At 35.2% G+C, this 63,785-nt stretch overlaps 2 protein-coding genes across 2 annotated transcripts; both read left to right on the top strand.

The window, feature by feature from the left end:
- Nucleotides 1-14,622: 14,622 nt before the first annotated feature.
- On the top strand, nucleotides 14,623-38,643 carry Crisp1 (cysteine rich secretory protein 1). The gene is made up of 8 exons (XM_015487940.2): nucleotides 14,623-14,700; nucleotides 17,380-17,382; nucleotides 19,545-19,673; nucleotides 23,460-23,550; nucleotides 24,927-25,075; nucleotides 30,149-30,246; nucleotides 32,341-32,429; nucleotides 38,516-38,643. Exons 1-8 carry the CDS (start codon nucleotides 14,635-14,637, stop codon nucleotides 38,641-38,643), a joined length of 753 nt encoding a protein of 250 aa, XP_015343426.1. The 5' UTR covers nucleotides 14,623-14,634.
- Nucleotides 38,644-55,385: 16,742 nt separating this feature from the next.
- LOC107144088 (phosphoglycerate kinase 2-like) lies at nucleotides 55,386-56,981 on the top strand. Its single transcript, XM_015487939.2, has one exon. The coding sequence runs from the start codon at nucleotides 55,519-55,521 to the stop codon at nucleotides 56,770-56,772; it is 1,254 nt and encodes a 417-aa protein (XP_015343425.1). The 5' UTR covers nucleotides 55,386-55,518; the 3' UTR covers nucleotides 56,773-56,981.
- Nucleotides 56,982-63,785: the final 6,804 nt, after the last annotated feature.

Here is a 63,785-nt window from a genome sequence, read left to right as displayed (position 1 = left end):
TTTGGTTTTTTTTTTTTTTTTTTTTGGCAGTACTCTGGTTTGAACACAGGACTTTGCACATGGTAAGCAGATGCTCTACCGCTGAGCTACTTTCCCAGCCCTTAGAGAGTTTTGTTTGCCTGTTTGTGCTTGAGATAGGGTTATATTAATTTCTTAGGCTTGGCTTGATCTCTGGGTCAAGCAATCTTGCCTCAGCCTCATGAATAGCTACAACTGCATACAGGCACATGCCCCTCTAACTGGCTTAGGTAATATGTCATACCTTGACAAATTTATGCCTGATCTTAATTATTTGTTTAATCAAATTACTGGGAATCTATGCTTTTTGACTGTTGACAGATTATTGAGGTTTTTATAATGGAATTTATTTTAGAGTTATGTCATTCAGAACCCTGTCGTCCGGCTTTTGATCTGAATTAAAATGGCCCCAAATTTTATCCAAGGCATGATTCTTCATAAATATTGTTGATAAACACCTATTTTGGAGATGGTAATTTCTGAGGCTACTATAAGTCCAGTATCAAATTATTCACATTTGCCCATGTGCCATCTTGGCTTTTGAACTGCTTGAAATTTCTGAATCAGGAAAAACTAGTGGACATGTTGACTGTAATAGGACACCTTCTATTATAACATGAAAGTCAGGTTATACAAATTTTGTTTTAAGTTAATCTTTGAAGATCAAAAGGCAAGAAATGAGTTTAAAGGGGGCTCAGATTTAGTTAAAATATAAAAACCTGATTTTTATCCTAACATATTCAGAATTAAATGTTGTTACTCTCTGCTGGTTAACAGTTATGATTTGAGTTTCTCTGGCAGGAGACAGGAAAAATATCAGATTTTCTAAGATTGTTTCCATTTACCTGAAATTAACTGGTCCATTAAAGAAACTTATAGCATTGGGCATTAGTACTTACCTGAAGAAACTGTATAGATAGATGAAGATAAATTATTGACAGATTGATAGATAGATAGAGCTTCTGAGGATTAAAAAGAGGGGTACTCTATCACGGAGCTATATCCCCAGCTGTTTTCTTGTTTTGTTTTGAGACAGGGTTTTCCTAAGTTACCTAGGCTGGCCTCGAACTTGCAACTGATCCTCCTGCCTCCGTCTTCCTTTTAACTGGGATTATAGGTGTGAGCCACTGTACCCATCCCTAGAAACTGTGTAAATTTTAACTCTAATATTATTCAAGATCACTCTAGCTATTTTTAAATAACTACTTAAAGATAATCTGTCACTGGTAATTAAAAAGCTACATTAGTTTCGAATATGTTGAAGTTCTATCATTGATTAAAGTTGTTCCCCTTCATTTATTTATTTTTATTTTCCTAACAAGACATGGAAATGCATTAGAAAACTGAAAGCAGCTATGTATTAAAAGAAGGAGTAAGCCCAGAAAAATGTAAGTGTTCGTCCAAGAACATAGCACAAATTTTATTTTATTTTATTTTTTAATTTTGAAAATATATGTCTGGAAAGACTTAAACAAAGAAACAATGATAAATGTGACAGCACAGACATGTCTGGAGATAATACTTAATTTTTAAACTAGGAACCATTCACTGTATTGAAAGTTCACTACTGTGAATAATGTTAAACTTGGTCTTTATAAAATTTTGAGTTTACATTTTGGCAGTCAGACCCTGCTAGAAGGCAATCAAATTAACAGTGCTTTCCATGTTCTCCTTTTCAGGCTGTGTAGGGAACACAACCCTGAAAGGATTCCTCCAAGTGCAGGTTCAGACTTGATTATTCAGAATACGGTACATATTATTTTCCAACAAAATAAAGAAGATATTGTACAACAAGGTACATTAAATTTAAAAGACCACTATTCTTTATCTCTAAGATTATGTCTCATTTATGTTGGTGGTGTTAATGAAATCATAGTAATGGGAGACAGAAAATTTATTAAAGTTTTCCAAGTGTGTCTCTTAAGCATTAAAATCTTTAAATCTTCAGTCTCCCATTTTTGGCTAAAAAAAATGAGGTAAGTTGTGGTATATTCTTGAATAAATAATCACATTTTTCTGATTAATTCCTTCTTTTAATAGGCAACTTTTTATAGATTTCTGATCAATTTCTATACATTCCTCAAATATATGGTGTGTACAGCCCTGAATAATCAGGCTTTGATTTTGGCTGAATTTTTGTTATATTCAAAATCAAATGCTGTTACTTTCTGCTTATGTCCTGGGTAAACCTCTCCATTTTGTCACAAACTGCTGTCTTCTTTCCATTCATACTTGCAAGATTTCTTGCTAACCTATTTCCAGTTTGTGTTGTTCAACATGGGTGATCACCCTGTTCATTGACATTTTGGGAGCAGCCATCTCTTAGTCCTCATTGCTGTACCTATTTCCTTAAGCCCTACTATATATATATGGCATGTTTTCTGATGGATGGCAATTGATGATTGTTTTAAATTAAACTTTTCTGCACTGTTTTGGGGTCTTTTTTGAATTTTAAGTCCCTCTAACAGATATCAGACTTATAATAATGATGATAAAAATAACTCATGTTTCATGCTTGGAACAATCTACAAGCCTCAAATACATAAAAATCATGTAATCATTACTGCAATGCTGAGAGTTGGAATTGTTGTGACCCGTTCTTCATATGGGAACACAAAAACAGAGATGTGAAGTGTCAGTCATCCTGTAAGCAAAAGCCCCAGGATTCAGACCCCAGTGTTCTGATTCTGGAGCCTACTCATTAAGCCACTCTTCTCAGCACTTATAACTACTTCAGATGACCTTTTAATCCAAGCTTCTTCTTATGGTTTGGATGTGATATGTCACCCAACAGCTCATATTTGAGATAATGCATGGACATTCAGAGGTGAAATGATTGGTTTATGAAAACCTTAACCTGATCAGTGAATTATTCTCCTTATGGGATTAACTGAGTGGTAACTGAAGGCAGGTAGGGTGTGGTGAAGGAGGTGGGCATTGGAGGTGTGGCTTTGGGCTATATACTTTGTGACTGGTGGGCAGAGCTTCTCTCTGCTTCCTGATCATCTTGTGAGCCACTTCCCTATGTCATCACCCTGCCATGTTGTTCTGTCTCACCTTGAGTCCTAAGGAATGCAGCTGTGAAATTGACTTGAGACTTCTGAAATTGCAAGCCCCCAAATAAACTTTTTGTTCTCTAAAATTGCTCTTGTCAGATATTTTAGTTATAGCAGAGAAAAAGCTGACTAAAATACTTGTGCTACAGTTTTTTACTCTTTCCTCAAACTCTTGGGCTTTGGCAGAATTAGGCTGTTTTCAACATGGGCCCTAAAAGTCTTCTAAGCCCTACACCACAAACCATTTTAAGCAACATTTGGAAATTGATTTCAAGCAGAAAACAACCTCTTTCATAATTTGTGGGCAAAAAAAAAAAATATAGCTCTGTCTCAAAGTAACTGAAGTTGAGAAATTAGCACACATATATTTTTTACTAAATTATTTCTTCTAATTTGTTACACATGATGGCAGAATGAAATTCATTTCATATTAGACATATACAGCACAATTTTTCAAGTCACTGGTTGTACAAAAAGTATTTTCACACCATTTGTGTCTTCATACATATACTTAGGGTAATGATGTCTAACTCATTCCACCAACATTCCTAATCCCTTGCCTCCTCCTTTCCTCTTCCTCCCCTATGCCCTATGCCCCTTTCCTCCTGTGCTCCCTCCTCTGTCATCATTATGAGTCAGCATCCTCATGTCTTTTTTTTTTTAATTTTTATTGTTGGTTGTTCAAAACATTACATAGTTCTTGATATATCATATTTCACACTTTGATTCAAGTGGGTTATGAACTCCCATTTTTACCCCGTATACAGATGGCAGAATCACATCAGTTACACATCCATTGATTTACATATTGCCATACTAGTGTCTGTTGTATTCTGCTGCCTTTCCTATCCTCTACTATCCCCACTCCTCTCCCCTCCCCTCCCCTCTTCTCTCTCTACCCCCTCTACTGTAATTCATGTCTCCCCCTTGTATTTTTTTCCCTTTCCCCTCACTTCCTCTTATATGTACTTTTGTATAACCCTGAGGGTCTCCTTCCATTTCCATGCAATTTCCCTTCTCTCTCCCTTTCCCTCCCACCTCTCATCCCTGTTTAATGTTAATCTTCTTCTCATGCTCTTCGAATCCTCATGTCAAAGAAAACATTCAGCCTTTGGTTTTTGGGGATTGGCTTGCTTCGCTTAGCATTATATTCTCCAACTTCATCCATTTACCTGCAAATGCCATGATTTTAGCACACATATATTTACATAATTGTATCAACATGATCTTTGCACCTTGGCTTTGGGATGAGTTTGGTCAAAGTCCCAGGTATTTTTTTTTCCTCATTTATTCTCTCTGAAGGACTCTCATGAGCTGGCTGTGTTTAGACACTTTAGATCCTGGTTCCCTACAAGGCATCCCTTCCCACATAACTCTCCTGCATTCCAGATTTTAGTAATTCCTCCTTCCTCTCATCCACTCAGACAAGTGGATGACAAATTTACTTATTTTACTTTATTACTGGTAACTGCTTTGTCCATACTGGTTTCCTTACACTTTATCCACACTTTTGGAAATGATCTTTTTAAAATTCATCACTGTTTTAAACTATTAAACTTTAGGATTATTTATTACCAGAAGTAGAGAAGTGAAACAAAGTTGAATAGAAGGATTAATATGTATCGATTTTCATTACTAATTATAAAAGCTATAAGATTTAGCACAGAAGGGGAAAAAAGTTCAACATGCCATAAATCCCACACTTTCTTAAAATTAAACTTTAAAAAATGGCTTTAGTTCTCTTTCATATGTGAGATGCATTTGGATTTGAAGAGATCTAAAGGATTCTAAGATGTACTGGCCCAAGTTTCTAAGCAAGTCTACACTTCTTGAGTCCTTGCTACATGGAGGACTTTGAAACGTAAGCACAAATTTGCTACATGGAGGACTTTGAAAAATAAGCACAATTTTGCTAAATAATGTGAAGAAGCAACTACCCACAAATGGGACTCTCACAGGTAAGAGTTCAGCCGTAGAAAAAGAGAAGAGAGAGGATGTCTGGGGCCATGGAACATAAGTGTAAAGCCACTAAAATGAAAAGACAATAGAAAATTTTATACAGATATATCAGCATGAGTGGCTCACAGGGATGTTACTAGGTTGAATCTTGCTCTCCAGAGGTTGCAGCCAGAATATATGGAACTATTCTTATACACATAACATTTTCAAGTCATATTTAACATGTGGATACTGATTTCTTTTTCACTGTCTTGTATGTTTGTGTTTTCTAAAACTTTTAGTAGCTGATCCCCGAGTGAATGATTGATTTTTTTAAAGTTTTATAATGCATGTATTTTAACAAACATTATGTGCTTATAAACACATTAGTCTTCATTTATCTCCCAAGGGTTTTCTGGGATAGTTCCAAATTAAAATACTCTATCATGTTGTTATATCATATGTTAGACCAATGTGTCTCAATTTTTTGTTTTAGGGGAAAAAAAGTCATTGCAGATCATTTCCTACTATGCTAAAAAGCTCAAGCAGAAAGAGAACAATCTATGAAAATAGAAAAGAGATGAACAGAAGCAGCCAACTGACACCCATGTTTGGGGCTCACATGCAAATCAAGTTGTTCTCTGCTTTCCAACACTTCCCAAATTCTTTTAAAACCATATTTAAAGCTGGATAGCAACTCTATATGAAGTCATCAGTGATATAAATACAGACAGCATTGTGTTGGTTAGAGCAATGCCAGGAATTGACAGGACCAACAGATAAAACCAAAGCAATTAAGTTTCCATAAACACTTGACTTGGTGTTGAATCAACATTCTTCCTTATAAACAGCAGTGTAGCAAGAAATAAATGACAATCATACATTTCCAATATAAAAACCATGCTGGTCTAGTGAAGAAACATTATTCTTTTCCAACTTTCTTCTTACAATGTAGGGAAAAAAGTCACTCAGTAATTTGTGACTTTTCCTTCAGAAATCCTGTAAAATTCTCTGTCTTCTTAATGTTAAAGAATATACAGAGAAGTTTGGTGTGTTTAAAGTTAACACTTAAAAGACATTTCCTAGGCACTCATTGTGAGCTTTTGGTCAAGACCAGAAAATTCTGTCTTAAGAGCCTCAATCATTTAGTTAATTTTTATATGCTAACTCCTACCACAGCACTAACACTAAACAACTCGTGACTACCTACTTCTTACCTCGTATTCTTCCCTTATAGATAATCAGTTGATCTCTCTCAGAAAAGATATGAGTAAAGTATTTTTTATTAAATAATGTCTTCCTTCTTCCCCAAAGCAATATGCCAATCCAGATGGCCAGGGCGGGGCGGGGGGAACACCAGCAAACCATGTAGAGAGACATTTCAATATAAGTACACACACACACACATACACACACACAAAGACAGACATTTCCCAAGTTTTCAGAATAATAAAAAACATAAACATCTGATTCAACCATTGATTTTTCTACTCTCAAATATGATTCCCCTTATATATGTGATATGTTCTTTTCTTGAAAATTTCTATTCATTTTTATCCTTCTAACTCAATTTTACTCTTTCATATTTAGTATAATACTTCTCATGGTAGTTGTTTCTATATTTTTTGTTTGTTTATTTGTTTTTTGGTTTTTGTTTGTTTTTTGCATAAGTTTCTGTTAGAATGTTGCCTGCTGCAGACAGTTTTCCTGTTAAAACCCAAAGTTCCTTAGGAAATAGAACTATTTTATTTATTAGTCCCATAACCCTTCAAAGGCTCTGACACATTATAGAACCATTCCCATAAATGTACTGCATGTACCAAATGCCAAGCACTAGACTTCAAACTCTGTGAGATTATGCAGATTATGTTTGGTTATTTTTTGTAGCTATAGTATCTACAAGAGGGTGTGATACATATTAATATCTCAATAGTTACTGAATGAATAAATGAATCAATAAATGAATGAAATGAAGCCACTAAATTGCTCCCCTTTCCTTGATCATTAAGGGACTTTCCCTTTCAGTTTCCTTGCTGTCTGACTGAAACTTCACTGAATCATGCAGCTAATCTTTGCAACTTATTCTCACTGTAAAAGTTTAATATTGTCAAGGTCCCTTGAAGATGTTGAATAGGTTATAAACTAGAAATATATCCACAAAAAATCATGATTCACAATCATCAGACTCTAGATTGGTTTGAAATACCTTGTATGCACACTCTTTGTCTCCTGTGAATCCCTTGATCTATTATAAGCATTTCCCTTGTCCTGACTGCCTCATTAAACAAAGCTTCCCAGTGAAGTATCATTTAATGGCAAGAGTACATTAATAGCTAAAGACCTGATTCCTAGTAGGACACAGATTTACAAGCTGTGTGGATTGGGTAAGTTATATTGTGTCTTCTTAAGTTTCTTTAATGGAAATAGACATTAATAAGTGGCTAACTAATACCATTGTTGTGATGTTAAATGGAAGATTATATGCAAAGTCTTATCCTAACACCAATGTAATCTAAAAGCAAATGTCCACAGTTTCCAGTTTCAATAAATGGATTTATATATATATAACATACTATACAAATCCAAAGTAATACAACTTGTTGAGTTCAGCTTCTTGTGGCAGGGCTTCAGAGAAACATTTTTTTATGTGAGACCAATTACCATGTCGTTATATAATTCTGATAGTGCTAGGCTGACGTCTTTCATGAACTGTTTGGAGCTTCTTTCAAAAGAAACAGCCAGCTGAAGGGGACAATATTCAAATAGGAAGTACTCTGCATCTCTTTTTACAACTGAAGGCAAAACTGGTTATAAATGTTACCGTGGACAATCCATAGGCATTTCATGGAAAAGAGGAAGAAATTTTTTTCCTTTACAAAGACTCTATGATTGCATGTTCTGGAAAAATTGAGAATTCATAGGGGAGAGGACATTTTGAGCTATCTATATTTGTTCTGCAGCCCTTTTATATTCAGTCTCCAATCCTTCTTCAAGTCTCAAGTGTCTTCATGCTAGGACTGGGATTCCACAAAGCACAGACCATTGTACACATTTGATCTTAGCCTTTTTCAATAACTTCTTCTCTTTGGACATTTCCTTCCACCTAATTCCCTTTCCATTACCATCTCTAGTCCATTAATATTTTATTAAGTATTCTTCTGGGCTCTGCCCTTATAAAATCTTACTTTGAATGTATATAACAAGGCTATCAATAGCTGCCTCCCTCTCCTGTTTACAGGGACCTTTAATATGTAATGCAATGGAATAAATTCAAGAGGAATAGCCAACACAATAATTTCTTTAGAAGAGATGTAACTGCACACATCAAATAGTAGATCATCATAGAACTGAAATTCATGACTTAAAATATAATGCAGTTTTCACATTCAGATATTTAGTAAATAAGAAAGAAGTTGCTTTTAAGTCTATGGCTTATATCAAAATAATTTATACTTATAGTTGGTTATGGAAATCAAAATTCATCTTTTCCCTATTAAATATCTCACTGACCTTTCCCATTCAATTGCATTTGAACCTTTGTCATAAATCAGATAACTATATAAGTGAATCTGTTTCTGTATGCCATAACATTCCATTGATCCTTTGTTTTATACACATATGTAATTAGCACTGTCTTTGTTATGGAAGCATTATAGTAGGTCTTGATACCTGGTAACTTAAGTCCCCCCAGCCTTGTGATTCTCCAAAATTTTATCAATGGTGAATTTGTCTTCTGGAGGAAAATTCCTTCATGAAACATTAATTTAGAATAACCAGAATTTCTGAAATAGAACACACACACATATACATCACATATGTACATAAGTGAAGCATAAAGGAAAAAGACAAACTGAAACAGACCGAATTTGAGGAATCCTCTCCCTAAATTCAGAGCAAATTCTTCCTGTGAGAATGGGAACTAAATGGTTGGACTTCCCAAACCAACAGGCACGAAAGCAGTTGAAAATGGACATTGACCCCTACTCAGGCCTATGTAGGACTAGCAATCTAAATCTGCATATGAGTATTTCCTGCTTTTTGTTCTTTTTGCCCCCATTCGTCCTACCAAATAAACCTAGATATGCATGTCACCTGTTTTTTGTCTCTGTGAAATGTAACTGCTTCAGAAAGAGAGGCAGGAGAAGCAAATTGAATTGCTTCTCCCCAGTCTGATCAAACTGCATAAAGTTCATTATTCATTTTTTCATCTTTTGCCTATTTCTTATGAAAGTAGGCAGCTGAATCCAGCCAACTAGAATCCAGGCATGGTCCCACATATGGAAATTACTAACTTTTATTTAAACAAAAGGTACAATTAATATAAGACACAGACTAAGAAAGGTATTTGCAACACATCTGGCTAATATCTCATATAAAGAACATTTAGCAATAAGAAAAAGATAGTCAACATAATCACAAAAACGGACATAAAAATTGAATAGAAACTGCAAAAATGATGGTATTAAGTGACTAATAGATATATTAAAATGTATTCAATATCATTAGTCATTAGAAAAATATAAATAATAGTACACAAACATGATGGATAATAGTGAAAGTAAAGAAGACTAAAAATACGAAGAGTTGGTGAGGACATAAAACTGGTAGAAATATGAATTGATAAAACAACTTTGGAAAAACATTTTACAATACCTTTTTAAAGAAAACATGTATACAATATGACTGGTTAATTATACTCTGGAGTATATAGCAGATACCAAAAAAACAGTCACAACAGTGTCTGCAGAGAAAATGTTTATAGAAATTTTTCATATCTCCAAACTAAAAACAATCACAATACGTATAAAAGATAATGGGCCAAAAAATTATATGGTATATATCCAGTGGATTATTATTGCAGAGTAAGAATGACCCACAGGGCTGAAGAAAAAACAGGGGTCTGCAACCAATTCTTTGGGACCTCACAGCAAGAATATCAATCTACTGGGGCATAGTAGCAGGCAGGAATTTATTAGAAGGGAAAGGCAAGGGGGGGGGAATGGGACACTTTTAAGGGAGAAAGGAAGATAGTGGGTCTTCTCAGAGAGGAGAGAGATGGTGCACCCCCCTCTTGCTCCATTTTTATTGGGGGTCTGAGGGAATTTTCCAGAGAGTTCAACCCAGATCTACCTCTCAACTTTTGACTGAAAGCAGGATTGTCTCAGACCTTTAAGTCCCCACTGCTTATGATTCTACCCCATGGATGGGAAACTTTTCTATTTTAATGACACACTAAAGATCCAAAGGCAACCCTGGTCACCTTAGCCTACACTGATTGTTTCTAATTGTAACTTGTTCTTAACAGATTTTATGGTTGGTGGGCTTTGCTTCTAATAATTGTCTTCCTGAGTCCTGAAATCTAGTTTGTATTAAAGTCATAAAGTACTCTCTCAGGGTAACTTGTGGGTTTTTTTTATTGACTGAGAGAACTCTTTGGGCCAGCTGTGGATAATAGGTTGCTGCTGAAGAACTTAGCGTATCCTATTGACTTAAGACATGGAAGGTCCAGAGTGGCCTCAGGCAAATTGCTTTTTAAAAGCAGTACAGTAGGTGTAGACTACAGAATTATCCGCTTAGCCTCATGTTCCCACTACTCAAGTGTGACTACTACCTATCAGTATTGCATAGCTATTAACACAGAGAAACTTCCTTATAAGCAATATGTATCCAACTCCTAGCCACAATATTAAGTAAAAGAGATTTCTCACTAAAATATATATATTCTATTTATACAAAGTTTAAAAACTGATAAAATTAATCCATAATTATAAAAATCAGGATAGCTTTTACTCTTGGGGGTTACACACTGGAGAGAGCACAATGACCTTCTTAGGTATTAAACATATTCTATGTTTGTACCTTGATTTTGGTAGTTTTTCCACAACTATAAACATACTTACGAATTTATCAACCTCTGCACTTTTGTGTAATAGATAATGGAGGTTAGCAGATTCACTGAATCAAAGATTTAAAAATAGAAAAAAAATATTCTTTGTATAGTTCATTCTTATCAATTCTTTGATCAAGGAAAGAAAAAGACTGTTCTTCATGCAAGTGCTTTTGGAGAAGGTCGTGGTCGAACAGTTTAACACAGTAGAATGCATTCCCAGGGCATGCCAAGGGGCAGGATGCAATTCTCCTGTCTTTATCCTCATCCTTGGTCTTTATTTCTACAAAATATTTACTTTCAAGTGTTCATATTCTATTTGTCAATAAGAAACACAATGTTAAGCTAAAGGTAAGAAGATTTTAAATAGTTTCTTAAGTTTTGGGCAAGGATATTGGCTTAAAATTGCCTTTGGCATTTGAAATAATTGTGCTAAGAAGGAAACAATGCTAATAAAGGCTGTTGCTTCTGCTTCATCTTTAATACTTTTGTTCATAAGAACTGATTTTACCTGAGTTCAAGCAACTACATGATTCATTGGTCAAAATGTCTAAATAGTTTTCAGGTTTTCAGCCTCCACGCAAAAGAGAATCATTTAGCAAATGCTGCAGGTTTAGCCCTGGCCAGACTCTGGACATATCCTGTTCCAATGTTCTCATGAATAAACCTCAATCTTCTTCCACAGGATCTCTTACCTGGACCATTTACATTACTTACACCCACAATCTCTGTTCAACATGAGTCCTATTCTCCAATTCTAATTTACATATATGGATCTTTGTTACCTCTGCCTATTGTCTGCTCTTTGTTATTCCTCCTGTCCCATGCTCTGACTCCCAAACTTTTTAAGCTAACAAAACACTAATACTTGAACTTCAGAATACTTGATCTCCTATCCAAAAGACCAAAGTCTGTACTCTCATAATGTGGGGTCAACATGGATAACCTCATGATCACCTGGATTCAATCCTTATTCTTGAATGCTTAATATACTTCTTATGTCTGAGTATGAATTTCTTTTTTTTTTTCTTTCTTGTTTTGACCTAGTTGCTCCAAGTGGCTATTTGAAACTTTTGCAAACCAAGGGTGTCCTTCGATTTTCCTTTTGATTTTGTTTTCTGAGGAGCTTTAGGTTGAGTACACACATTCTACCCAAGCCAAAACTTGAGCTAAAAATCTAAGGGTGCTTTCTTAGCAATTTCCCTTCTGCATAGGTGTCCTCATCTTTGATCCACCCAAGTTCTTTGGATGAATCAAAAATTTCAGGTAATCATAATCCCAGTTGATGCCAACTTTCCCATAATTACTTTCATGAGATCAGAGTGTTTTCTTGTAGTTTCTTTCAATGCTTGCAGAGGTTATAAATTGTGGCATTAAATCATCTCTACGTAGTATTGAATCAAATTTCTTATGCATATATTATAAAACAATATTTTTTTCATCCATTTGTAACAAAAAATTTTATATTCATATCTAAAGAATCTCTGATATATATATATATCTCCAATAATCTAAGTAATATTGTGTGTTTTCCAATGCCTTTTGTCAGAATTAGTCTTTTATAAAGCATAGTATGCTTTCAATTTGAAGTTATGAATTGCATTAAGGATATTAATGTAATTTATAACAATATTAGTTAATGATAAAGAGGTTTTTTTATTTTCTTCTTGAAGTCTGATGAACTGGAATGATATCTGTATCTCCAGCATGTTGGATTTCATTTTAAACAAAAAATAGCTGATTTTCAGGGAACTGTGGATTTAAAGTGTCATGGAGAATAAAACAACGTAGCACAAAATGCTAATACTTGAACTTCGAATCAGTATGATTTTTATTTTATCACACAGTTTTAAATTAACAGATTGTGATGGAGGAGCATGTGTGTCAGTGAATTCTAACATTTGAAAATACAAAGTCATCTATCACATATTTACAAAAAATGTTAAATATTAGAAATAAATTTAGGGTGTACTTAGAAGTAAAATAAGATTTACATTATTTATATAATTCCAGAAAAAAAAAGCTCACAGACTTCAATAAATTTTCAGTTCTGGGCTCCACTCCATGACAACTAATGAAAAAAAAAATCCTAAAAATGGCAGGGGCTTGTGTGAAAAAATGTTGATAATGGCATTAATTATATTAGGAAAAAAATCACTTAATCCAAAAATTGAAGTAAATTGCAACTTGTTCTACTTTTCAAAATAATGCTCATAATGAACATGTAATATCAATAGAAATTCTAGGAAAGTAAGGTGAAAAATTCATATTGATTATATTTTCATATGTAAATTCAACTAATTTATGAATTTTTACATGATTGTAAATCTCGTAGTGTGAGGGTAGTGAAACTTTGGAGAAAGAAAAGAAGGGGGAAAAGTAGATGAAAATGAGAGACAAAGATGAGATTGTTTGCATCTGTGTGTTCCCTGAAAGAACCGATTTAAAGAGTATCCCTCTTATTAAATGTGCTCTTCAGTGGGCAGGGGAAGTTTGAAAAATGTGGCCAACCAGATCATTAGATGAACAAACATGAGTTCTCTTCACTATTTTATTCTACATAAATTATTGAACTTGCTCATTAAAAATGTGTACCCCATAAAATGAGAACCAAACTGCTAGGCTTTTCTGCTTCCCATTCAGCAGGATGGATGGATTCAGAAATAAATTTGATGTATTTTTAAAAGAAAGTGCCTATACTACTAGAGTTTGCTAACTATATCGTGTAAAAATAAAGGACAGTGTACTGATTTTTCTGACTCACAAAGACAACCAACCATTCTTAGGAGAGTGTCAGATATATGAAACATCTCTAAATCACATACCCAAATTGCTAGCATCAAGATCACATCTCTTGGGCTGGGGATGTGGCTCAAGCGGTAGCGCGCTCACCTGGCATGTGCGGGGCGCTGAGTTCCATCCTCAGCACCACATAAAAATAAAATCAAGATGTTGTGTCCACCGAAAAAAACTAAAAATAAATATTAAAAACTCTCTCTCTCTCTCTCTCTCTCTCTCTCTTTAATAAAAAAAAAAGAAAGATCACATCTCTTCTCTGTAAACAATGCTGAATTCAAATCTAATCTTGCTGCTTTCTGGTATTAGTTTCCCCTTGCCACTGTGACTAATTATCAGAGACTTAGGGTTTCAAAAATTTAACACAAAATTATTATCTTATCATTTTGGAAGTCAGAAGTCCAAATGGGTCTCACTGGACTAAAATCAAGGTATCAGTAAGAAAACCATAGGGGACATTTGTTCCCTGGACTTTCCCTGCTTCTAGGCAAGATGAATTCCTTGATTGCCATCTCCCCTTCACTTTCAAAGCCAGCAATGACTGGTTGAGTCTCTCATACACTTTGTCACTAACAAAGACTCTCCTGGTTTCCCCTCCCACATGTAAGTAACATTGCCATCACCTTGGACCCACCTGGGTAAAACAGCACAGTCTCCCCACTCTTAGTCAGTCTGTGGGTCAGCAATTTGAATTCCATCTGCTACCTTAATTCACTTTTGCCACCCAATAGAGCATATTCAAGGGTTCAGGAGATTGAGACATTTGCAATTTTGAGAATTTCATTATCTTTTCAACCACAATTCTATATTTCTTTCTGGGGTCCTGGTAACAAACACATACTTTGTTCTGTGGAAATTGCAAACACATGTAAAAGTGGTTCAGAAATGCTTATTAAAAACATTGTTGCATGAGTTGAGAATAATCTTTTCTTTTCAGGAATGGCAACCAAATACTTCTTAATTTTGGCAGTTGCTGCTGGCTTTCTGCCTGTTTTGGAGGTAAGAGTATGTGAGGATGGTGAGTTACAAAGTTACTTTTTAGATGAGGATAAGCACTAACCCTTTAATATAACAGTGTTACAGTCTCTGTTATGAGGAGATGTCAACAATTACCCGCTTACTTCTCACAGTAATTCTATTAGACAAGTACAGTTTTTCATACCCTATTACTGATTAGAGATTCAAAGAACAATGAGATTAAGTACATGGTAAAGTTTCATGGCTAAGAAGGGGGTGGCACTAAGATTAACCTTGTTTTATTTAGCTCTGTGAGCCCAAGCCGATTTCATTTTTTTTTTTTGCAGTGTTACAAAACAAACAAAAACAATTGAGAATATGCAAAAGGAACTATTTCTTTAAAATATATCCATTTTCCATGACTAAATGAAAAACAAAAACAGACAACACTGTTTTTGTTTATATTCCCAGACAAGTTATTACATCAATATACCAGTTGAGCTATATGATTTATTATTATAGTAAAAATTTAAGCCATTAAATCAAATATGAAAATGGAAAGTACCAAGGACAAAGAGAGGTATGAGGGACTGCTAACCATGTTATCAATATCAGAGGACTAGCTCTTTACATGTTAAAAATAAGAACTTTGGACTAGGGATGTAGCTCAGTGGTAGAACACTTGCCTAGCATGTGGGAGGCCCTGAGTTTGATGTCAGTCCCACACAAATAAATAAATTAATTACTATATAAATAAGTAAATTTTAGAAAAGAACTTCAACAATCACAAAAAAGAAGCAGAACACTCCGTGATATGGTAAAGAACATGTCCCCAATAATTTATGATCTGTCAATAATATTCATCTTTAAATAACTCCAATGCTATAAAAATATTTTAATTTATCAAAATCCTTTCAAAATAAATAGCTTTGTCAAAGACAATGTGTGTGTGTGTGTGTGTGTGTGTGTGTTTCCACAGGCCAGGTAAGAGAAGTCACAAGTAGAAGGTATTTGATTAAAGAAAATCTGTATGCTTTAGGCTGTTGGGTATAGTTTGGTGCTGGGATCCTATCACTCACCCTGCTCTACAAAGACAGACCAAGTGTCTACTACTCAAAAGTCCTCTAGTAATAGGCTGGAAGTAGAGTGTTGAAGATGTTTTCTTCTCCCTTTGATTCTTTGATTCTTTTTTTTTTTTTTTAATACCAGGGATTGAACTCAGGGGCACTTGACCACTGAGCCACATCCCCAGCCCTCTGTTGTATTTTATTTTGAGATAGGATCTCACTGAGTTGCTTAGTGCCTTGCTTTCTCTGAAGCTGGCTTTGAACTCACCATCCTCTTGTCTCAGCCTCCTGAGCCACTGGGATTACAGGCATGTGCCACCATACCCAACCTTCCTTTGATTCTTAACCCTTTTTAGTTCCCCGAAGGGGAAGGGCATACTTCACACTTTGCAATGAGGAAAAGCTAACTTGAAGCTGAGCCACAACACTGAAGAAAAAGATGAATGGCAGTGAGTCAGAAATCTCCCTTGAAGACCTAATATTAGGCTGTTCAAGCCACTTAACCCAAACCCCAGGAGATGGGCTGGCCCAGGTTGCTATAGGAGAGAAGGAGTCAGTGCCACTATTTATAAGCCTAGAGCAAAATGTAGATAGGAAGATATTCTTCCATTCAAGGTAACCAGAACCTGATCTACTTACTGATCAAGAATCCACAAAGACAATGATAAGAGTAGAAGGCAATGATAAAATGAAATGTATACATCCCATAGGCAGAGTCTCATTGGAACACTTGCATATAATTTTATAGACAGTTTGCTCATAAAATTAAGACTTCAGAATTTTAAATTGAAACAGGAAGATTAGACAAATTAAACACAAACATAAATGTACTATATAAGCTTTAAACATGAATCTCAGTTAAAATAAATTATAAGATGTGCCAACTTGTAAACAAAGCATCTTATGCTTTCTTTTTTTTAAGATTTTAAGTAGAAAGGCAATAGACTAAATATCAGGCCTGAATTTTATTTTTAAATTATCCTAGTATCAGTTTCCTGGGGTATTAGTCATCTAATGGGACAGAAATTGCTTGGCTATGGAGATAAACAGTTTTCCAAGAGAATCTGGAAGACAACACATAAAAAGACCTTTGAAGGAAAAGTATAGGGAGTTGTGGTCAGTTATTAGGAAAATTCAATATTGTCTGAGGAATTTGGCATCTTCTCTGAGGACCTGGTAGACCTGAGATCTGAAGGTGAAGTTGGTCTTGCAAGCTATCAAACGAACAGGCACAGACCCATATTCTAAGGCAGGATGGGAAAAGGCACAGTAGGATCACTAAAGGGACATCACTGTGACTGAGGTAGATAAAAGTCAGGGTGCATAACCTAAATGGAAGCCAAGAAATAAGCAATACCTTGTTAAAGATTTCATCTTTCTGAGAATTGTAAACTGTTCATGAGTACAACAGGAAAGTGTCTCCATGGTGCTTGTGCTTTTTATTTGGGTAGGTAAAAGAATAGCAAGAGGAGTGGAGAAAGAAAATAAAAGCAATACAGTACTGGGGGGCTCTGGGGGGCCAAGAGAAGGCCAACCTATAGTGACAGTCAGTCCAGAAGGAAGAAGAGAAACCTAAGAGGTGGTAGAAGAACAAAAGGTGCTGGATGTGTCTTATACCAAAAGAAAGAGTATTCCCACACTGAAAGCTTAATCAAAGGAGCCAGTGGGCAATAGACTAAGTAAGATCAAGTTCTTAAACAATATTGGCTACACAAGTTGAACTTCTATGGAACCTTAACAGGAATTGATTCTATGTAGGGTTTCTCAGCTTCAGCAGTATTGACATATTATTATGGAATAATAATACTAGTTGTGGAGGGCTATCCTGGGCCTTGTGGTAAGTTTAGTAGCAGCATCCCTGGCCTCTATCCACAAGAGAGATGTCACCAAAAAAGGAAAGTGTGGTACAGATACAGAGGGTGGGTTGGTAGACTAGGCAAGAGAAGTGGAAGCAGCTCTCTCATCGCGTCTCTTTACTGGGGAAGTACAATATTTCACAATCCATTGAGAAAAGGTTGGTGTGAATAGAAGAAAATGCAAAAGTTCTTCAATAATGTTGTAGAGAGAGACCAAGTGAGTTAACCAGGTAATTAAGTAGAATCAATGAGAACAAATAAGGGATAATTTGAAATCATTTATATTGATTTGAAGGGACACCATTATTTGTTATTTCATAGAATTTTTTTTTCTGTCAATACTCAACTGACAGTGCCATCAGAGGAAGTGTTACTCTTATCCAAATCTGTGGTATTCCTAGGTGGGATATTTGTAGGTGTGGGTGATAGATGAAGGATTTCAGATTCTAGAAAGTCAGTTATTGAAATGAAAGAATATGGATAGAAAAAGAGGAAAAGACAAAAGTTGACTAGCAGAGACATGTGTATGCTAAAAAGGCTAGATGACATTGAAGAACAGGGTGGTCAACCATAACAACTTGGAACTAGAAATCCTGACCAGGCAGGGAAACACACTTGATCAAGTAAGTTGGAAGGTATAGTATTTGAGGACAATATGAAATATGTTCTATGACCATCAAAGTGGGGAGATGAAAAGGATTGAAGGAGAGGTTTAACAGCAGAAGAGTTCAAGTGCCTAAGACCGTAGAGATTTGGAGAATTACATGTGAATGTTAGAGTCCATTCAGGTAACTCAGAATTTGTTTTAGGAGGCACAATCTCTGCGAATGAGAGGAAATGACAGAAAAACCATAATAGGAAGTTACAAATATTCAAGGATGACATGGTAGCAAAAGTGTCATGTATTTTAGTAGAACTAGGGTTTCCAGAAGAGCAAGGTGTCTTCTAACCTTAACATAGTATGTGGATTCTTGTGACTCCCCAATGTCTCCCCTAGTTTAGACCAGAGCTTCATGTGATAAGAGAAGAAAATGGCACCACATGAGTCTACTTTCAATGAAAATGGTGTCTACAGGGACAGTCTCTAGAGGGGCATTCTGGCTTCCACATTTATGCCCTCTCCCCTTCCACAAACCTGGTAATATAAAATAATGACCATATCCTCCGTTTTTTAAGGTTACAAGTACATAGTGATATATGCCACCACCCCCCAAATACTCTTTATAACAATTAATACTAGCCTAGAATATTTTGGCCGTGTATTTTTTTTTTCTTAGTGAGTCGCAGAATAAAAGGTAGGAAAACTCAAAAAACAGTCATGTGACTCATTGAATTCTATTTTATACTTTCTTACATGTGTGCAGGCAGACATTGTATTTTCTCACATAAAAGAGAAAAAATACAGAATGTGAAAGGATAGCACTTAAAGCTTCACACTCAATAACGAATGTATACTTTTGAGTTCTCCCAGATATGTACCATTAGACAATTTAAGTGCAAGTGGTTTATTTGGAAAGCAAATAAAATAGTGGGGTGAAGTGTGGTGGACCAGACGCATAGAGAGTGAGCCTAGGAAGGGAAATAAGTTGTAAATGGAATAATTTCAAGATGAGTTCCATTGTGTTCCCTGTTGCCCAATAAAAAATGTACTTCAACATGTCCCAATATATAAGTCACATAGTAGAAAATATTTAAATCACAGAACAATCATGCACTATTCTGAAGACTAGTGAAATCTCAGCCTGACATTTAGAATTCCTTAAAACTCACACTGGAGAAATAGAACATACTAACTAAATATAACATAAACTAACATACTGAGGCACTGTAGATTCCAAAATGCCCTGGATCACTGTTTATTCAATATAAATTCTAAATTTACTCTGTGAACAGCTGTGCAAATAATGTGCCATGTGTAATAAGTTCCAGTTGAAAGAAGTAACATTAATAAATTATTTTCTGATAACAGACAAAAGTATCCAAAAACCTCTACACTAAACTCAACACAGAATTAACAGCTGTCCAAGAAGAAATCGTCAATATACATAATGCCATCAGGAGAAGAGTGGTTCCACCAGCTAGGAACATGCTGAAGATGGTAAGATCCAGCAGCAATATCCCCAGTGAGGGATTAATACTCATGGTGTTGACCAGGATCTTGTTAGGTTCTTGAACTTTCAATATACTAAATATACATTTGTCACAACAAACCTAGCACTTAGAAAAAGAAGGAGGTAAGTAACCTTATAACAGATTGTATAGTCAGAAATGATAGAGCAGCAATTTTGACTCAGACAGTTGAGCTTCAGTTTTATGTACCTTTGGACAGTGTTCCTCAAATGTTAGTGTGTTTGAGAATCACCAAAAGAACTTAGTAAAGTGTCACCTGAAGAACTTGCTAACACACAGGGTCCTACCTATCTGATGTTCTGATTCAGGATGTCTGACATGGAACTATTTCAAGCCCTCAGCTGAACTGATGCTGATAGTACATAATAACTTGGATTAAATAATTATTCAGGCATTGCATAGCTTTCTTCATCTGGAAGATGCCCGGAGGCTATTGGACACTTATTTAAGGATTAAGATGTCCAGATTCAACGCCAGTTGATGCTGCCAGTGAAGTACTGGCAAATCTATTTTCAGTTTTATTGTATTCTATAAAGGGTTAGAGGAATTGTGCTTCCACTATAAACCTGGTGTCTTCTGCAACAAGACAAACTTAGGGAAGTCTTGGGTATATGAAGTGAGTATTCTCAATTTTACTATCCAGAAGTATCCTCAGGTTTGTGGAAACCTCAGCCTGCTCCCTTGCGGTGCAGACTGTGGAGGGTGATTCTAACAGACAACTTTCTCTTGCAAATGAGGAAGAGGAAGAAGCAGAAGAATACTGAAAGGATTTTGCAATTTATTTCCTGGACATCGTAATATTGAAAGTGTTATTTGAAGAAAACAAATTCTTAGCTTTTATAGGTATACTTGACTCGTATTGCAGCTACTAGGAGTATAATGTTGTTAATAAGCATTTTTTGGTACTTTATTACATTAACTTATCTAATTGTCACACTAAAATCATCTCCATTTTAAAAAAAATATAATACAGAGCCCCAGGAAAATTAAGTAGCTTATCCAAAATCCCAATTGCTGGAGCTCAGATTTTGTTGCCAGGGGGCTAGCTCCAGGGACCCTGCTCTTTATCACTTCCCTCTCTTATGAGAAACAGGATCCAAACTCCTTAGCAGTCAGATGAGCAAATAACTATGAAATCCAAAACACATTAAGGAATGAATGGAAGTTATAATCTCATATTACAGAGACCTTACTACTGAAAATTAAAGGTGAATACAAAGGAAACTTTAGAAAAGTAGGTAAGAACACACATATTTAAGTATTAAGGTTCATTTATTCAAAAGGTAGTAAATTAAATGTATTAGTAAAACTGATTCATGTTTTAAAGGAAATATGGGGGTTGAGATGTGCCTGAAACCATGAATAGGACATACACAGGAGAAAATGAATAGAATTAGCAGCAGCAAAATTAAGGAATGAAAGAAATAGAAAGAGTCAAATAAATGCCAGGAAGACATTTTCCAAAGAGAAAAGAAAAGTTGTTCAATTTAATCTTATGTTTAAACATAAGATTGTAGCGTTCATAGCTTTGGACAACAACCATGGGAACTTATTTGTGACACCATCATTAATCAGAGGTAATGTCCCAGACAGCTTCAAAGTGATCTGGACTGAAGAATGGGCAAGGATTTTTGGAGGTAGTTTTCCCAGATAAGAAAAAGAGATTATAAAATTGGGTATTATCATGTAGGATGCTCATGGAAACAATATCCAGATTTACACCTGCCTGTGGCAGTAGGGAGAGATTATGCATAGGGAGGATTTTATTGGTGATGTCATTACAACATAAGCCTCAGCTTATTTCATGGGAAGCTGAAACACTAGGAGGTTTCATTGAGTTGTCCCAAGTTGGAGAAAGGTAGCCTGGTATTGGCATCTACCAGCTTTTGGAAGTGTGCTTCCCCAGAATGGGAATATGTTCACAGATAAGGACAATTTACAGAATCAGAAAATAGAGCTCCTATCAGAAAGATTCCTACCTGCTGAGCATTTGAGTCCTTAAGGTTGGAAAGGAACCTCTGTAGAGCATCACAGCATTCACTACAAAGAGTTACGTATGATTTTAGTCAGATGAGATCCATTTCTAGGCATTTATCAAAATGATCCCAATAGACAAGTTGTTTTTATTTCTTTTCTAGTCGGTAAAATGGCATTCCCAGTGCCTAAAGATACTATGTTATGCACTGGTCATATCTGTGGTCACTTCTGTTCCTTCAATGAGACAATATCTTCCCCTCCTCCTCCTCCTCCTCCTCCTCCTCCTCCTCCTCCTNAATAGATGAGCTGTATACTAACATTTCTCTTTCAAAACACATGTTTTCTGTATGCTTTGAAAAAGCTAGAAAAAGTAGGGATTAAGATACAGTTCAATTTTATGCCATTTAAATTGTGAATTTTCCATTTTATTATGTTTTATGAATTTATTGGTACAATATAATTATACATAATAGTAGGATTCATTGTGATATATTTATATATGTGCATTTTATTGATCGGTTTCCTCCCATTTCCTTCCCTCCTCCCCCCGTGATCCCTCTTTGCATGAAATAATTAAACCCAGCAAAACCATGTTTTCCCACAGTGCCAGTCCGAAGTGACTCTGTGAAGTAGTAAATTCAACCTGAAGAGTAATTCTAGAAAAGTACCACGAGGTGGCAGCATATACTCATATAATAATAAACTTCTTCCCATTCCCAGGACAGTGTTGCAAATGAGAATGTCATCTGAAGAATAACTGAATGATTACAAAGAAGTACATTAGGGGGTGGGGGTGGGGGGAACCTTACACCTTTTGTTGGTAATGTATTACATGTGATATAAGGACAGTCTTAAATGGATGTATATCAGTAAGGATGTGTTAAGGACCTCAGTTGTTATAGTGTCACACCTACTGACAGCTCCTGCTTTAAGCCTTATTTGGAGAATAGCTGTTCCTGAGCTTCAGCCAACAAAATGTCTTGATTCTACACACCTGACCTACATTGATATCTCAGAGGGCACACTGTAACCAGACTAGTTGATACAAATTCCTTGTCACTTGCTGGTAGTGTGATCCTTAAGAGTTATTCAAAATTTCTGTGCCTCAATTACTTTATTTACTTACAGGGAAAATAACAGTACCTCATTTGTAAAGTTGCATCAAGATAAAGTGAGATAAAACACATGCAAAATTGGTAAGAGATTCTAGCATGTGATGTTATCTACTGTTCTGAGATTACTTATAATTTCAGGTAGAGATGTATGAATGTATATGTTTCTAATCATATCTATAATTTGTTTATGGAACACACAGCATAAAATTTATAATATTACAATTGTATTGCACAGATTATCACACTAAACTTTTAAAACAAGTCTTAGGACATGAATGATGGGTCACATTTACAAATACAGATGAGATGCAAAGAGGTAAAATAACATGTCAAGGTGAAACTTTCAATAAATTATTGGGCTAGATTTTTAATTCTTGTCTGTTTTCCTGAAAGTGTTCACTTAATTTTTTTTATTGCTTCTGAGATAGAAGCTACTGCTGAGTGTTATTCTTAATTTTGAACTTGTGAATTCAAGGGCCAATATATTGAATTGTAATTTTTCCCTTTTCCCTATTATAATATTTAAGAGTAATGTAATTATTTAAGCTTTAATTTACACAAAGATATTACAAGTCTTAGATTCTTAGAAACAATAAATAAGCATCTTATGATGGAAATGTGAATGACATCGTGTGCTTGTTTTTTTTTTCTTGCCACTTTAGAAATGGAGTGAAGAAGCTGCAGGAAATGCTAGAATTTTTTCAAAGTATTGTGATATGACAGACAGCAACCCACTAGAGAGGCGAATTAAAAGTACGTATATATGACCCAGCATCTTACAAAAACCGTAAAGTAATCTCACCGAGCATGTGGATTCTTCTGTCACCTGACAAGAATAACTTACATCATCCAGGCTCGGTGGCACATGCCTGTCATTTCAGCAGCTCAGGAGGCTGAGGCAGGAGGATTGTGAGTTTAAAGCCAGCCTCAGCAAAAGTCAGGCATTAAGCAACTCAGTGAGACCCTGTCTCTAAGTAAAATACAAAATAGGGCTGGAGATGTGGCTCAGTGGTGGATGTATATCAGTAAGAATGTGTTAGGGACCTCAGTTGTCATAGCGTCATACCTACTGAGAGCTCCTGCCTTAAGCCTTACTTGAGTTCAATCCCTGGTGCCACCCAACACCCCCCAGCCCCGGTAAATAAACAAACAAACAAAGAATAAGTTACATCATCTACTCTGTATCTGTACTTGCCCATACATGGAAGTAAACTCTAACCTAGTGTAATGTTTTATTTTTATTATTTTTTTTAAATGTGCATATTCTGATTTCCAAATGTTGAGTTCTATCCATAAGTAGAAAAGAACCAAAGCCATCATTATTATAGAAGACTAAGTGCAGCTAGGTACCCAGAAGGTTTGCACCTTAAGAGGTACCTTAGCTACCCAAATGTCACCCTGGGAATTTCCTTAGCAATAGAATCCTAACACAGCTGAGAAATGAGTTCTGTGAACTCTGTTGAGCCACAGAACACCTTTAGGTGATCAACAAGGAGCCTATGTTTAGGCATATCAATTAGATGATTCCTACACAGTTATTAGTACTTCCTACATAACTAGACATTCATGAGAATATTTTTAATACTAAATAGTAAAAAAAAAAAAATATGAGTGCAACTTTACATCTACAGATTATTAGGATTTTTAGCCCAAATTCTATTGAGCAGTGAAATAGCAACATGGGTCTTTCTTTCCCTGAAAAAAACAGATTATCCTTCAGTAGTATGTCTAGTCAATAGATATGCCTTAAGTAGGTGGCTAAATAAACAAATATTCGTGTCAAGATCCTACGCAACCTAGATCCTGTATGTGGCTGCTTTGGAGCCAAGGCCCTTTTATAACTCACAGGCTTTCTTTGGTTTCACCCTTCTCCCTCAGATTGGAAGTAGCAGAGACTGCAGTGTTGATGGATTTGATTTCAGAGCTCATTATCTCACATTCTCAATGTTTCACCAAACCTGACACCACATGCCCAGTGATCTATGAGAAGGAAGATTGACAGAAAGGATACAATTGCCTTTACCTTCTCTTATAAGATGCTGCCTAGATCATCAGTGAACCAATTACCAAATAAAAATGAGGGAAATCAAAATTTAAGAGTGTAACTCAGCCCTGTTTCCTCTTTTCAGATACCTTTTGTGGAGAAAATACACATTGGGAATCTCATCCTATCTCCTGGTCTCACATAATTAAAATCTGGTACAATGAGTCTAAAGATTTTGTATATGGAGAATGGACACCAATAGATGAGGAATCAAGAACTGATCATTACACTCAGGTAATCTGTGTTCTGGAAGATACACATAGTGTTTAAATGCCTTTAAACACGTATGAATAAAAGTCAGGTAGGAAACAAATGAAAATCATCATACCTGCTTGCTAGACTATTAACTCAATCTCCTGAGTTCCTTTTATAATTGAGAACAGAAGGAAGTGCAATGCACTCCATACCTGGTTTAGAAAAAGACGTTGCTTACCCTCTTGGTTTCCATCTTCATTCATTTGATTTTTCAGGAAGTTGCAACATCCTAAAATATGAATATCCTTTGTAAATTATTTGTAATTTAAAAGGTGTAAATAATAGCACCTTGTAATAAGAGAATCCCCTTATTTCCAACGTTAAGCTTTGTGGTGAAATATTTAAAACTAAAATATCACCACTTTAACCATTTTCATGCTCTGCAGCATTAATGTCCAGCAACATGGAGTACATTCAAATTTCTGGGCTTCCATCACTGGAACATTCCATCTTCCATACTGGAACTCTATACTCATTAACTCTCCTCTCTCCCACAAGCCTCTGGCAACCACCATTCTCCTTCCTGTTTGTCTGGATTTGACTCCTCAAAATTGTTCTTGTATTGGAATGATTCAATATTTGTCCTTCTGTGGCTATTACTCAATATAATACCTTAAATCCATGTTCATCCATGCTGCAGCATGTGTCAGATTTTTTTTCATGATGTATATATCACATTTGGTTTGCCCATTCATTTATTTGGTTTATTTACAACTTTGGGGTATTATGAACAATGCTGTTATGAACATTAGTTTACAAATGTCTGTTCAACTCCCTGGGGTCAATTCTTTTGGGCTTATAAGAGGAACTGGTAGTTTATATGCTAACTGTATGTTCACTTATTTGAGAAATGAGCATACTATTTTCTATAGCAGTTGTACCATTTTACATAACTATTGTAATAGCCTATTTGGAATGCCATAATAAAATACCACAGGATTATGGATTGAAAAATAGCAATTAATTTTCCCACATTGTGGACATTTAAAGACTGAGATCTTAAAAAGCAGAGTTTCTGGTGAAATCTCTCTTTCTGGATTATAAACAATCACTATACCCTGACATGGTCTTTCCCCAGTGATGAAGAGAGAGAAACAAAAATCAAGGATCAAGGCGAAAAGAGAGAGAGATCGATCTAGTGTCTTTGCAAGAGGGTCCAACTCTTATGATTTCATTTAAGTTCTTCCTAAGCAACCACATCCCCAAATACAGCTATCACACTGGATATTAGGACTTCATAATGTGAATTTGGGGACCAGGGGACACAAACATTCAGTTCATCACATTGCATCACTGCCCTTCTCATAATTCATGTCTTCCTCAAATGTGAAGCTCCATCCTAACAGCCCCCAAAGTGCTAACTCATCTAGAATCAATATGAAAGTTTAAAATTGAGTCTCATTTAAATCTTATCTAAATCAGATATTCATAAGAGTAAGGCAAGATTCATCCTGAGGCAAAATTTCTCTCCAGCAATGAATCTATGAAATAAGATTATCTACTAACAAAATACATAATAAAAGAACAGGAAAAAAAGAGATACTTCCATTTTAAAAGGGAGAAATGGAAAAGAGGAATGGATGATGGATCCGATCCCAAGCACATCCAAAACTATGCAAGGATTCCAGACCAAGCTGCCTTCCAGACCCACTTGGGTGGCAGCACCTCCTCTTGGGACCTTTCATTCTAGTAGGACAGCCTCATTGCATGGATCTCAGTGGAAGGTCCTGCTGAAGTGGCTGTTGTCAGAAGTCACTTGAGGAGAACCACCCTTTAAAACCAAGCAGGAAGCATCCTTGTCTCCCTGACCTGTAGTGGGGATGGCAGCCCTGGTGATCTTGGAATCATTTTGGGGGATCATTCTTCCTCTCCCTTGAAGGATAAAGCATGTCTGTGACTATACCATCCCTTGGTGGGAGCTCATATCAAAGCAAGTACTCACAACAAAATCCAGGAAGCTGAGAGAGAGGGAGAGAGACAGGGATCTCAACATCTCCTCTGGGGCATGTCGTATGCCCCAGCACTTAAAGTTCCACAGCACCTCCCAACCTCCACCCAGGGCACCAAGCCTTCAACACAGGGCCTATTGGAAAAAGCTAATCTTTTTCAAATGACAGTTATTTTATTCCTTTCAGTCAAGGATTCTAGTTCTCAGTGTACACACACCTCATGTCCTTGGTTAAAGGTTTCTAAGTGTTTCTGACTTTTGATGTTTTTAAAATCAAAATCACTTTCTTAGTTTCCTGTTCATAAAATTTATCCTTAGTGTTATGGAAGGCTAGGACAGCATTAACAGGAGAGTGGAAGGAGTTCAGAACATGAAGGAAGGGGGGCTATAACAACTGAGGCTGTTAGTTAGCTACTGCACAGTTTATATTTTACTTTAAATGAAGTGACAAATAATTAGATGGTCAATGGAGGGGGAGGATTAATCTGATTCATGTTTTTAAAAGATCATTTGGCTGCCATGTAGAAAACAAGTTCATGTCTAGAAATAATTTTAAATACCTGAATTTTCCAATAACATATAAATCAACAAAATAATCCCCAAAGAGATGATTTAAACATTAAAATGAAAAAATAAAATTCTAAAAGCATTATTATTCTAAAAGCAAGGAACTTTAGATGTATCCATTGCTAAGTTTCATAAAATATGAAGTAAAATCTGTTTAAAATAAGTCCAAATTAAAATTAATGTTGAACACTGATTAAGTTAAAACATTTAAAAATAATAGACTTAATCACATACAAATATCAATGTCTACATTCCTACAACATCTACATTCCTATCAATATCTGCAATACTAAAGAAAACATTAGCTAATAGCATTGCTCTTTGCAAATTGATAGCCTGGACATAAAATAAATATCTCAATAATCCAAGAGTATCCTAACTTATGGCTATTTAGTCATATAATTTTTGTCATTGAAGGATTAGCAGATGCCAATAGAATGGATTGCTAAAAGTTGACAAATTTGAAACATCAGTTTTTACCTTTCAATTCTTTCCTATGACAGTCAACTTGACCCACTAATTCTGTAAGGAAAATGTAATCCCTGCCGCTCTGATAGAGCAACTTAAATTCATCAACTCCAAATAATCTTGCTTCACTTTTGTCAAACTCATTCAACACCCTTTAAAAATATGTTTTATTAAAATTATTTCTCTCATTGCTTTTTTTGAAGAAATTAAGAGAACAAATCAAAGAAATTTGCCTTCATTTGCTTAAAATTTTAAACAATAGAAAACAGTAACATTTTTCAATTGTATGTGGCCCTGTAGAATGTATTAATGTAATCATAGAACATGAAAACCTAATGAAAAAAGTTACATCTTCACTTTTTCCTTAGCTATGGGTGGAAGGAATGAATAAGTTAAATTCAGTCACCTTACCGATAATTAATGTGTGATGAGAACATGAGAAAAATAGACATTCTACTCTATTTTCATTATCAAATTACTTCTCTAATTAACCCATTAGATTCATAGTTCAGAATTTCTTAAGAAACACAGACACGTGTTAGAATGAGAGGAGAAAACTGCACACATTGAATCTGCATCATGAAAGTTTTGTATCTAAGGTAGAGCAATAGTTTGGGTGAAGGCTTGTCCTCACTAGCAGTAGATAATTCAAAGCAATATGGTAGAGAGAGATGGACAACCATAAAAGCTTTTTCTTAGGGGAAGAAAAAATAATACTTTATCAAAATATGTCATAGAAAGTCATTCTGACCCAGAACAGGAAAAAGGAAACATAAGCAAATTGTTCAGGACTTGCTGAGTGAAATCCTATCAGGGTCACATGGACACAGTCAACAGGGAGTGGAAGCAATCATATTTTTAAAAACATCTCCTCCAACAACCTAAACATTTGTTTCTGATTTTGTGTTGTTTCTTTTTTGCGGTGCTGAGCATTGAATGCAGGGTCTTGCACATGCAGAAGAAGTCCTGTACCACTGAGCTGCCTTCCCAGCCCAAGGATAGCATTAATATACACTTTTAAAAAATGGTGAAAAGGAACTTTGAGAGAAAGCAAATTGCCAAATATCACCCAGCAAAGAAGTGATAGAGATGGAATTTAAACCTAGTCACTTTGCCTTAAAAAGCTAAGTCAGTATTCTACATTATGCCTGCTCTCTGACCAATAAGAAAATGTCCTTCCCTTGATGATTATTTATATAACCACCAAGAAGAATGAACCATAGTTGATGGTAGCCACTCATGTTGATGATAGTCCAGTCATGGACTCGTTAGTCCCAACAAAAATAAATGAGAGAGGGCTGACATAGAGTCATGTACTGGAATATACTGGATAATATGATGAGTGTCATGCTCAGCCATACACAGCCCATGTACACAATGACATCTATGTCCCTTTTGAAGAACAACCTATTCACTGCAAAATGAATAACATCACTTCTCCTTTACCTATACCCCTGCTCTACCCATTTCATTTCCCAGAGAAAATGAACATCAAGGGCTTTTTTTTTAATTAGAAAGAATATTCAGAAATGCAGAATACTTCTAAAGAAAACTGCCAAAAAATAGAGAAAATGCCAAAATCAAGTTACCCTTGCTTGCCTATCAGATGTGATTTCCTCTGCTTCCATTGTCTGTAGCCATGTGTGTGCCTGTGTATGTGTTACTAGAAACAGGGGACCATGTTTCTATGGCTTCTGAATAAGCCATGCTCAGAGCAAACCTAAAGCAAGCATGTTGATTTTTGTTTGTTTGTTTGTTGTTGTATTTGTTTTTGTTTTATGATATTGAAGAATAAACCCAAGAGCCATTTACTACTGAGCCACATTCCCAGCCCTTTTTATTTTTTTATTTTGAGACAGGATCTCAGTAAGTTATTTAGGGCTTTGCTAAACTGCTGGGGCTGGCCTCAAAATGGTAATCCTCCTGCCTTAGCCTCCACAACTGCTGGGATCATAGGCATGGGCTGTGGCATCCAGCACTTGTTCACTTTTTAACCATGGATAATAGCACTGCTATTGTAGTCATTTAGCTGAATGTCAAATTTGTAATAAAATACTCTATTTTTGCAGGTTATTTGGGCCTCTTCTTACCTCATTGGTTGTGCTGTTTCATTATGCCGCAAACAAGGTGTACCTCAGTATCTCTACACTTGTCATTATTGCCATGAGTATGTATCACTGCTTCCCACCACTTTTAAAAATGTATCTTTCTTTACAAAATATAACTGAGTTTTTCAAACATTATGAAAGAAAACCTATTTTTTTCCAGTTAGACCTTCACAGACACAGCCAAAAAACTCACAAACACATCTATATTTTTACATCATATTTTTACTAAATAAGTTTATATTTCATTAAGAGAATATAAAAATTAAAAACAATTGAGCAGTAGTCTCCCTATGTGTCAGTGACACCTAGGGTAAGTATTATGTTAGGGAAACAGATTTGAAGTAGCTCAGGTAGTTTTAGAATTCAAGGGCAGAAATGGCAGTGGAATCTCAATAAAGTAACAAAGAAAAAAGCCAAGTGTTATTCTGCGTTCTTAATTGAATACTATTGTGTGTTTTCTCTTCAGAAATTAAGTTTGTATATCATAGAATCACAGGTACTAAGCACAAATCCTAGAAAAGTTAATCTAATTGCTTCAGCGAGAGGCAGGTGTACTTCTTTGCCTTATCAACTTTGGTTGTGGAGTTCAATCTGATAAGAAAAGAATGACTGTAGGGGCTCACCTGAGTGAATCCAGGGACAGCTATCAGAATAGGGAACGTTATTCACAGAAGCATATAGCCCTCTGATACTTGACCATAAATAACACCTTGTATCACTTCTGTTGATGGAGTTGAAAACAAATCTGCAAGATTCCTTCAGCCACTTGCATTTTCTGGGTCAACACACTTGATACTGTGAGCTCAAACATAGCCTTTAATCACTGTCTGCCACTTGTGGACCACCACAAAGGATTTTTCAACGTGAATCAATGAATGTGAGTTGGTTGATAACATGTTCCATACTTAAATTCAAATAGGACCTCTAATATCATTTATATTCACCAGAATGTAATATATAATAAGATAAAATATATTCATATAATAGGTCTATATGAATTACTGTGTCTTCCATGCCTTGATTTCATTAGTTAAAATTTGTTGGGATTTTTTCTAATAATTTGGTCTGAAGACCATAAGATCTATTTATACCTACAGCATATCATTTGCACTACTTCTTTGCAGGAGTTAGTGGTCTATGATGAATTTCCAACAATGTAAAAGAGAAAAGTATAATATGTGAATAGCTATAATGGGGAAATTTTCTCAATAAAACATTAGTCCATATTGCCGACTAAATCCTTTATTGAATTTAGTAATAACTTTTTTTAATAAAGTGGAAGTTTAATAGTTAAGATATTAAAGAAATAATTATAAATTAAATAAGGTTTTTAAACCAGAACACACAACTTTTTTTTTCCACGTTGTATTAATTAAGAACCAGACATTATCTACATTTTAAGTTTTTAGACATCTACAGGTAAGAGTTGAGTTTTTTTGAAATTTCAAATATCTCAGAACTGGAGGGTTTTTTTTATCTCCTTTTTCTTTCCTTACCCAAACACTTTATTAACACCCCCACACATTTTTATTGGTGCATTATAGTTGTACATAATGATGGGGTTTGTTGTTACATATTCATACATACACAGAATACTACAATATAATATGTGCTAGTGCACTTTCCTCCTTTAATATCTCAGGCATTTCTACCAAAGTCACTAACATGTTTCATATTTATAATAATATAGTGCAAGCTAAAATTCAAACACCTCTCATTCAAATTAAGTGAGTTTTTTTTTTCCTTAATAGTGTTAAGGACCATGCCCTTTTCCATGATGGGTTCCTACTTTCTCATGGTTATTAATAAAAAAATAGTATTTTATTGTAATTAACTCCAAAGTCATACTGTTTGTTAGTATTTAACCATTCACAGGTCCCAGGTACTGTTAGGACTAGAATATCAAAAGAGAGATGCACAATGCCTGAAAAATATTCTTGTGATCCTCAGAATTGCTAAGTGGTATATGCTAAAAACATACTCCTATCTGTAAGTCTAGAAATCTCATACCCATCTTAAAAATTATTGCTCATTGCTTAAAAGAATGTTTACAAAATTTGTTTCTAAAATTGGTTGTATTCACTTAGTAAAATTTTATGTACATTGTACAATGATGTATTTTACTAAACAATATTTACTTTCTCTTCTTTCAGGGGAAATGATCCTAACACAATTAATGTACCTTATAAGAAGGGCAGCCCATGTGAAGACTGTCCAAATAACTGTGAAGACAGACTTTGCAGTAAGTTTTGCAAATGCTGATTGCTTAAAGTTGACCCACTGGTTCAGGAACCATGTGCTCCACTTTTGTACAACTTTTGTACCTGCTTTCTGACTTTTCTATTTTCTTGACTGCTTATTATGGCATGCAGATTTTTATTGAGTAATTCTTGTTCTGCACCTGCTCTGAAACATCTAAGAGTATTTGTTTTGTACCCAGTGGTGAACTTTTCCCACTTATCTCTCCTCTTTCTTTCCCTTGTCTCTGGTAAAAGCACTCTACTCTCAATTACTTTAAGAACAATCTTTTTATTCTATATATGAGGAAGATCATACAGGATTTGCCTTTCTGTTCCTGGCATGTTTCACTTAGCATAGAGAACTCAATTCCATCCACATCATGTTGCAAAGAACAGGATTTCACTCTCTTTTAAGGCTAAGTAGTATTCCCTTGTATATGTGTACCATATTTCCTTTATTCATTGATCAGTTGATTCACACATAGATTGTTTCCCTTTCTTGGTTATTGTGAATAATACTGCAATGAACATGGAAGTCCAGGTGTCTCTTCAACACACTCATTTCATTTCTATTGGATATGTACCCAATAGTGGAATTGCTGCATTATAAAGTACTTTAAAAAAATAAAAAGAAATGAGGAGCCTCCATACTCTTTTGATTAATGGTTACCTTAATCTACATTCTTTCCAGTGCATAAAGTTTCCCCTTTCTCCACATCCTTATCAGCACTTTTTTTGCTGTTGGAGCATCAAATAATTCTTCTGCATTTTCTTCACATTCATTCAGTTTCTTTAAAATAGCTGTTTTAACTTCTTTATCCAAAAGTTTTCCCATACTGATTACTGCCTGTTCAGTTTCTGCTACCTTATTTTTGACTGTTAGGTAAGATTGGTTTCCTAAAAGTCCTTCATGTTTACTGGCGTATGACATTTTCTTGACATTGAAGGAGTGGATATTTATCCATCTTCCTCATCTGACTTTATGCCTGTCCTTCCAGAAAGTCTAAGCATATTGTTCATTTTTGCTATAGTTTCTGTTACATCAGCCCTGGGTAGTGCACAGATTCAGGTTGCCAAGATTCTGCTACTGCTACATGATCACTGTTTCAGTGCTAGAGGGTTTGTCCCAAATCCATGTGTTGTTCTGAACCAGTCTGGGGAGTACCTACAAAAGCAGTCAGTCCCCACAGGCATCTCCCTGTCTAAGGTAGACTCAGATTACCCTACAGTTACTGGCCCTCAAGTGTCATGGGAGGCTGCTTGTCACTTGACCTCATCATGGAGGCACTGGCCACAGGCTCCTGAGTCATGACGTGGTGCCTATATTTCCTGTCTTTTCTCAAACAAAAGTATAGTATAGTTCTTCTCCAAGTCACTGAAAGATGAATCAATTATGTGACTTGCTGGGTTTCTGTTCTCACGACTAAAAGGCTCAGGGGTTACTCCAGTTGAACTGGGCTAACTGGGCTGTGCAAAATAACCATGCAAGAGACACAAATACCTTTTTCTTTGGGGTCACTGTGGTGGCTCCTGTGACCTTAAGGGTCCGGGGGGAGAGAGAGAGAGAGAGAACACACGCTGACCCCTTTTATTGAGGAGAAGCTATTCAAATGAGGCAAGGGGTCAGGTTTCAGGGGTCTGAGTCTATCTTCATGATGTCCACTGTCAGCAGGTTAACTGACATCTAGGTAGCCACACCCAAGGGCACAGTAAGAGAAGGGGACACACACTAGGTACTTCCATGGATCATTCTATCCTTAACAGGGCAAGGGGTAAAAGTACAAAGGAACAGGTGAGCATAGCTCTACCCATGGGGCTGTAGAAAGACACGCCCAGGCACAAAGACACAGTCACTGAAACCCTAGGAGAGGGGCAGTCTAGCAGCATGGGTGCCTGATGCCACATCGCCCAGCAGGGGAGTTAACTCAGTCACATGCGAGGTTAGTCTCTCACAGTGACTTAGAAAAGAAAAAAATGACACATAAAAGTAAGCATAAAATTAAAGAAATATATGCATATACTAATAGGCATTATTTGTCAAAAACAATGCTAAGAATTTAAGACCTGGATATGCAGACATATTGTTTAATTTTTACCAATAAAATTTATGAAAATAGCAATTTCTATTTATTAAATTGGGAGGATTATATATATTAAAAATTAAAGAAAAAGATGCATTAAAACTTAACTAAGCAAGAAACATGTTACTTATAAATTTTTTAAAAATCTCTGATACTATATTTCCCGAAGTGTATTACATTTAGAACATACTAGAATAATGAAAGGTAGCTAATTTAAAGGGTAATTAGTAATAATCTTGGCAAATTATTGGTCATAAGAAAAAGAAGCAGAAATACACTGCCAAATACACAATGGTTTGGGCTATAAAATGACATCTACATCTCCCTGTGGCACTTCCATAAGTCTACTGTAGTCCTTCTCCAAGACACTGAAAGATGAATCAATTATGTGACTTAGGAAAGAGAAAGCATATGACACATAAAAGTAAGCAAAACATTTTACAACATCCTTATAATCTTAATGCAACAATCTCATCTTTGAAAGAGATGCAAAATCAGTATTTTAACAAGAATGAGTGATGGATTTTGATGAAGGCATTTTCTGCATCTATTTAGATGATCAAGTGATTTCTTTCCTTAGTTCTATTTATGCAATGAATTACCTTTACTGATTTGTGTATGTTGATCTAATGTTGTAGCCCTGGGATGAAACCAATTTGATCATGTTGTATAATCTTCTTAATATATTTTTGAACAGAGATCACTAGTATTTTATGGAGGGATTTTTGCATCTCTGTTCAACAGGGATATTGGTCTGAGATTTTCTTTCCTTAATGTGTCTTTATTTGGTTTTGGTAGCAGGGTGATATGGGCTTAATAGAATGAATTTATCAGTGTCTCCTCCCTTTCTACTTCATTGAGTAATTTGGAGAGGACTGGCATTTGTTCTTTAAAGGACCGGTAGAACTCAGCTGAGTATATATCTCATCCTGGGCTTTTATTGGTTGGTAGACTTTTTTAGTGCTTCAATATTGATATATTTAGCTTTTCTATATCCTATTAAGTCAAATGGGTAGGTCATAGGTGTCTAGAAATTTATCAGTATCATCTAGATTTTCAAATTCATTGGAATATAACTTTTCAAAATATTCCCTAATAATCCACCGGATTTCAGAAATATCTGTGGTGGTAACTTCTTTTCATCTCTGATTTTGTTGATTTTACTTATCTATTTTTTTTTAATTTTGGTTAGTGTGGCTATGGGTTTTTAAATCCTGTATATCTTTGAAAAGAACCAAGTGGTTATTGCATTGATTATTTTTGTGATTTTTAAAATTTTCTATTTCTTTAATTTTGGCTCTGATTTTAATGATTTCCTATCTTCTACTTGTTTTGATATTAGTTTGTTTCTACTTTTCTAGGTATTTGGGATATATCATTAGATTGGTTTTTTGGTGGCTTTTTATTTTTTTAAGTGTGGACACTTAATGCAATAAACATTCCTCCTAAAACCTGCCTTCATAGTGTCTCAGAAATTTTGGTGTGTTGTATCACTATTGTCACTTAATTCTAGGATTTTTTTTAAAATTCTCCTCTCATTTCTTCTATTATCAATTCCTCATTCAAAGGATTATTATTCAGTTTTCATATGTTTATGTGGCTTCTATAATATCTTGCTGTTGATTGCTAATTTCATTTTATTATGTTCTGGTAAGATATAAAAAGTGATTCTATTTTTTTAAATTTTCTAAGATTTACACTGTCAGCTCAGATATTATCTATTTTGGAGAAGGTTCCATGTGCTACTGAAAGAAAAGTGAATTCAAATTTTGTTAAATGAAATATTCTATAGATGTCATAGGTTCATTTGGTTTGTAATATTTAGGTGAGAAGTATCATTATTGATTATACATCTAGATGACATATCGATGACAGGAGTGTTGAAATCACCCAGTGTTATTGTATTGGTGACTACCTGAAACTTAATGTTGAAGAGGGCTTGTTTTCTTAATTGTGTGTACCAAATTGGGGCATAAATATTTACCATTATACTTTTTGTTGAATTGTTACCTTTACCAGTGTATAGTGATCTTTGTTGTCTCTTCTGAATAATTATTGCCCAAAATCTATTTTTTGATATCTGTATATTACTCCTTCCTGTTTTTAAACTCTATTATCAAGAAATATCAGTTTTCTTTCCTTTTACTTTCAGTGTATGAATGTCTTTGTCTAAAAGATGAGTCTCTTGAAAACAGCATATTTTCAGAGCTTAATTTTAATTCACTATGGCAGCCTATGTCTTTTAATTGCAATATTGAAACCATTTATACTTAGTGTTTGTATGGATAGAGGTCTATTATTTTCTGCCATTTTAATTTGCTTTTAATTAACTCCTAATTTTTATTTGCTTGACACCTCTTCTAGTGGTTTCATTCATTTGAGAGCTCTTAAGTTTGTTTTTAAGTTCTTTTGGGTAGAAATACTTTCAGTATTTTCTATAGTGTTGGCTCAGTGGTAATGCCTTCTATTAGTTATCTTGGAAAATCTTTACTTGTCCTTTAATTTTTAATGACTGCTGTTCTGGATATAAAAATTTTGTTTGGCAATTGTTTTCTTTCAGAGCTTTGGCTATCTTTTTGTAGGTCTTCCTGGATTTTAAAGTCTGAGTTGAGAATTCAGAAATGAGCCTTTAAATATTTACATTTAAATGTGCTCTGTCATTTTTTATGCAGAGCATAAAAATATTATATATTATATAATATATATATATAATTATATCTATATAGACAGCATATCTATATTAGATATTTTGATTATAATGTGTCTTGGATAAGTTCTTTTCTGATTCTACTTGAGGTTTTATATGTTTCCTATATGTGGACGCCAATCTAATTCTTAAACCTTGGAAACTCTTCTGCTATTATTTCATTGAAAAGTTTCTGAACACCACTATCCTATATCTCCATGCTCTCTTCAATTCCAACGAACTTTTAAGTTTGACCCATTACTGTTGTCCCTGAATTCTTGTATATTCTGATCATGGTCTTTTACTGTATTTTATTTCTCTTTACTCTTCACTGAGTGTTCAAATTCTTGTACCCTGTCTTCAGAGACTGAAGTTGTGTTTTTTATCTAACTAAACAGTTAGTGATACTTCCAAGTGAACTTTCAATTTAATTTATTGTATCTCACTTCTTTCCAGGAGTTCTGATTGGTTTGTTTTCTGAATTCCTATCTCTTTATTGGAATCATCTTTCATCTTCTGTGTTTGCTTCAATTCATTTCTGAGATATTCTTTAAACTTATTAATCATTTTAATATTCTATAGTCTTTCTCTGAAATTTCATCCAGTTCCACATCTGTGGGGTCCTTTGAGGACTGAAACATTTGGGAAGACTTGTTTGCCTGATTGCTCATGTTTTCAGAGGTTTGGGATTTGCATATCTGTTTAGATAGAGTCCTCTTCCTCTTTCAGTGTATCTTAGTTTCAATGCATAGGTTCAGTATAGTACAAGTATTAATTTTTAACTTTCAATGCTTCTAAGTTTGCCACTGCAGAACTGTTGGTTAAATTCATACTTGCCAAGCTGCTCCAGCACTGTGGATTTATCTAAGTTGCCATCTTCTTTTATTGCTCTTTATTCAGTTTTTAGATACATTGTATGTTATCTTTAATAATACAAAGCAAATCCATAATCGTTAAGAAATATAGTATAAATTAATAAGAATGAATTAAACTTTTATCATTTATTTTATATTGTTAATACTATTGGTACTTTCAAAATGACAGGGTAACTGGAAAATTACTCATCTCTGATGTCTTTGAAGGTAAATGTATCAAAAAAATCTGTCATGGAAAAAACTCGTTTTAGATTAAGACAAGAATTTTATATTTTACTTCATGGAGATCTCATTTAAGTCATTGCTTGTTTTCTATTCAGAATTAATTATTCTTGCTTATCAAATTTAATTAGTTACTATTAATAAAATTTATCTACGTCTTTAAAAGAATGATCTCTTTCTTCAGTGACTGTGATTTTTTTAAAGACGATACTATTTTCTTTCAGCTAATCCCTGCCTCTACTATGATGAATACAACGATTGCGAGGCAAAAGTAAAAATCCTTGGATGTAAACACCCATCTGTTAAATTATTCTGCAAAGCTACTTGTCTGTGTAAGACTGAGATAAAATAACCCTTTGTTATGTGCAACTATTCTGTGTTGCGAAAATGAGATGTCTTCTGGATCATCTCTCTCTCTCTCTCCTCTCTCTCTCTCTTTCTCTCTCTCTCTCTCTCTCTCTCTCTCTCTTTTCTTTTTGAGATAGATATCTTAATATGTGGCCCGAGCTGATCTCAAAGCCTCAAATCCCTGGAGTCAAGTAATAGTCCTGTCTCAACCTCCAAAGTTGCACCATCATACATTTTTACCCTATTTACTCCAGTGATGCTTGCTGAATTTGTTTTTAATTGCACTCAAGGTCCTAATTTTTAAGATTTGTTTATAGATATTAGTATATTTTCATCAATGCCACACTCCTATTCTGATAGATCGGGAAACAAAGCTAGTCTAAAATTTCTTATTACTTAAGTGAAAGGTCAAGTATAACATGTTTTTCAAATTTTAAAATGCGATTTACATTTCTTACATTGACATAATTCAACTAATGACATAACTTCATCTCTTAACAATTATCTGTGTTAAAGCTGTGTATTACTTTTTGAGCATCCTTCTGTTTTATCCACTGATATCAACCAACCTGATGCTTGTCTTCCTTACAGAATTAACTTAATTCTTTACTTTTAAATTTTACCTCTATTTTAAATCAATCATTAAAACAAATTCCACAAAGTAAAAAGAGTCAAGTCTCAAATTGCAGGGAAAACATCACTGTTATGGTTTAGATATGAGGTATCCACTGAAAATTCATGTGTGAGATAATAACAAACATGTTCAGAAGGGAAATTATTAGATTATGCGAGTTGTAAACTATCGATGGATTAATCCACTAACATGCATTAATTGAGTGGTATTTCTAGGCAGATAGGATGTGTCTGGAGAAGACAGATCAGTGGGGTCATGCTTTGTGGTTTATATTTTGTCCCTGGTGATCAGAATTTTTCTCTGCTTCCTGGTGCTTTGCCTGAGTCCCTCTTTTTCTCCATTACCTTCCATCATGATTTGGCCTAGCCTGTGTCCCCGAGCTATAGAGTCAGTGAACCATGAGCTGGGTTTCTGAAACCATGAACCAAAAATAAACTTTTCCTCCTCTGTGCTGTTCTGGTCAGGTCTTTGGGTCACAGCAAAGCAAAACTGACTAAAACAATTGCTTACCTGGAAGTGTATTAAATGTTTCATTGCCATTCCTGGGTAAACATTTGTGAAGCATGGAGAAAGAAAAGGTTTATGGGCCATTAATTTAACAACATATGTATTTGTCAATGATTAATTACAAGGTGTACTACATATGTAGGGGATAATATTTTCCTCATTTCAAAAAATTGGAAAAGATATGCAAAACATTATGTAGTATTTTCAGGTAGATAGTCATCCATGAACAGGTGCATAGAGTGAGGACAATGAAGAGAGGTAATTTACAGAGAGGACATTAAACATATACATCAAAGTGAGTCTGTATGTTATGGAACTGGGAATAACAGGGAACTTTATCAATGAAGACAAGCATCTGGAAAGTGGAGATTGGTTTGTCAAATCTCTCCCATAGTTTATTATATCCCTTTAAAGAAACTATTTGTTTCAAATGTCAAGTCATAGCTATATCATATGATCAGTCTTCATGACCCATATAGAGAAAATTTGCTAAGGGTTATACAAACACTCAAACAAAGGGCAATAAGCCACTAATTAAGCAAAAGCATGTATGAGAAGTAAGACAACAATGAAGGGACTCAAACTGCTTAAAAACCCAGACTGTGTGAGACCTATGCCCTTCTCCCTGGAGACAATTAATTCAGTGCCTAAGCTGTGGGAACTCACCTTCACCTTTTCCAATAAACCCCTGCCTCTTACTCTGTGTAACTTACTTGAAAGCCTTCCTGTAAGATCAGAAGGACCAATCACTGTGGACCATTGTGGTTGCTTCAGATGTGCACGACCCCTCTAGAAAAGTACTAGAAATAAATAAGTCCCTAAAGAAATATGAATAATATATTGTTAGTGCCAGATGAACACGAGCAGGTTCTGTTTGTAAAATTAGGGAAGACTCGGTTAGAGTGATGAATTATTGTTGAATAAACAAAGTTGTAAAATTATGTTGAAGGTTTAAGGGTTTTTTTAATGTTTTTATTAGTGCCTTGTAGTTACATATAATAGTGGGGCATTCATTTTGACATAATGTTTGGCATTTAAATTGCCCCATTTCAATCCCCAATGTTATACTTCCCCTCCCCTCCCCACTCCCCATATTCCTCCTTTGTCTACTCTACTGCTGTTTCCTCTATTTATTTAGTTTTTAATTGGTGCTTTATGGGTATATCTAAATGTGAAATTCACCTGGTATATTCGTATATGTACATAGTATGATTTTATAAAATTCATCCTGTATTTCTTCCCTTTTCTCATTCCTTCCCCCTTTCCTCAATATCCTTTCTCTGTTTCACTGATATTCCTTCTATTTTCATGATATCCTCCTCTCCATTTTTTTTTTACTTTGTTCTAGCTTCCTCATATAAAACATTTGACATTTGACTTTCTGAGTCTAGCTTGTTTTACTTAACACAATGTTCTCCAGTTTCATCCATTTACTAGCAAATGCCCTTAAAGGTTGTGTAAGACTCCATTATGTATATATATATCACATTTTCTTATCCCCTTCATCTGTTGACAGGCACATGGATTGGTTCTATAACTTGGCTATTATGAATTGTGCTGCTATCAACATCGATGGGCCTGTATCACTGTAGTATGCTGATTTTAGTTATTCTGGACAAATAGTAAGGAGTGGGATAACTGGGTAATATGGTAGGTCAATTCCTAGTCTCCTGAAGAATTTCCATCTTTCTTTCCAGTTGTTGTACTGATTTTCAGTCCAACTCATACCAACAATGTATGAGTATAGCTTGTTCCCAGCATCCTCATCAACATTTATTGTTATTTGTTCCCAGCATCCTCACCAACATCTATTGTTATTTGTATTCTTGATAATTGCCATGCTGACTAGAATGAAATGAAATCTCAGTGCCGTTTTGATTTGCATTTCCCTGATTCCCAGGGATAATGAACATTTTTTTTCATATATTTGTTGATCGTTTGTACATCTTTTTTTTGAGAAATAACTAAATTATTTTACCTATTTATTGTTTGAAATATTTTTGTTATTGTTAAATTTTATGAGTTCTTTATGTATTCTGGATATTAATCCCCTAGTGCAGGAGTAGCTGGAAAAAAATTATGCTTTTGTTTCCTTTGTTGGGCAGAAGCTTTTTTTATTTGATGCCATTCCTCTTATTGATACTTGCTTTATTTCTTGAGCTTTAAGGGTACTGTTAAGGTAGTTTGTGCCTATATCAATATGTTGGAGTTTTGATCTATTTTCTTCTAGCAGTTGAAAAATTTCTGGTCTCATTCCTAGGTCTCTAATCCACTTTGAGTAAACTTTTGTGCAGGGTGAGAGTTGGGATCAAGGTTTGTTAGTCTACATATGGATATCTAGTTTTCACAGCACATTTGTTAAAAAGGCTATTTTTTTCTCCAACATATATCTTTGTCATCTCTGTCAAGGGTCAGATGATTGTAAGTATGTGGGGTTTTCTCTGTGTCTTGTACTCTGTTCTTTAGGTCCTCATGTCTATTTTGATGCTGTTTTTGTTAGTATAACCTGTAGTGCAATTTGAGTTCACATATTGTGATATCTCCAGTGTAATTTTTCTTGTTTATGATTGCATTTACTATTCTGGGTCTTATATTTTTCCAAAATACGTATTTAAGACTCTTTATCCTAGTTTTGTGAAAAATGTCACTGGTGTTTTCATGTGGATACCACTGAGTCTGTATAGCACTTTTGATAAGACGGCAATTTTGACACTATTAATTCTGCTTATTCGAGAACATAGATGTTCTTTTCATTTTCCAAAGTTTTTGTCATTTTTTCTTCAGTTTTTTTCTATAGTTTTCCTTGTTCCATAGTCTTTCACCTCCTTAATTATACTAATTCTCAAGTATTGTTTGTTTGTTTCACTTTTTTTGTACAAAGGATTGAATCCAGGGGTGCTTGACCACTGAGCCATATCCCTTTATTTATTTATTTTTTTAAAAAATTTTGAGATAGAGTCTTGCTACATTGCTTAGGGCTTTGCTAATTGCTTTGAACTTGCAATCCTTCTGCCTCAGCCTTCCAAATCTCTGGGATTACAGGCATGAATCACTGCATCTGGCTTGTATTTTTTTGTTGTTGTTGTTGAGACTGTTGTGAAGGAAATAGTTTTCCTGATTTCTTTCTCAATAGATTCACTATTGGAATATAGAAAATCTATTGATTTTGTATATTGAAATTATATCCTGTTACTTTGTTGAATTTGTTTATCAGCTCTAGAAGTCTTCTGGTGGAGGTTTATCAGTTTTCTAGATATAGATAGGATGATGTTATCTGCAAATAGATAATTTGACTTCTCATTTTCCTTGTTGTATCCCTTTGATTTCATGATAAAGTTTCAGAGGATATGTTGAATAGGAGTAGTGAAAATGGGCATCCTTGTCGTGTTCTTGTTTTTAGAGGAAATGCTTTCATTTTATCTCCATTCAGTATGTCATTGGCCTTGGGTTTGTCATATATAGTCTTCATATGTTGAGGTTAAGTTCCTTAGTTTCTCCAGCATTTTAAACATGAGTTATACTAGATTTTGTCAAAGGCATTTTCTGCATCTATTGAGATAAATCATAATTTTTGTGTTTTATTTATGTAGTGAATTATATTTATTGATTTGCAGTTGTTGGACCAAACTTATCTCCCTGGATGAGCCCTCTTGATCATAGTGTACTATCTTTTTAATGTGTTTTGAAAGTGGTTTGCTACAATTTTATTAAGGATATATTTTTTTCATCTGAGTTCATCAGGGATATTGGTCTGTAATTTTCTTTCTTTGAGGTATCTTTGTTATTAGTATCAGGGTTATACTGCATTCATAAAATTTACTGGAAGTGTTCCTTCCCTTCTATTTCATGGAATGATTTGAGAAAAACTGACATTAATTCTTCTTTTAAGGTCTGATAGAAGTTTGCTGAGAATCTATCTGGTCCTGGGATTTTCTTTGTTGAAAGAATTTTAATTGCTTCTTCAATTTCATTGCTTGATATTGGTCTGTTTAGGTTTTCCTGGTTCAACTTGGACAATTCATATGTGTCTACAAAGTTGTCAATGTCTTCTAGATTTCTAATTCACTGAAAAATAAATTTTCAAAATAGTTTCTAATGATCCTCTGGATTTCATACATGTATGTTTCTGTGATGATCTATCTCTTTTTCCTTCTATTGTTTTGTTGGTTTGGTTCTTCTCTCTTCTTTTAATTAGTATGGCCAAGGGTTTCAAAGTAAGGAGTCTTTGTTGCATTGATTCTTTGCATTTTTTTTTGTTCTCTATTTCTTAATTTTGGTTCTAATGTTAATTATTTTCTGTGTTCTACTGATTTTTGAATTAGTTTATCCTTCTTTTTCTAGGGACTTGAGGTATAGCAGTAGAATAATTATTTGGGATCTTTCTTTTTTTCTAATGTAGGCACTTAATTCTATAAATATTCCTTTTAGTACTATTTAGTATTTTCCTTTTAGTGTTATCCTTTAAGGTTTGATATGTTAAGTGAAAGCTAAATATATTTGTTAAAATTTTAATAATTAGTTTAAATTAGTACAAAATTATATTTTTATAATTTTGTACTAATTTATAATTTTATAATTTTGTATTACCATTTCCATTCAATATTTTGGAAAAAAGTACAATTTAGGCACTTTATGAAAGCAAGCCATGCCAGTGACTCCTTCTGTATCATACAATTGTGTCTAGCCCAGATCCATAGATTCTATTTAGTTACAAGACAAGAAAAGAAAGTATTAACAAATGATTTTGAAGCAGAAACAATACTGCTTCAAACAATGTTGGAGTCTGCTATTTCACAGTAGTAAACTGATTCTAGGTTTATAATGAAGAAGTTCATGGCTGGGCAGTAATATCACCCAGTGGTGTGAAATCCGGAAACAGCATGTACTTATGTTAGAGGAGGTAGCTAGGTAGACATGAGCAAGAGAGATAGGAAAAGAAAATTCAGGGTCTGCTCCTGAGCAGCACACTACTGGCCATTTCATTGCTCAGACACTACCTTTCTTGTGGCCAGAGAGCTTCCTGTCAATCTAGAAAAAATGGGCAAATTCTATTTGGGAAAATTTCCAACAAGGCAAAATTGGTGAAGGTGCAGTAAGTCTTGGCAGTAAACCTCATCCTTTCTTGGAGATAATCCACTCCACACACTTCAGTGTCATTTATATTTCACTAAATAAACCCCTCATGTTTTTTTTCTGTCTCCAGACTGAAATATTTTCAGGGAAGATGTGTCAGTAAACTTTGCATCCCTGTGGCCAAAATACCTGACCAGAATAACTTATAGGAGGAAAAGTTTATTTTGTCTCACAGTTTTAGAGGTATCAGTCCATAGATGATCAACTTCATTGTTCAGGGTCCAAGGTGGTGCAGTATATCATGGCCAAAGTGATCAGAAGAGGAAAGCTGCTCACTTCTTGGCAGCCAAGAAGCAGAGGGGAGGAAGGGAACAAAGAGCACAGGAGCTTGGGGGTGGGGGGCACCTCACACCAAACTATCACAGAAAACAAGAACCAAGGAACCCGTTCATCTCTTGAGAATTTCCCATGACTATAAGCAAGACAATTCTTTATTCTCATCTGTAGTCCAGATATAATTATAGAATCTACTGTATAGATTTTTGGTAATGGGTAAGTGAATTGAAGTGTATAAAGCTTAAGAAAATATCTGGTGTTTAAAAGGTGCTGTTTTTGTCCAGCTAGTAATTAGTTAAATAAATGGTTAAGACCCACCATCACAGAAGTACAGAGAAACAACTATTTGCATACTCCACTGGTGGACCAACAATTTTTAAAAAACTTGCATAAATACAATTTAATAATATCAAGTTTTGTAATTTTATATGAGAAAAAAGGGCAGTAGAAGAAAAGTTTAAAATTATGAGTTTTTAGTGCTGTAAAGTATCAATATATTCAGTGATCAAGAAGCCCAAACTCTTGCCTTTTTCAAATGAGGACATGAATATTTATGAATGTGAGCATTAGTGAAACATTGTAATTAGTGTAAGTACACTAAAGCCTAATACATGATCTCATGATCTTTGTTGTGTCAGTGGGATTGTTTTTCTTCCATAAATGCACTCTTTCCTTCTGAAAGTATATATAAAAAAAGTTCTTCAGGTTTCTGTAATGTCCTTCCCTTAGAAATAACATGAAACAGAAACTACAGTTTGCTTCAAAGATGAAAATTGGGTGACCTTAAATGTGCTTTATTGACTAAAGATCTTCAAGAAAAGATGAGACAGATGATGCAATTATTTTAATGTTCCCCAATACCACCCCTGTGACCACAGCTTATCATGAGTGTTTATAGATCAGCAGCACATGGAGAATCCTATAACATATCTCAGGGTCACTATTGGGTGGAGATAATGTGATCATGGGACAGGTGCCCAAAACTGGTGTGTGTGTGTGTGTGTGTGTGTGTGTGATGTGTATACATGAATTAATCAAGGCCAACAAAGACCTGTGGAGAAAACGTAGAAAAAAACAGCAGTTGGGATCAAAAATTGATTAGGTTGTTGGGTCACAGTGGGTAGCAGCAAGACATGAAAATGGACCTATATCACAAAGAATGGTGAATGAATGCCAACGTGATTCCCTGAGAAGACAATACACTTTTAACTTTGTTCTAAGAGCACTATCATATAGTGCTATATTATAATCTATGATACACTATTATATATTGGTATTTTATAATCTATGTAGCTTCATACGGAGACAAAATAATGGGATCTTCCAAGATGTCCACACTGACAAGTGCCTATAGTAGGGTTAATAATGAATTTTCAAAATGTACTCAAAGCCTAAATATTTGGGGCATCATCGAAAGCACTTTATTTCCCTTAATGTAAAATGGCACAACTGTCCCCTCATTGCCAAGGGAATGGAGGTATGAGATCATTTCTGGGCTCATACATGCCAGAGTATGCACAGTGGTGCAACCTCTACATTTAGATCAGCCCAGAGGTCTAAATGCTGGCTTCCTCATTGCCACACAGAATGAAATAGAGTTTTCACCAAGGACATCTCCTACATTTATATCTGCTTATTTTTATGGGAAGAAAGTGACAAAGCAGCATAGAAATTTTACTACTGTGGAGCCAACAGTCTCACATAGAAATGGGATAAATTTTCATTCGTATTTTCTTGAATTTAAAAATCAGAATTCATTACCCCTTAAACACAGAAAAGTGACTCCACAAGACCACAAGATGGCAGGATATACACACTGCATTTAGTAAGGCTCAACAGAATCATCTGGTGGTTTACTTAATCGGTATGGTGCCTTATTTGTTTTGTTTTGTTTTGTACAGGAGATTGAACCTAGGGTGGCTTTACCACTGAGTAACATCCCCACTCCTTTTTATTTATTGAGACAGGTTTGACACAAGTTGCTGAAAATCTCTCTAAATATCTGAAACTGGCCTCAAAGTTGAAATGCTCCTCCCCAGACACTAGGATTACTGGCATGAGCCACTGTGCCTGGTTTAACCCGTGAAATGTTGATGAGTCATATACATAATTGCCTTTTGTGTATTAACAACTCTACAATTATTTGTAAAATTTTACAAATACCGGAGCTTCCCTAAATACAAAATGAACGAAAATCTTGGATATTATCCAGTGGAGAATGTCTTTTAAAAATGTATATACTTTAAATAAAGCCCAATAATCTCTGAAAGGTATGAAAATTATTTAACACCAGCAAATATCAACTATATTTAAGTTTCTGGCTTGAAATTGTGCATGGTGAAAATCACTGTTTCAAATACTTGCTGCCTTTAGGTGTTTAGACATTTTCAGTATCTGAGGTGGGGACACTGACACCCAACAATTTCAGATGACTTCCTCATTGCCACACAGAATGAAATAGATTTTTCACCAAGGCCTCTACTTCTGAAATTCAGTGGCAATGAAATAATGGGCCACTAGACGGAGTAATAATTACATGTTTAAAATATTCTGACACTAGCCTGTAGTTGTTTTCTTTTTCATTTCTTCTTATCATTCTACAAGCAGGATTTGTTGTGGGCCGATCGCTCAGAAAACACTCTCAGTCCAAATTTTGTCCAAATTGGAGTCTTTATTAGCCAGCTGGCATTGCTCCTCAGCAAGATGCTGTTCAGGGTGCAGTGCCCCACTCTGTGCACATAAGCCTTTTAAAGATAAAAACCACTTCCCCCTGTGCAGGGATCTGCAAAGCAGAGTTGGTTACAGAGGCTAAAGTTAGCAGTTATGTGGGCAGCTACAAGGTTGCAAGTGTCTGTCTGCAGTCACTGGGGATTTTTTGTTGGCAGTAGTGTTGACATTTGTGGTTGGGTAGAGGTTGTAACAATTAAAGTTTCTTAATTGTGTTAACTGCCCATTCTAATTAAGATAGTTTCTTTTAAGATGGAGTCACTGAGACTAAGTTCTTAACAACTACTTTTAACTTATCTTAAGTGACTTATAACTAGAATAGCTTAACACTACTTATCCTATAATTCTACCTTATCTTATTGATATCTTATAGTCTATATGGTGCTTACTGATTAGGCTAGGCTATTGTTATGCACTTTTTAAAATGGCGAACACACAGAGCTGTCCACTGGCCTGTAGTTACTTGTCTCTAGTGTTGCTTCTGTTTCAGTAGAGAAACTATCAGTATGTGCACAGAGTCCCGGGATCCATTCTACTCCTTTTTTTTTTTTAATGAAAATTTCTTGAAAATGTATCCCTGTGATATTGTCCAAGATTCAAACTCAATTTACTGAACTATGGCATTAATCTTCCCCTTCCTCATTCTAAAACTATTAATATTTAAACCTAAGTGTGCTGTTATATTTGTTTTTTATTTGTATCATCAGTTTCATGTTCCTCTGCTCTTTTTCCTGGCCTTCCTCTGAAGTAGTTGAATATTTTTGATGATTTCTTTTCAATTTATTTTCTAAAGTTTATGAATATATACCCTGGTGTAATTTTCTTAGTAGTTTCTCTCCTTATTTCTATACATAGGCATGTAACATATATGAAATAGAAAATTATACATCAATCTAGTGGTAATGAGGCTTTAATACTTAAATGTAGTATAGAAAGTTCCCTTTCTTGGAATTCTAACAATGATTATTATTTGCTCTATTGACACTAAACACCTGTCTAAAAATTCTTACAAGTTTTCTTTCAACCAACCAAATTTAAGAAACTCATGAGAAGTATACTCTAGTATACTTTACCTTATTTTAAAATCTATTTTTTTTTTTTTGCTGTTCTTTCTTTTGTGGGATTCCAAGCCACCGTCTGTTAGAATTATTTTTCTTTATAGAGAACTTCCTTTAGCCATTATTTTAGAGCAGGTTTGCTATTAGCAAACTATAGTAGTTTCCCTTCATCTGAGAATATCTTTTTTTATCCTCATTTCTGAAGGATATTTTCATAGAATAGAGTGATGGTTTCTTTGTATTATTAGCATAGGAAAAAGGTTGTTTCTTCTCTCTTGCCTTTGTAATTTCAGAATGTAAGTCTCCTTCATTGAATTAATGTTTCCATAATGTTTTCTTCTGAACAATGAAATATGAATTGTCTGAAAACTTTATTGGTTTTACCTACTTTCATTTATTGTGATTATTTGTTAACTTTTTAAAACAATATTAATACCTTGCATAATATATTTGCATATACCTGGCATGGAATGTTATAGTCCAGATATTCTAAATTGCAGATATTCTAAGAGGAAGTTCTTACAGGATGTGATCATTTATAAATTAATCTATTTTCTCCTTTGTAGTAACTTTAGAAAAAAATTCTAAACACCAAAGCTTGGTACCCATGGTATAAACACAGACAGACAGGATTGGAAAACATAAGGCACAAAGTGACACAACACCACAGAACAACAAGGGATTTCTTCCTTTGAGCATGAGAAGAAGATTTTTTACCATTAAATAGGGATGAGAGGTGCATGTGAATGGGAGAGAGAAGGGGAATTGCACAGAAGATGGTAGGAGACCCTCATTGTTATGCAAAATTACATATAAGATGGTGTGAGGGGGAGGAAAAAAGAGAGAGAGAAAAGTGTCACAGTAGATTGGGTAGAAAGAGGTGATGGGAGGGGAGGGGAGAGGAGGGGGGGATAGGAAGGGCAGCACAATACAATAGACACTAGTATGGCCCTATGTATAAACTTGGCTGTATAATCAGTGTGATCCTGCAATCTGTACACGTGGAAAAATAAGATTACGTACCCCATTTGAATCAAATGTATGATATGTCAAGATCATTGTAATGTTTTGAGAAACTAATAAAACAAATAAAAAAATAACACCAAGGTATTATTTTTTATAAACAATAGCACAACAAACAATATGTAATCATAACTGAATCACATCGACAGGACTACACTTAGATAATTTTGAATTTTTCTATTGTGAAAAAAATGGCAATTTACTACCATTAGTTGCATAATAATCTTCATCTCCCTTAGCAGGTACCATCTACTTGTTAGAATTTTTAAAATCTTCCCTGAAACTCCTTACAATAATGGGCTGAAAGAAATTCAGGACCCCTAGACTCAACTGATGCTAATTTTTCAATAAAATATTTCCACATCATGAACTTCTTAAAATAATTCTTTTATACTTAGATAAAGTAAAATTTAATGTAATTTTACTTAGAGTAAATCAAATTACCAAAATACTGTCTACTAAATAAACTCTTGTTGATTTGTGTTGCCAATTCTATCATAACTCAAGTCATTAAATACACTTGTATCGTTCATAACATTTTTTTCTGCCCCTCTGGTCTGTTCAGCTTGTCCCTTGTCTATGCCTCAATAATTTTATTAATTAGGCCTGGCGTTTGTCTTTATATCTGATGGGTAAATGGCACTTATTTTATTTTCATTTTGAAAAACTCTGCTATTAAAAAAATAATTTTTAAATTGATACCTTCCACCTTCTAAAAATTCCATCTTATTGGATTTCAGTTGCTATTAGATTACACTTGCAGATTACTTGGGGAGAAAATTTTTGTTTTAATTGTAAGTGATTCTTCCTATGAACATGGTGTTTGGACTAATCCCCCAACCCCCAGATTTTCTTTTAGACTCTTTAAAAGAGAGAGAGGGTAGTATCTTTTCCTCACCCATCACAAAAGTTTTGAGGAAAACACCTATAACAAAAGTCAGGTTAACAAGAGGCAACAGTATACATTTATTTTAAAAGTAAGACATTTGATATGGGAGCCTTCAGAAGTGAAGAACCAAAGAACAAGAAACCTTGTGTTTTTATGCTGAGGTTTGATGACAAGGGTACAGTCCTACAGAAGTATTGGGCAGAAGGCAGGATCTATGGATAATAAATTGGGGAGAACTTATTGCCATCCGTGTTTGGATTCTTTGTGTTCCTGCTTTCTTTCGAGATCAGGGCATTCTTTCTCCTGTATATATACAGTGGACATCCCACACATGAGGTCTTCCTACTTCAGAGAACAAAGGCAGGGGATGAAAGTTGCTTTCCTGCTTATGCTGCTTTTTCAATTACCAAGATTCCATAATCCAAAAATTCCCAAATGTTTTCCATAATAGCCAATGAATTCTAGTTTGCATAATTCCTCAATATTTTGTAATATATTAAGAATTGAATTAAATTAATTGTGGTAAATAAATCCTATAAATAAATTGAAAAAGAATGCAAAATTGCAACAATATTACATATAATGTAAAAATTAAAATATTTGTGATATTAGTTTAAGTGTTAAAAAGTGTTTCTAGAAATACTTTCCAAGCAGTTTAAAAAGGAGAGGAGAGGAGAATTAAGGTTAGAAAGTAAAAAAGAAAGAAAGAAAGGAAGGAAGGAAGGAAGGAAGGAAGGAAGGAAGGAAGGAAGGAAGGAAGGAAGAAAGAAAAAATAGCATGATTATTTGCAGGAAAAAATGATCATGCAAGTCATTTGTATATTTTTCCTATTGAGAGTTTTGTATAAACTCATTGGTTAGTTTATATCATTTTTATACAAATTCTATTAGAAAGTTTTATGCCAAATAAAAAGTAAGGCTGTCAAAATAAGTAATTTGAATATCCAGGCATTCATTACTATAAAATATTATAAAAATTACTATTTACAATTGCAATAAAAACTAAACACAGTCTTCAGTGCTTCCCTATACATTGGTATATACTTAGATTTCAGTTCTTGGTTTACATAACTCAGTGATCTGTTTCTGAATTTCAATTTGTCCAAGTATTTCTACCTAGAGTTTGTTATTCAAGATAGCCTGTGTCATATAAATGTTCTGACATTTCTGTGAACACAAATATTTTTTATTTCATCTTCTCATTTTAATTGCAAGCCATCACTGGATAAAATTTTTGTTGAAAAAGTAATTTTTCTTTAATGTTTTTAAGATATTTCTCCATTTTATTTTACTTGCCAGGTTTATTTTGGAAAATCAGACTTATTTCTTAATCTTTTCTTTTGGAAAGGGTATGATTTCTCTATGAAAAACATTTAATTTTTTGGTTTTATTTTTTTTATTTTTTATTTTTTGAATTTTTTAATATTTATTTTTTTAGTTATCGGCGGACACAACATCTCTGTTTGTATGTGGTGCTAAGGATGGAACCCGGGCCGCATGCATGCCAGGTGAGCGCCCTACCGCCTGAGCCACATCCCCAGCCACCCCTCCCCTTTTTTTTTTTTTTGGTTTTAATGTTCAAGTTCACTATCAATTTTCTTGGCATATATGTGTTTGTTTTAAATTTGACCGTTCTATATTATGTTATGCAGACATTTTTATAAATCGGCTGTCATTTATGAAAGGTATTCAAAGTTTTCTCACATATTTTATCTCTTTCATTTATATTTTCACTCTAATCACCTTTGTATGACAAATATAGGCAACTTCTTTTTAATTTCCATACAACCTGACTGTATTCTCATTTTCTCTCTTTGTCACTTATCAGTGATTCTGAAGGAGTTTCTTTAGGAATATTTCCATTCATTAATTCATTCTTTGGCTACTTTTATATGTGCTTTTTTTCTGAAGTTCATTCATTTTATTTATTTTACCATTTAAAACAGTTTTAATATTTTCCAATTGTTAATTCACAAATCCTTGATGATCATTCAGATTTGTAGTTTGTTTATTTCTCTAAGGAATTTTGTTTGTTACTTTAAAATAGTTCTGCTTCCTTTAGAATATGATGTCCTATTTTTTGATATTTTCACATTCTGCTGGAGCTCCTCAGATACTTTTTTTTTCCAATCAATATGTTTGCTGACTAGTTATGTCTGCAGAGATCAGGCAAGAATACATGTTAGCTTTACTTTTTTTTTTTTTTTTTTTTTGGTGTGTTGGGTGAAAAATAAAGACATAATAAGTCCTTTCTTTATAGTTGATAGCCCCATACCCCCTATTCTCTTTTCCAACAGACAGATATTTTCTATCTCCAGTGAAACTACTCAACCAATCTAACAACATCTCTTCTTTCTGGTTGGTGACATCCTTTTTAATTGAGAAAAGCTAGAAGCTTCCAGATGTAAGTGTGTTTGTGTTTGGTTAGCATTTTCTCAATGTTGGCTCAAATTGGCAAAGTAAGAGAAAAAAAAATGAAACTTACTCCTAGGAAACACTTTTCATGATTTTGGTACAATTTCTCGTTCCATCTATTATTATTTTAAAATCTTTTCTGTATCCTTATATAGAGGCCATTTTTGCTGAGCTTTGACACCATAATTCCAAGCTTGCCAAGCATTTGACTCCTAAAGTTTTTTAAGATGTACTCTTCAAACTGCCACTCCTATTAATCCATGCTGATTGCATTCTTGTTCAGAATTTTGAAAGAATATAGGTTTTGATGTACTTGAATAAATATCTAGTAATTATATAGATGATTCCTATAGTAGACCTAAGTTTACTAGAAATTCCCAACATATTGCCTAGTGTGACTATAGCATATTTCATCCACAATAGCAACAAGAAAAAACATCAGGAGAATTTAAAAAGAATGTTAAGGAGTATTTAATAGTTATTATTTTTCTTAGATTTTAAAATTTTATCCTTTTAATAATGAGTGCAGCACCATCAGTACAGTAAATGCTTAGTATTAAAATTGCTGGGTCATATACTATTTTCTTGTTTAATATTTTGAGGGAATACCAAAATGTTTTCTAAACTGCCTGCATTACTTCTTATTCTTACCAGCAATATATGAGAATTTCAGTTTGCCCACATTGTTATCAACACTTGTTTTCTCATTTTTTTGTTTGTTCGCTTTTTGGTTTTTGGTTTTAAATTTAAGTCTGGTGGTAGCACATTGAATATGTACCTTTCAAAACCTCCAAGAGATACATTTAAATCACCTAAATTATTTAACTTATAGAAAATATCAAATTGGAGAGCATGGGAGGAAGATTATTTCTAGATAGGGAAGATGGTTGAGAGAGAAAGGGAGATAGGAAGGAGAATAGCAAGGATGGGAGAATGTGATAGTCATCATTATACAAAATACATGTATGAAGATTTGAATTTGGTGTCAGCATACCTTATATACAGAGATATGAAAAATTGTGGTATATATGTGTATTAAGAATTCTAATGCAAAAAAAATAGAGTACATGTACAATGGCATAATTTGGCATGAACATACTTTGTATACAGAGTTACGAAAAAATTGTGCTGTATATGGGTAATAATGAGTGTAATGCATTCCACTATTGTCATGTATTAAAAAATAAATTAAAAAAAGAAAATATCAAATGAAAAATAGTGAAGACAGTTTTCATTAGTAAATGAATCACCAAAATACATTTTCTTCTGGAGGTAAACTTCTCACTCATTTTCATTTCTAATGAAAGTTTTCATTATCAAGAAAGGCATGACTCTTTCAGCTCAATTTGTGTTATATAGCTCCTGCAGCAAAAAGGGAGCAGAAAAGAGGTCCAGACCTCCATCAAAATTTTGTGGCCTATGAAATGTTGCCATTACTTTCAAAGATTTTTGCTGTTGTTGCTATGATACTCTGGAATTATTCTTACCGAGCCCATTAGCACATTAGTCTGAAATTAGAAATAACCAAGGTAATGAAAAATAACATGATTTCCATCTCACTCTAGTTTGTGTCTAAACTCAAATCTAAAACCAAGGTATGCCCTTTACAGAAATACAAAGCAAGACAAGGAAAAAACACAACCATACTCTGTTGTCTTAAATAAAGAAGATTTCATTGACTCCTTATTTCATATTTTCCCTTTATTCGCCACTGCAGAGAGGTTTACACATGAATGTAATTTAGGTTTAACAAGTAGCAGGGTAATGAAGGCTTTGGGGGGGGGGAGGGGGAGTATTGTTTAGTTCATTCTGTTTATTATTAGTTATTATTTAGTTCATTCTGTTTCTTTAAGAACAAGAGCAATGGTCAAAGGTAATTTGAAAAGACCTTCAAGTCTTCTAGACCATTCTTACGTGATTTTCTTCACTTCCCCAACTGGGACTACACCTCTACTACATCTTCACTACCTTTTCCAATCATTTCTAAGGGGCAACTAGCAACACATTCCAAACGCAGATTGGCAGGACTCTGGACCAATGGGCAGGTCGCATTGCCTTCCCCGGGCCCACAGCTGCCACGTGGGAGACTCCGGACCCAGGAAGGGGCGGCCGAGGGGAGGCGTTAGGCAGCCCCACCAACAAGCCTCCCAGCCGCCCACCTAAGACCATCCTTCAGCACCCACAGCCAGGTGTCCACTAGCCCTTCCTGCTGCCAAGATGTCCCTTTCTAAGAAGCTGACTTTGGACAAACTGGATGTCAAAGGCAAGCGCGTCATCATGAGAGTGGACTTCAACGTTCCCATGAAGAAGAACCAGATTACCAACAACCAGAGAATCAAGGCCGCCATCCCCAGCATCAAGTTCTGCCTGGACAATGGAGCCCAGTCGGTGGTGCTGATGAGCCACCTGGGCCGGCTGGATGGCGTCCCCATGCCCGAAAAGTACTCCCTGGAGCCTGTCGCTGGCGAGCTGAAATCCTTGCTGGGCAGGGATGTGACATTCCTCAAGGACTGTGTGGGCCCAGAAGTGGAGAAGGCCTGCGCCAACCCCGAAGCCGGCTCAGTGATCCTGCTGGAGAACCTGCGCTTTCACCTGGAGGAGGAAGGCAAGGGCCAGGATGCCTCTGGGAACAAGGTGAAGGCAGAGCCCGAGAAGGTGGAAGCCTTTCGCCAGTCACTGTCCAAGCTAGGGGACATGTATGTCAATGATGCTTTTGGCACTGCACACAGGGCTCACAGCTCCATGGTGGGAGTGAATCTGCCCCAGAAGGCAGCCGGGTTCCTCATGAAGAAGGAGCTGGAGTACTTTGCCAAAGCCTTGGAAAACCCAGAGAGACCCTTTCTGGCTATCCTGGGTGGAGCCAAAGTGGCAGACAAGATCCAGCTCATCAAAAATATGCTGGACAAGGTCAACCAGATGATCATCGGTGGCGGGATGGCCTTTACCTTCCTGAAGGTACTGCACAACATGGAGATTGGTGCCTCCCTCTTCGACGAAGAGGGAGCCAAGATTGTCAAGGAGATCATGGCCAAAGCAGAAAAGAATGGTGTGAAGATTACCTTTCCCGTGGACTTTATCACGGCTGACAAGTTCGATGAGCATGCCAACATTGGAAGTGCCACTGTAGAATCTGGCATCCCCGATGGCTGGATGGGTTTGGACTGTGGCCCTGAGAGCATTAAAAAGAATGCTCAAGTTGTGTCTGAAGCCAAGCTCATCGTTTGGAATGGTCCTTTGGGAGTCTTTGAATGGGAAGCCTTTGCCAAGGGAACCAAGGCCCTCATGGATGAAATCGTGAAAGCCACCTCCCAGGGTAGTGTCACCATTACAGGGGGCGGGGACACTGCTACTTGCTGTGCCAAATGGAACACTGAAGACAAAGTCAGCCATGTGAGCACTGGAGGGGGTGCCAGTCTGGAGCTCCTGGAAAGTAAAAGCCTCCCAGGAGTAGAGGCCCTCAGCAATGTGTAACTGACAAGAGTCCCCTCCTCCTGTTCTCTGTCCTCAGCCTTTAGGTTAACTCAGTGCTCTAACATCTCAGCTTGACTTTGGTTAAAAACTACCAGATATCAAGACCCAGGAAATGGGCAGGCAGTGTGTTATCCACTTCTCCTTACATCAGGGAAAGCACTTGTTCACTTTAGCTGTGTCATGCCTTTGCCTACCCTCTTCAAGATCTCCTTTGAACCATTGGACTTCACTGCTGTGCCTTATAGGGAGGATATATTCTTAAGTTGCCCATTAAAGTGAGTTGAATATGCTGAATGACTACTTTTTTTTTTTGTATCAGTACAAACTTTATTTTTGCATGTTGTGGTAGCACCCACCTGTAATCCCAGAAGGTTGGGAAGCTGAGGAGAAGGATCATGAATTTAAAGCTAGCCTCAGCAACTTAGCAAGGCCCTAAGCAATTCAGTGAGACCCTCTCAATAAAATAATAATAAAAAAGAAGCTCTAGGGATATGACTTGGTGGTTAAAGGTACCTAGGTTCAATGCCTGGTACCCACCAAGAAAACAAACTTTATTCTTAAAAATAATACTTACCTAGAAATTCCATTTTCTAAGTTTTATCCTAAGTTAATAAAATTAAACTATAAATCTATCTGTAGTAGATTTATCTATCATAGCACTATTTATAATAGCAAAACACAGAGGGAAATTCAAGTATCTAAATAAAGATTGGTTAAAAAAATCACAAAATGCCCTTTCAGACTTTTGCAGATATTAAAAATTATGTGGTAGAACAATGTGAAGATGTGGAAATTGTTTTATGATATATTAAGTGAAAAACCGCAATTTATACAATATCACATACAAAGTGATCACATTTTAAATTTCTTAAATTATATATTTTATTCAGGGTCACTGTTGAGAAATACAAGGCCCCAGCTAAAATTTTTATGGGATGTATATCTTTATATATAATCAGTCAACAAAATTAGAATGTCAGCATCATACCAGTAGTCCAATCTTTTCCCTTTGTTTCTTTTAAAATTTTATTTTAAATTTTTATTTGTTCTTTTTAGTAATACTTAACAGCCGAATCTAGTTTGATATGTTTATACAAACATGGGATATATCTTATTCTACTTAGGATCCCAGTGTTGTGAATGTACATGATGGTGAGATTCACAGTGTTGTGTTCATATATGTTATAGGAAAGGTATGTCACATGCATTTCATTTTGTCTCCTATTCTTATCCCTCTTCCCTTAATTGTCTTTTGTTTAATCCATTGAACTTCTGTTCTGCCCCCTTTGTTGGGAGTTAGCATCCACATATCAGAGACAGCATCCAACCTTTGTATTTTGGGGATTGGCTTATTTCACTTACCATAATGGTCTCCAGATCCATCCATTTACAGACAAATGTCATAACGTCATTCTTATTTATGGCTGAGTAATACTCCATTGTGTACGTAAAACACAATTTCTTTATCCGTTTATCTGTTGATGGGTTGCTTCCATAGTTTAGCTATTGTGAATTGTGCTGCTATAAAGATTGATGTGGCTACATCACTATAGTATTTTTATTTTAACTCCTTTAGATATATATACTGAGGAGTGGAATAAGTGGGTCGATTGGTGATTCCATTCCAGGTTTTTGAGGAATCTCCATACTGCTTTCCACAGTGGTTGCACCAATTTGTGGTCCCACCAAAATATATGAGTATACCCTTTTCCCCACATTCTTGCCAACATTTATTTTTACTTTTATTCTTGTTAATTGCCATTCTGATTGGAGTGAGGTGAAATCTCAGTACACTGAGAGTAGTACTAATTTGCATTTTTCTAATTTGGTATAGATATTAAACATTTTTTCATGAATTTGTTAGCCACTCATATTTCTTCTTTTGAAGAGTGTCTATTTAATATTTGTTGATTGGATTATTTGTTTTTGTTGTTGTTGGTGGTGGTGGTAGTGGTGGTGGTGGTTTTATTTTATTTTATTTTTTTTTTTGGTGTTAAGCTTTTTGAGTTTGTTGAATATCTTAGAAATTAATACTGTATTTAAGGGGCAGGTGGCAAAGATTTTCTAGCATTCTGTAGTCTCTGTGTTCATGCTCTTGAGTGTTTCCATTGCTGTGAAGAAAGTTTTTTGTTTGATACTATCCCATTTATTAATTTTTGGTGTTACTTTTTGCACTTGTTGAGGAAGTTGCTTCCCAAGCCCATGTGGTGAAGTTGGGCCTACATTTTCTTCTAGTAGGTGCTCAGTTTCTGGTCTAAAAGCATGGATTTTCAGTTTCTCTGGCCCCATTTGTTGAAGAGATTATCTTCTTTTTTTTTCCCAATGTGTGTTTCTGGCACCTTTGTCTAATATGAGAAAACTATATTTATGTGGGTTTCTGTTTTTTTTTTATATTCTATTCCATTAATCTTCATACTTGTTTTGGTGCAGTACCATGATGTTTATGTTATTATAGCTCTGTAACATAATTTAAGGTTTGGTGCTGTGATGTTTTTCTTTTCTCATTAAGGATTGCTTTGACTATTCTGGGCCTCTTATTTTTCCAAATAAAGTTCATATAAATCATTGAAATTTTAATAGTAATTGCATTAAATCTGTGTAGTGTTTTTGGTAGCATGGCCATTTTGACAATATTAATTCTACTTATCCAAAAAAATGGGACATCTTTTGACCTTCTTAGGACTTCTTCAGTTTTTTCTTTAGTTTTCTGTTATTTAATCACAGAGGTCTTTCACCACTTTTTTTCTAGGTTTTTTAATATTTATTTTTTAGTTGTAGTTGGACACAATATCTTTATTTTATTTATTTTATGTGGTGCTGAGGATTGAACCCAGGGCCTGGCACGTGCTAGGTGCACACTTTACTGCTGAGCCACCTTCACCACTTTTGTTAGATTGTTTCCCAAGTATTTTGTTTTTTGAGGCTTTTGTGAGTTGGATAGTTTTCCTAATTTTTCTTTCAGCTCATTCACCATTGGTGTATAGAAACTCAATTGATTTATGGGTGTTAATTTTGTATCCTGCTACTTTGCTGAATTCATTTATGAGTTCTACAAGTTTTCTGGTGGAGTTTCTTTGGATCTTCTAAATATAGAATCATGTCATCAGCAAACAGAGCTAGTTTTAGTTCTTCTTTTTCTATTTATATTCATTTCATTTCATTTTTTGTGTAATTCCTCTGGCTACAGTTTCCATGACCTTGTTGAACAGAACTGGTGAAAGTGGGCATCCTAGTCTTTTTCCTGTTTTTAGAGGGAATGCTTTCAATTTTTCTTCATTTGGAAGGATGAAAAATTATTATCAATAAAAGTACTTAAATAAGCTGAGAAAATAATTACAATTCTTGGTATCATAAAAACTTTGCTAAGAGAAAATTTCTTAATATGAAAAAAGGGAATAATCGATGTATATTAAACTCAAGAAGACCATTTTTTTTAAAAAAGGAAAGTAATTATACCCATATTGTTCATGTCAATATACAAGGGTAAGTACACATATATCTGTATTAGAGAGGGAACTACAAATTAAACTCAGGATGTAAATAAAGTAGCAATTATTTTAATTTTAAGGTCAATATTATTTAATAATAAGTATTAAGCCCATATTACAGAACCCAGGTTTTGAGATAAATATGTACATAAGTATTTTGGCATTGGGAAGAATAGAGCTTTAACAACTCTTATATATATCAGAAAATAGAAAATGCAACTATAAGATGTATAGAAGAAGAAGCAAAATTACTTATGTGAAATTATTGTGATTAATTCATGAAACAAAGATGGGACACAGAACAATGCAATTAAGAAATTCATAATAATCATCTGGACTCAAAAGCACATGCCTATTTTCCCAGCTTCTTTTGAGGTAGGAGGATTGCAAGTTTAAGGCCAATCTTAGCAATTTAGCAAGACACTGTTTCAAAATAAAAAAGGCTGGAGATATAGCCTATTGCTAATGCACTACTAAGTTTAATCCTCGGTACTATAAAATACATACATATATAAAAAATAAAATAAGAGTAAAAATGCAGAGTAACTTTTTCCAGCTGTAATGTCTTATGTCATTTCACCCTGGTCAATTTTTTATATTCCAGTATTTTGAATTTAAATCGTTATACATCTGAAATTTCAGCATAGTTCAAGTACAATACAGTAATGCCTAGGTAACTCCATGAAAGAGGTAGTATTTAAGGTATACACTTAGAAAATCAGGTAAAACCCAAAGAACTAAAATTTCAGTAGTTGAACCAAGGTCAAAATATATAGTTATCTCATATAGAAGTCTAAGGCAAAATGTAGCACCTTCTCCGTTAAATCATGCAGTGAACCACACTGGTAAAGCAGTTCTGCCACTTTCAACAGGTGGATTCAACATGTTTCCTAGGTGCTTTTCTGAGATTTTGTTACTGGATTGGCAGCCTGAAGGGGGAATCTAGTGAAGGGCAATCAGTTTTCTTTTAAATGTGTTACTCAAAATGTTCAAAATTGTTTTGACTCATTCATTGGCTATTAGTTGTGAGATAAGGCCTATTTTGAAGGCCTGTTTGAGAATGTTTTCTCTCTCTAGCCTGATTTATTTTACCCAACTATAAATCAATGAATGTTATCCTTCAGGGAAAATCTACAGTTTCTGACAGACTGTTATTCTGGCTGTTCAGATATCCATGTATCCTTTTTATATAGAGAAAACACCTTTTCTCCAAGAGGTACAGTCAAATGTCTTGTCCAGTTGCTGCATCCTATTCAAATTTGGATTTCGCAGGATGATGCACAACCCTTTCAATGTGAGCCAGAAGAGAGCCCACAACAGCCTGGTAACCTGAAAAGCACTGTTATCTTTCTCATGTCTCCCGGAAACCCCATTCAATACATCCCAATATAAATTGGTAGAAAAGAAATAGAATAACTGCAATAAAAATGCTCACCCACATAAATCATTGGTTCATTAAAATTGTTTCCTAAAACTCGCATGACTTCTTCTAAAGCAGATGTGGGAGAAATAGATCACAATGAGCCACTGCACAGGATTCCTTGCTTTCTCCCTTCTGGTGCAGTTTTAGGAAATCAAGGATGTATTTATATACCACACAGTTAAAATGCCCTATCACCTATAGTTCTCATTCCATCTGTGTGGTTTTTCCTGGCTATGCTCTTTTGTGTGTGGGGGAGGGGCGGGGGGGGTGAAAGTTATACTAGTTTGCAAACAAACAAACAAACAAAAACCCAGCAAGTAACAACTGCAATGCACTTAAATTTTTCTTTTTTTGTAAGCACTTGTGTTGCAGTTTTATTCTCTTTAGGAATATGTTGTGCTTACTACAATACCATCAGGAACATTTTTACAACATTTCACAGTAGAAAAATGAATGATCGCCACCTTTCAGCCTTCTATGTCCCTTTATTTACTTTTTCCCACCTGATCCTTGAGTGTCATTTTTATGGGTTTTATTAAGACAGCTCCCACTACAGGGAGCAATTTCTACATCATTTAGCTTATAAACTAGTAGTTCTCAATCAGGGACAAATTTGTCCCATATAGGACATTTCTCAAATTCTAGAGACATTTTTGTTTGTCATATCCAGGGGGATGCTATTGGCTTCAAGTATGCATGTCTAAGATGCTACTAAACACCACACAATATACAGGATTGCCTCTTACAACATAGAATTAACCAGTCTAAAATGTCAACATCTTCATGACTGAAATCTAAAATGAAAAATTTTAAAAACATAATTGTTCAAAAAGACCATTTATTTTTTCCTCAGATAACATTCCTGGGTAATTATGGTTAAATAGACATCTCTTGAACTCACTTAAGGACCCAGTATAGCCAAACACAATTCTTTTATTATCTACAATTCACTTCCATCTCTATAAGCAGGAAGATCAATTCAAATGTTGATATGTTCCAGCTCAGTGGGCTGGGAAAGAGCAGGCATGCTTTCTTCAGGGAAGGGCATCTGAACTCATCCGCATCAACTTTGCTTACATGCCCTCAATATGAACTCAGCAATACGAACACATTCAACTGATAGGGAATGTGGGCAGTGAATTCTCAGGCTGAATGCTCATGGGCCAAGTTAAAGCTACAACTAAAAGAAAGAAGACTAAAGTTGAATGGATTCAAGATACCATCCAAAAGAAGAACCAATATAAATTTTATGATATCCTGGAAGACCCATACAAAGCATGTTTTTATAGATGATTTAGCCTAAAAAGCAACATTTTAGAGCATAAGTAAGTATCAATTATAGGCAAAAATACTTCTTGAAAGAAGTTAAAATGAATTAAGTTAACCATAATATAGACAGACGATAAACTAGCAAACAGCATTAAAAAGAAATAACAGAGGGGATCCAACATGGCAGCGAGAGGGGAGGCAGCGCTTTCAGTACCTCCTCAACAACGGGGTCAGAGAGACGCATGGATACGCTTAGATTCGACCTGCTGAGAAACTCCTAGCAAAATTCCACTAAAGAGAGACCGGCCAGGAATCGGTAGGATTTTTGGAGGTGACAGTTTGCGCTAGAGGAGTGAATCTCCGCCACGCAGTGCAGAGGTCCAGACCCGCCAGCCGCTGCCCGCGCGACTCGGCGACTGTCGGCTGCCTGCACCGGCCCCCGCGTCAGGGCGGATAGCCTCCGAGGCGCAGCGCAGCAGGAGCAGTGCAGGGACTCTAGGAAGAGGTCTCTCACCAAGCCTTCATGAAATAGCGAACCGGGAGCTGAAACCAACCAGAGACAGACCAGTCCCACCCCTCCCTTCGGACACTCCGGCAAGGAGCCTGGGGACCGCCATAGCAGAGAGGTGACATCACCAAAGTTCTGCCGACAGAATTCCTTCCCAGCGGAATCCACCTTAGCAGGTGTGTAACTCCCACCCACTCCAGATACAAGCAGCCAGGAAACCTCGGGAATCTCTCCGGGGGCGTGTCTGTAGGGAAGCAGAGGGGATTCCAGATCCCCACCTCCCCTTAACACCAGCGGCGACACCCAAGATCTTAGCCGCTAGTTT

The sequence above is a fragment of the Marmota marmota genome, unplaced genomic scaffold (assembly GCF_001458135.2).
Source record: "Marmota marmota marmota unplaced genomic scaffold, marMar, whole genome shotgun sequence".
Lineage (NCBI taxonomy): Eukaryota > Metazoa > Chordata > Mammalia > Rodentia > Sciuridae > Marmota > Marmota marmota.
This window is presented reverse-complemented; position numbering and strand designations above follow the sequence as displayed.

Excerpts from the sequence above, each read along its gene's own strand:
- LOC107144088 (XM_015487939.2), top strand. The coding sequence starts at position 55,519 with ATGTCCCTTTCTAAGAAGCTGACTTTGGACAAACTGGATGTCAAAGGC.
- Crisp1 (XM_015487940.2), top strand. The coding sequence starts at position 14,635 with ATGGCAACCAAATACTTCTTAATTTTGGCAGTTGCTGCTGGCTTTCTG. Across the intron at positions 19,674-23,459 it reads CTAGGAACATGCTGAAGATG|AAATGGAGTGAAGAAGCTGC; the intron begins GTAAGATCCAGC and ends TTGCCACTTTAG. Across the intron at positions 23,551-24,926 it reads ACTAGAGAGGCGAATTAAAA|ATACCTTTTGTGGAGAAAAT; the intron begins GTACGTATATAT and ends TCCTCTTTTCAG.